This window comes from Neltuma alba, unplaced genomic scaffold, assembly GCF_004799145.2.
Source record: "Neltuma alba isolate B1F8T4 unplaced genomic scaffold, ASM479914v2 tig00012456_pilon, whole genome shotgun sequence".
NCBI lineage: Eukaryota > Viridiplantae > Streptophyta > Magnoliopsida > Fabales > Fabaceae > Neltuma > Neltuma alba.
Window position 1 is genome coordinate 246,117 of NW_021636935.1, and position 63,703 is coordinate 309,819.

General features: G+C 33.2%; 6 protein-coding genes and 1 long non-coding RNA gene across 7 annotated transcripts; 5 read left to right on the plus strand and 2 right to left on the minus strand.

Annotated features, from left to right (window-relative positions):
• The first annotated feature begins 9,382 nt into the window (after positions 1–9,382).
• On the plus strand, positions 9,383–9,826 carry LOC114727292 (uncharacterized). The gene is made up of 3 exons (XR_003738573.1): positions 9,383–9,413; positions 9,655–9,734; positions 9,812–9,826. It is a non-coding gene; the product is annotated as an uncharacterized LOC114727292 (long non-coding RNA).
• A 6,747-nt stretch (positions 9,827–16,573) lies between these two features.
• LOC114727280 (P34 probable thiol protease-like) lies at positions 16,574–17,167 on the plus strand. The gene is made up of 2 exons (XM_028913980.1): positions 16,574–16,699; positions 16,946–17,167. Exons 1-2 carry the CDS (start codon positions 16,574–16,576, stop codon positions 17,165–17,167), a joined length of 348 nt encoding a protein of 115 aa, XP_028769813.1.
• Positions 17,168–26,207: 9,040 nt separating this feature from the next.
• Positions 26,208–27,548, plus strand: LOC114727281 (P34 probable thiol protease-like). Its single transcript, XM_028913981.1, has 3 exons — positions 26,208–26,331; positions 26,836–27,065; positions 27,327–27,548. The coding sequence occupies exons 1-3, from the start codon at positions 26,208–26,210 to the stop codon at positions 27,546–27,548; spliced, it is 576 nt and encodes a 191-aa protein (XP_028769814.1).
• An 8,307-nt stretch (positions 27,549–35,855) lies between these two features.
• On the minus strand, positions 35,856–37,121 carry LOC114727282 (uncharacterized). Its single transcript, XM_028913982.1, has 3 exons — positions 36,691–37,121; positions 36,552–36,607; positions 35,856–36,373 (listed from the first exon to the last, which is right to left on the minus strand). The coding sequence occupies exons 1-3, from the start codon at positions 37,119–37,121 to the stop codon at positions 35,856–35,858; spliced, it is 1,005 nt and encodes a 334-aa protein (XP_028769815.1).
• A 790-nt stretch (positions 37,122–37,911) lies between these two features.
• On the minus strand, positions 37,912–38,541 carry LOC114727283 (uncharacterized). Its single transcript, XM_028913983.1, has one exon. The coding sequence runs from the start codon at positions 38,539–38,541 to the stop codon at positions 37,912–37,914; it is 630 nt and encodes a 209-aa protein (XP_028769816.1).
• Positions 38,542–42,016: 3,475 nt separating this feature from the next.
• On the plus strand, positions 42,017–42,457 carry LOC114727284 (P34 probable thiol protease-like). Its single transcript, XM_028913984.1, has one exon. It carries the CDS (start codon positions 42,017–42,019, stop codon positions 42,455–42,457), a length of 441 nt encoding a protein of 146 aa, XP_028769817.1.
• On the plus strand, positions 42,454–43,493 carry LOC114727285 (ervatamin-B-like). The gene is made up of 4 exons (XM_028913985.1): positions 42,454–42,484; positions 42,715–42,947; positions 43,033–43,158; positions 43,275–43,493. The coding sequence occupies exons 1-4, from the start codon at positions 42,454–42,456 to the stop codon at positions 43,491–43,493; spliced, it is 609 nt and encodes a 202-aa protein (XP_028769818.1).
• Positions 43,494–63,703: the final 20,210 nt, after the last annotated feature.

Below are 63,703 nucleotides of genomic sequence, written 5' to 3' on the forward strand. Positions count from 1 at the left end.
AGTCCGGTCTGGGTTAACAAGAAAACTGGTCACCAAGTGAACCGGTAACTAACCAGTAAAACTGGTATTGAACCGGTCAACTGCCCAGTTTGGGGGTTGACCGGTCATATATCCCCCCCAATTGCCCAAAACGACATCATCTCTTAAAAAAAAAAAAAAGAAGACTGTCGTATCCATTCCCTCAATCCCCGACTCCCACCTTCCTCCTGGCCAGATTCAGATTGAGATTGGCAGATCCCTTCCCCCATTCCCATCTTTGGTCTTCCTTTAATCCTTCATTTAGCTGAGTTTGAGCGTGTGACCGTTCTCCCTTGCAGCGCTGTCGAGTTGCCATGGAGAGTGGAGATAGTAGTGGGTAAGTCAACTTGTGGTGGAGGTGGTTGATCGTTGAGTTCAGTTTGGTGGTCGACCGTTGTCCCTATGCTAGATCCCCTACTGGTTGACTGTTGTCCCTACGCTAGATTCCGGCTTTGACACATTTGGTAAGCTAAAAAAACATTCCTTCCCCCCTTTCAGCTAGGTTGAGTTCAGATTTTAGGAAGAAACTGATATATATCTCTACTTTTTTCTCCACTGGCCGAGAGGTTTGGGAAATTGGAAGTGAGGGGAAATGAAAATCTCTAGCTAAGACTGCTAAGTTCAGCTTTGCTTTCTGCCTTTAACTGCATTCACAGATTGCTCAGCTTTGCTTTTGAGTTTCCAGTTTTTCCACTGACCGAGAGGAGGTTTGGTACTTTTGCCTTTTATTGGATTTCTTTACTTCTACTCTGCGCTTCTTTCAATGTTAGAAGTATTTTGGCATGTTGGTTGATCTTGATGTTGTGGACTAGTAGTTTTGCTTCTGCTATTCTATGAATTATATGACTTTTGCTTCTGCCATTTTATGATGATTGGAAATATTTTGGATTGTTAAAGCTAGTTTGGACTATAGGCCTCTGATTGGAAATATTCTTTACGATGATTAATACACTGTAAAGCTTTTTTGTATTCGACAATTCGGGAGGAATAACATGAGCAACACTTAGATTTTTTGGACTGTAGCCCTCTGATATGTTTGAAGTGTCCATGTGTAATTTAAGATGTCCCATAATGTTGTCCTCTTTCTTTAGATTGTTGGTGATTCATGGCTTATTGATACAATTGTTCTAAAGTGATTCCTGAAAGGCTGAAACTTGTGGCTCTACTATTTGTGTTTATCTAATATCCAGGATCATTTTTATTAATTTTTGACTTGTTATTTAATAGCAGTGATGGATATTCAAAACAATCAAAGTTCTAGAAATAAAAATGTCAGTCAATCTTCCACTCCTAATACCGAAACCTCTACTCCCATCCTGACTTCTTCATTGCGTGGTACAACTGATTTTGCATGGGCACATGTTGCCTACAAAAAATAGGAGACACAAACTGTATATACATGTCTTTTTTGTGGTAATAATTGTAGAGGAGGTGGGATAAATAGGATGAAACAACACCTTGCTGGTGTCATTGGTCAAATAGCTTCATGCAAAAAAGTTTCACATGATGTATGTCATAGAATGACAGAGTCTTTGAAAGAATGTTCAAAGAAAAAGGCTATTGAAAACATAAAAGATGAACTAGAAGAAATCCATGTTGATTCTCCAATTACCATGAGTAATGGGACAAAGAGAAGAGCTCCTGGGAGTTTGGACAATTATTTTGCTCCTAGGACAGCTCCTGATTCCTAACCAGGCATCAAAAGTGCATTAGCAACTAAAGAAGCAAAACACAATGTGAAAATGTTGATTGATGAATGGGCTATTGTGAACTGTATTACATTCAAAGCATTTGATTGCCCTTTATTTTAAAAAGCCGTGGATGGTATTGCTTCAATTGGGCCTAGGTTTAAAGCCCTAGTGCTTATGATTTCAAAACTAATTTATTGAGTGATTGGAGAAAAGAATGTCAATTACCCATTGATAGCCATCGAGCTAAATGGAAAAACAATGGTTGCATGGTTGATGGAGGGACTAACATTAGACAACGAACTTTAATAAACTTTTTAGTGTATTCTACACATGGTATGGTTGTGAAGTCTGTTGATGCATCAGATTTAGTCAAAGATGCCAAAACTCTATTTACTCTATCCTGTGAAGTCATTGAGTGGGTTGGTCCTAAGAACATTGTCTATGTGGTGACTGACAATACAACCAACTATGTAGCATGTGGTAGGCTGATTAAGGAAAAGTATAAAAATATTTATTGGTTGCCTTGTGCTGCTCATTGTTTGAATCTTGTATTGAAAGACTTTTCCAACATGTTTCATGCGTCAGACCTTGCATCAAAGGCCTCAAAGATAACAATTTTTGCATACAACCATATGGTTTTCTTATCATGGTTGAGGAGAAGACTAAGTTAGAAAGAAATTGTGCCTCCTAGTGCCACAAGATTTGCTACTACATTTATTATGTTGCATAGCATATACATGCACAAAAACGACTTGCAAGCTCTAGTTGTTGATAAGCATTTTGTGGATCACAAATTATCCAGGACTAAGGCAGGAAAAATTTTTAGTGCTCTAATATTAGATAATCAGTTTTGGAATGATTGTTATCAAGTTGTGAAGATTGTGTCGCCTCTCATAAAGTTGTTGGGAATTGTGGACTCAGATGAGAAGCCTTCATTGCCTTATGTTTATGAAGGCATACGAAGGGCCAAAGTGGTAATTAAAGAGATCTTTAAAAAGAACAAGAGTTATATAAGCCCTACACAAGCATCATTCAAGCTCGATGGGACAGGCATTTGAAGACCAATCTTCATGCAGCATCATATTTGTTGAATCCTACAATCACATATGATCCAAACTGTTTTAGCAAGTCAAAGTTAATGATGGCATTGATTGATGTGGTAGAGTCTTACTCAGATGAAGATGTTGATGGCTTTCTGGTAATGAACAAGCAACTACTTATCGTGAAGGCAAGGAATTTTTTAGTAGACCCTTATGTCAAAAAGCTACACAAAAATTAGACCCTTGTAAGTGTTAATACTTTATAGTATATTCATGGTTATTTACTAATTCTATATAATATTGTATACTAAATGTATTTTATTATGTAGATGAATGGTGGACATATTATGGTTGTTCAGTTTTAGAATTGTAACGTGTTGCAATGCGTATTCTTAGTCAAACTTCTGCTTCTTCTAATTGTGAGAGGAATTGGAGCTAGTTTAAAAGAATTCATACAAAAAGAAGAAACAAATTGGAACATAAGAGGTTGAATGATTTGGTTTTCACAAATTATAATCTGCGATTGACGCATAGGTAATCTTGAAAATAATGAATATTTTTAGTCTTTTATTTTAATTGATTTATATTTAATTAAAGTTTTATTTGTCATTAAAGGAGTACATTGAAGAAGAAGAAAAGTTATGATCCAATTGACTATAAAAACATTGATATGGTGGATTTTTGGGTGGCTGAAAAAGATCCCACTCTAGAGTTTGATGATAGAGATGTAGCTGTACTTGATAGTGTCCTTACTAATGAAGGCATTGCAAATTCAACAACTCTTGAGAGGGATAACGAAGGTTTATATATATATATATATATATATATAAAATTAACACTCTATTCTTAGATGAATATATAATTATTTGCATAATCATTAATATTGCTTATTGTCTTACATAGGTGACGAAGATATGGATATTGCTGATCCTCCACCTTTGCATGATGATATTGTCACTCCTATTGTTCCTTGTCCAGCTGTTGATGTCTCGGTCCATGCCATTGCCAATGATCTTAATGATGATTTTGATTTTCTATAGCGATGAAGATATGTAGTTTATTAATGTTTGCTTGGTAGTTGGTACAATGAAACATTTAAACTACTTCTGTAACTTTTTATATTTTTTCAACTAATTATTATTTATGAATTTTGTTCTATTTTAATGTTATGAATTAAATTATATTATTTTAACATGACCAGTCCGCCCTTGGTCCGACCTTTGGTCCGACCAGTGACCCTTGACCCACTGCCTCGACCGGTTTAGTCTCCGGTCCAGTTTTTTGTTTCTTGCATGACACTAGTATGGACATATTTGAAAGACCACACACAAATTAAGCTTTGTACCAAGAAAAAAAAATAATTTAGTAATTCAGACAAGAAGTATAAAAACGGTATAGGGCATGGAAAGGTATTTGAATGAATTGATATATTAGAAAAGTATTATTAGATTGAAAAATTGATATTTTGTCACAAAAATAATTGATAAAAATAATTTTTTAATATAAATATTTAATATTTGGTATTATTGGATCTGATCTAACCTAAGCATTGGGGGTATGTATTTAATGTGATATTTTTTTCATTAATTATATAAAGTGTAGCTGGAAAATATAGTACTACCCAAGGTCCACAATATAAGAGATGGATAACTAATTTACAAATATTAAAGACATTACTTAAATTAGTTATTTGCTATAAATGACTGTTGTTTTTCATAAAATGTTTGTGTTAATCATGTGTATTGAAAATATCATTTGATCAAAATTCTTTAACATATATAATTATCATCAGAATTACTTTGGAAAAGAATGGATAAATTTTAATGATAGAATAGATTAAGTTCTTATATCTAGGACCAAATTGAATATCCAACTAGCTCTTATATTAAGAATAGGAGGTAATATAAATTATAAGTCAAATAGGAAATATATAAGTCAAATTGAATATCCAACTAGCTCTTATACAAGGGAGTTTTTGCATTTGGACAATATCTTTTGAAAACTAGATTTTGGAAGAATGGATTTTGAAAATATATTTTTGAAAGAAGTGATTTTGATAAAGTAAGAATATTTGGATGGTTGTTATCAGAATTTTTTTTTTCATGTGTAAATTACTAAAGAGGATATAAGTTAATATGATAATTAGATAAAAGATAGATTTTAATTCATATTTTTTTGAAATAATAAATGACATAAAAATAGAATTAATTAATATTACTTCCGGTCTTAGGAGGTGTTTGGGTACTTCTTCAAACCATGGTTTTGAAGAGAAAACCATGGTTTGGAGGAAAAAACACCCAAACACCATATATTTTCTCAAAATCACTTTTGATTTTAAAACTATCGTTTCGGGTATAAAATTATGGTTCCCCATAAAGTGAATTTTTTTTTTAAACTTTTGAAGGTATAAAAATATGGTTTGAGATATAAATATAAATATATATATATATATAGACATATCAATTACTACCTCCAATCTTTAATAGAAGAGGTAGATAATTAATTTGTAAATATTAAAAAAATTAGTCAAATTATTTATTTATAATAAATAGGTGTTATATTCTCTAAAATACTTGTTAATGATGTGCAGTGGGATCAATATTTGATGTAACATTTAACATGTGCAAATTAACATAAGGACTACTTTAAAAAAAATGGATAAATGTGCGAGACAAGATAGATTGGTGTCCTATATTCAAAATCAAATTGAATACCCAATTAATTCTTATACTAAGGACTAAAGATAATATTAATTAATTATATTTTTTCATATATAATCTATTATTTACAAATTTATTATTTCAAACAAAAATAAAAATAAAAATCTATCTTTTATCTAATTATTATATTAACTTGTGTTCTTTTTAGTAATTTGTACATGAAAACAAGATTTTGAAAATAATTATCTAAAATTTCTCACTTCATCAAAATTACTTTTTTCAAAATCTATTCACCCAAAATCTATTCTCTAAAAACTATTCTTCAAACCATGGTTTGGTTCCATCCAAATATCACCTTAGAATAAGAGCTAATCCAGTGTTCAATTTGATTTTGAGTGCAAGACACCAATTACCTTGTCTCACATATTTATCTATTTTTTTCCAAAGTGGTCCTCATGTTAATTTGCAAATATTAAATGTTCTGTCAAATAATAGTTCTAGTGCATATCATTAATAAGTATTTTAGAGAATACAACGCCTATTTATTTAACTAATTTTTTTTACTATTGACATATTACTTATCTAACTCTTATTATATTAAGGATCAAAAGTAGTAATTGATATGTGTGTATATAATTTTACATTCCAAACTATGGTTTTATGCTTTCAAAAGCCCAAAAAAACTACTCTATGGAAAAACCATGGTTTTATACCCAAAACTATGGTTTTTCAAATCAAAAGTGATTTTGTAAAAATTACGGTGTTTGGTTAGTCTTATTCAACCACGGTTTCAAATTCAAAAGAGGAAAAAAAAAAAACAAATATGGTGTTGGGATGGTTTTCTCTTCAAAACTATGGTTTCAAGAAGTACCCAAACACCAGGTGAATAACTAATTTACATATATTAAAGATACCAGTTAAATTAGTTATTTGCTATAAATGAGTGTTTTTTTCCCATAAAATACTCTTGTTAATAATGTGCATTAGAACCATCATTTTTCCTTTTGATGACATAGTGGATTTGGATCTTATATTTAGGATCAAATTGAATATCTAATTGGCTTTTATATCGAGAACGATGATTAGTGTAAATTATAAGTCAAATAGGAAATACAAAGTCCCAAGTTTTTGTCTTTTTCTTCACATGAAAGCGGAATCACACTATAAATACCTCATTCCTGGTTTCACTTCCATGCAAGTTCATTTGAAGTTTCATCTCTCAGAATCTGAAAGTCCAAAAACAACTAAGCATGGCTTTCTCCATTTGTTCTAAAAAGCTGTTCCTTGATTTCTTGATCAGCGGTTCCATTCTCATTTGTCTCTCTTCAGGATTCCCCACAAAGGAATCCGTTCTCCCTTCAAAAGGAGAACAAGATTTTGGATTATTCCAACAATGGATGAATGAGCATGAAGAAATTTACCCTAACTCCGAAGAGAGTGAAGTTAGATACCGGATATTCCGAAGGAATCTCAACTATATCACAGAGACGAATGCCAAGAGATCTGGGAACCATTTGGGACTCAACAAGTTTGCTGTTATGAGTCCTGAGGATGAGTTCAAGAGAGTGTACCTCCGTCAGCTTCCGACGCCGACCGCCAACAACTCGTAGATTGCAACACTGAAACCATGGTTTTGGGTATAAAACTAATTGGTCAGATTAATTAATCGTGGTAATATTATTCCTTTTTTTTTTTTTCCCTCTGGAACCTCAGTGGACTAAAATGGATTAATATTTCATTGTTCATAGGAAGTTGTTGGGCGTTTGTAACCATCGAAGCTATTGAATCACTAGATGCAATGAGCACGGGGAGCTTGTTTCCCTTTCCAAACAAAAACTCGTAGATTGCAACTCTGAAAACCATGGTTGTTCTAACACCCCAAAATTTCTAATTCAGGAAAACTAACAAAGAAAATTCATTAAAATTATTTGATGAAGCCTAGGAAAATTTGGGGAAAATTATGGAACATTAATTTTAAGGACCTAGAAATTTTATGGAAAAGTCTATTCCCCCCAAAATGGCTTAAATAATTTTAAAGTTAATTTTGGCCGTTAAAAGGACCTATTTTCTTGAAAATTCAAGAAAAATAGTTAGAGGTTTATATTTGAGCCAAAATTTTAGAATAATTATTTTAATGATGCAAAGAAGCTAATTGAGACATAAAATCCTTAAAATGAATTAAGAATTTATTTATAGAATTAAGGGTTATTTTCTAGGAAAATTCAAGAAAAATAATTAGGAGTTGATTTTTGACTCAAACTTTTTAGAGAAATTATTTTATGAGTCAGAGAAGATAATGGAGAAAGAAAATACAAACAAAACATTATGGAAAAATTTCTGGATTCATTCTTTAATCTAAGAAGAAAATAGAGGAAGGATGAAAGTGAAAACAAAGAAAACTTAGAAGGGCAAAATGGTCCTTTCCGCACCCATATAAACTGCTATCACGCCTTCTCCCTTCTCATTTGTCATCTGCAAACTCAGAAGAAATCAGAGAGAGACAGAGAGAAAAAGTGGGAGGCGGAGAGAAGGGCGTTGCCGGCAAAGTGGTGATCGGAGGGGAGAAGTTCACATGCAATAGTGTTTTCTGACTGAGGTAAGACTGAATAACACTCTCCTACCCCTATTTCTTTTGTTTTCTACATCATGGAGGAGATTATGATAGATTAAAATCTGGGTTGTTAAAGAAAGCTATGAACCGAAAGAAATAGTGGATGGAAGATGTAGTTGGAAGCTTCAACGAGTGAAATGTGGTGATGCATTTGCTTGTTTCACCCCTGTTCATGGCTGCCGAAACATAGCTTGTGCGTTCTGGTTTATGGGATACCCATCAGGTTCAGTGGGAGAGAAGTTTTAAGAATCAAGTTGCTGAAATTTAAAAGGGAAGAAGGAAGTTACACACCCATATATATGTGCCGTTAGTGTGTAGTGTTGGTAATTAAATGGAAATCGTTATACATATACACACACATGGTGTGAATGGCGTCTGATATATAGAAATAAGGAAGAAAGGAAACTGTTTCATTTTCTTCAAAATTTAATTGCTAATTGAAACTAGAGGATTTACTTAGTTTTTATGTGGAAAAGTAATGGTTTAAGAAATGGTGTTAGATCATTTTTTTCCTTCTGTAGCCGAGATTATAAATGAGTTTATCATTATGATGCTAAATTTGAAATGGGTTAGCTATTGTCCTTCAATCTGTAATTTTCTGTCCAGATTCACTTTAAAGGATTATATGGGATTAGAAAATACAAGAATGGTAGTAAATTGACTATGAAATTTTAGATTTTAAATATACTACTCAGGAAAATACAAGGACAAAGGCAAAATTAACGTTTGAAGCTTTTAAAAGAAACAAGAATTCACATAGATTAGATTGATGAAATTGCTTTGGACGTTGATTATCCAAGGTAAATATATATATATATATGGAATAGATTGTGAGGATTAAGAACGAAAGACATTTGAAGTGTCTTTAAATATGATATGTAAAAATAATGACTTTGCTCTTGATGACCAACCATATAGTAAGGGTAGAGTCTAAAAAGAGTTCAGATTTAAGAGAAGTTATTTAAATTATAACTCATAAACGGATCAAGTATTAATCTACTCTTATATGTAGGATTTCATATTTGCCCAAGCCCATTAAGGAGACAAACAAGAAAGGACTCTGGAGAAGGTAAATTGGAGGAAAGGTCAACATGTATTAACTCTTTCTCTCATATACTCATACAATAGTCCTGCATGTCTGTTTGTGCCATAGTGCCTATATTCTTTAATAAATATATGGTTGGTATTAACTACGAGGGTTGTGTGCTCAATTATGAATGGGATTATAGGAGGTATGTTCTCGATTATGAATGATGGTTTGATTACAGGAGCAGTGTTCTCGATTATGAATTGTGGTTTTGATTACGAGATCTATGTGCTTGATTGTGAATTGAGGTTTTGATTACGGGAGTTGTGTGCTGGATTATGAATTGTGGTTTTGATTACGGGAGCTGTGTGCTAGATTATGAATGGTGGCTTTAATTACAAGAGCTATGTGCTCGATTATGAACGGTGGTTTTGATAATCAAAACTATGTGCTCGATTATGAATAGTAGTTTTGATTACGGGAGTTGTGTACTCGATTATGAATAGTGATTTTGATTACCAGAGCTGTGTGCTCAATTATAAATGGTGGTTTCGATTATGGGAGCGGTGTGCTCGATTATGAAGATTGGTTTTGATTACGGGAGCAGTGTGCTTGATTATGAATGGTGGTTTTGATTACAAGAACTATGTGCTCGATTATGAATGGTGGTTTTTGATTATGGAAGTTGTGTGCTTGATTATGAATAGTGGTTTTGATTACCAGAACTGTGTGCTTGATATGAATGTTGGTTTTGACTTCAGGAGCTGTATGCTCGATTATGAATAGTGGTTTTTATTACAGGAGCTATGTGCTTGATTACGAATGGTGGTAACGCGCAATCTATGTGAATACTAGAACTGTATGTTCCCTTAAACTCGTATTCTATGTGAATACTTGTTCACACCGCAAGTGCATGGGTTGTGACAAGTAATAAAGTGATGAGAAAAGATCATTCCCACGGAGATTTGTGAAAAAATCAAGACCAAACAAAAGGCTAAGTAAAATTAATAAAGTTGGGCCAACCAATTCTTTTGATGGGAAAAATAAATTTTGAAAGTAACTTTTAAAACTAGACAGTAATAAAAGTAATTGATTCTTAAACTTCAAGGGATAAGAGGGGCCCAGGATCATTCATCTCCCTTATATTTCATAACCTTTGAATTATCTCCTCTCATAAATGTTCTTAACGACAATATGTGTTAGTCTAGGATTCAATAAGTACTCGTAAAAGCCTTGTCAAGTCAAGCACAAGTATTTAATTCCATTAATTGCTCAATCTCTTGTTACAATTAATAAAACCCAATTTTTAAGTTTCAATCCTAAAGTGACTATACAAGATTGGTAAGTATATCTCTATCTTACCAACAAAACTATCCATTCAACAAGCAAACTTCAAATTCTTACACAATTTTACCCAAGTTCTACACTTAACCTAACCTTCTCAAATATCAATCAAATGAACAAATCAACTAAATGGTGATCAAGCATTTAGAAGCATTAAGAAAAGAGTAAAACAAACACATATATATCATTAATCCTAAAAAGAGAGGAGCAATCAAGAGTTAATCCATACAAGGGTTTAAAATAATCCTAGAACAAAGTATTTAGCTACTCATAGTTAGCCACAAGCCATAAATATAAAGGAAATTCACAGCCATAACAGATTACAAGAGAGGGAATGAAGGAGAAATAGAAAAACCAAGAAGATGAAGCTCCAAATCTCTTCCAAAGCTCAATCTCTTGCTTCCAACTCTTCAAACACCCAAGCCCTAGCACACAAAGCTTCCAAGAATGCCCAAGAAGTCTAGAATACCGTCTAAGGTCAAAAATGTGGTCTTAAAACCTAAAATTTTTGGACTTAGTTGAGCTGTGCGTTTTGCTATCAGTGAGTGCGCCGCAGCCAACTTTATCTTTGTTTTAGTTGGGTTGCAGCCAAGTCAAAGTGCGCTACAGCTCACTTTGCTTCTGGAAAATTAAACTCTTATCCATCAAACAAGGATCTCTATCAATGTTGTGGCTTCTAATGATTCTTCTTTGTTCTCATAATGCCTTCATGACACAACCTAGATCCTCAAACTCTTTGAAAGACTTCCAAAGTGACTTGACATTTAATTTCTGGATGAAAATATACTTTGCAAAAGAATAACTCTATAAGCTCCTAAATAGCAAAGATTAAAGCCAAAATATGCACACTTAAGCAATAATGTGCAAACCAAAAACATCATGCACATTTTTCTTTCCTTGAGAATGAATGTAAGCACTAATGCACCAAAAAGTATCATAAGCTTAAAAAAAATGTGCTGAAATGACATGAAGATCTAGAGGTTAACAATACTAGAACTGTGTGTTTCCTGGAACTTGTATTTTGTATGAACACTGGAACTATGTGTATTCTATGTGACTACTGGAATTGTGTGTTCCCTCAAACCCATATTCTTTGTGAGTACCAAAACTATGTGATCCATGATTAACACTATATGCTGTGTGAACCATGCTAGTTTTGTTGATCTACTAAGTGCTTATTATATGGCTTGTTTTGCATGCTTTGTGAACTTGTACATGTGTATGATAGACTGTTGTTATTGTTGAGATTCTTAGAATCTCACTCCTTTCCTTTCATGATATAAAGTAAAAACAAAGGGCTCAAAGGGCAAGAGTGTAATGATTGCAAGGAATTAAGAAGGTTGGAAGAAGTTATTTGTATAGTTGGTCATCAGTTTATACTTTCGTAGTTTGAACTTATAATTTTTCATTAGCCAAGTATGGCTACCACTCTATGTATATAAATATGTAGATATGAAATTATATGGAATTTATGGAATGTAAATTCCTCTGTAAATAGGAAACTATGGCTCTTGAAGTCAACAAATAAATGCCATCTACTTTAATGGCTGTGTAGTAGTAGGTTAGTGAAATATGACCTGTCTTGCTTACACCTTGAGGTCAAATTCAAAATTAAAACCAAGGATTGCACTATAGGCACAACCTCAGGTCGTTTCACTTGTTGGAGCCTTAATTATTGATCCTAAGTTAACTAAATTCCATGAAAATGCAAATTGACTAGGGAAAAGTTGGGGGTTTTCAGTAAAAATATTAATTGAGATAAAATGCAATGTAAATATATTTTTGGATTTTTGAGAAATTAGGATGGAATGGATGGGAAACAAGTGTTGAAATAGTTGATAAGATCTCTTGAAAATAGACCTTTGGCAATCATAGTTCAAAATGATTTTGGGAGTAAAAATCACTAAGTTTTCTAAAGGAAAAACCTTAAAGGACCCTTTAAATCTAGGATCTTAATCAATGGCCACCCATCTCATAAGATCCTATTAAGCTCACTTAGTGTGTGTATTAGGATTAATTCATGCACTTGGTTCAATGCAAGCCCTAATTAACTCAACAATCAGACAAAACCATGCAAGAAAGAGAGTATCAAAAGAGTTGCATAGAAACATATATGTAACCACATATATTGAAGCTCAAATTCAACATTAACTAATCTAATACACAAGATAATAATCCAGAATTGATTATAACCATAATCAAAATAGTTCAGCCCCAATTTACAAATCCTAAGACCTAGGAATTCATAAATAAACAACTAGAACTATGGATAAAGCTAACTCCCCTTTGAAGCTCTTAGAACTCATGCCAATCAACCCATCTTCAAGAGAGCAGACACCTAGCCATGCATTGGAACAAGAAGCACCACAACTAGCAGTAATTTCGAGCTACCCATGGTGGAAAATGAAGGAGAAATGGAAGAAGATGGAGATTTTGTGAAGGAGAGAGTGAAGAGGACGAGAGAAAATGAAAGGGAGAGGTTGTGTATGAGTGAATGTGGCTACGTTTTTGAAAATGCCTTAGTCTTGGGGTATTCTGGCCAGGTCTAGGTTGGATTTTGAGTGGGTAAACCATTCAGAGTCAGATTTTATAAGTAAAACACACAGGTTCAGAAACATGCCAGGCGCCATGGCAGATTTGTCCATCCGCCATGGCAGATTTTACAGAATCATATTTCCTCCATTTAGTGCTGTGTTGTTCTTTGGTCTTTGATCTTGGCTCCATTTTTCTTGTGTCCTGCAATCAAAATCAGTCTAAATGAAGTACCAATTGTCCTAGAAATTAATTAATAATAATTAATCACCAATTATGACAATTTTGACCCCAAAAGACATTAACTCTATGCAAAGGCATCTAAACTGTATCAGACACAAATATGCACAATTATGCTCATAATAACCCATAATAAGCCACGAAATGATATAAGACAATATATAATAAATGAGTTAGATCAGTTAATAATATTATTAACTTACTATATTATCGAACCCTGTATAGTGGAAAGTTTTTTTTAATAAATGAGTTAGATCAGTTAATAATATTATTAACTTACTATATTATCGAACCCTGTATAGTGGAAAGTTTTTTTTTAAAAAAAATTCCTGCAAGAGTATTATACTTTCAAGTCGTAATTTGACCCAACTGACATAGAAATTTAAGATATTACAGTTGTGATGCTGGATTTACCAGAATGGCCTTTGAATGGATTATACAAAAACGGCAGGATTAGTGAAGAGGCTGATTATCCTTATCTTGCTCAAGAATTTGCAAAACCACCAACAAGGTTTGTTTCCCCCCTCTCTCTCTATAACTACTCATTCGGTCCTTTTTACAAGATCCCTTTAATCGAATTATGCAGTTTTAAAAAAGTAGTTAAAATTAGTTAAAGGCAATTAGTATGTAAAAGTTGAATTTTTTTCCAACCAAGCCCTTATTTAGAATGGGAAAATTGGAAAGAGAAATACTAGCAACGAGATAAATGATAAAAGAGAATACAGTATGAGAAAAAAATGATGAAATAATAGAAAATTGAACAAGAGCAAAATTGAAAAATACAGTTAGTGTTCAAGAACTCCTAAGCAGGACCGTATAAAAAAGAATCAAACTGATTCAAATTTTGAGATCTTATAAAAAGGATTGGAGGCAGTATAACAATGATGTCTTCTACATGTGTGTAATTTGAGGTTTCTTATATGTGTCTTTTAAGCAAAATGGAAACAAAGTCGTGAAAATTAAAGGTTTCTTATATGTGTCTAATCTGATTGATCTAAAGTTGTTAACAAGTCATGTTTGAATTTCTTATACTGTCCTCATAATGCAACTCGTCCTACTCGCACTACAAAACCGAGTTATCTCCATACAAGTCTATAACTAAGATTATAGTATTGGAAGCAACATAAAATAATATCAAAATGCTAAATAGACCATAAATAAGATTAGGATATTGAACACACATGAAAAACAATATCAGAATGCTGGATGCCACTTTATGCTATTTTCTTTCAAAACTCAGTTCAGTATATCTATGATTGGAAAGAGTGGTTTACTTTTACCATCTTTATGGTTTCATCTGATTTTGATTAGGTCCCTGTAGATGTTTTTCTTTTTATCAAGTACTTATATCTAACCCGATTTTTCATAAGCTTATGTAGTTTTGGGGGGTAAAAAAATTTATGGTTACCTACTTAAAAATTAAATGAAACGATAAGAATGACAAAAATGCTACAGAGATGTAACTAAAGTCAATGAAACTATAAGAATCCAAGAAAAAAAATTACAGGAATTTAATTAACAATCAAATGAAACCATACGACATTTGGACACCATTAGTATTCTTTTTGTCAATGATGGATTATGTTTTCCCGTTAAGTTAATCAATACAAAGTCTGCCCAATAATGTGACTGTTTGTCTATTTGAAGTTAATAACAAAATCTCCAATTAAAATTCCAAATTTTAAGCTCCCGTATGGTTTGACTCAAGTTCCTCAATTTCTTAAGCATCCATTAAATGAACACACAATCTATCATAAACCACAATTATAAGGGGAAATAACTCAAATAAGTATTCAATCTATATAAGAGTCCAAAATAATCTTAAAAAGAAGAGTTGTTTAACTACTTAGGGGAAATAAGGGGAAATAACTCAATTTTTAAACTTAGGCTCTCATGCTTAAGATGGCTAAACTATGGGTAATGAATTGTATCCAGTTAAAATTCAGGGATCAATAGTTTCAAAATGAAAACCATAGATATTGACTTACATTAAGTTAAAGTCCAGGAATTGAGTTACAATTTAGCAAAAAGTTATAGGGACCAAATGATTAATGTTCCCTTATTTAAGGTTGGTCGAACCAAAATGAATTATGTAATAACGAACTTTCTGACCAAACGTTGAACGAAGAAACAATCTCATACGAACATGAATCACACCAATGAGATCAATGAACCAGCTCAAAATTGTGAAGCACGATACACGTCAAATAGAAATTGACATACAACATTTAATGTCTTTTCTTTTTCTTTTTTCCCCCCATAATCGGTATTATATAAGCTTTTGAGCTTATTTTATGTTTCGACAGATCTTTATCATCTGAAACATCAAATATAAGCATGGCTTTCTGTACCACTAGGTTGTTCCTTCTTTCTTTGATTTGCTGTTCCATTCTAACAAGTCTCTCTTCAGGATTCCCTACTAAGGGATTTGTTTTTCCTTCAAAGAAAGAACAAAAGTTTGGAATATTCCAACAATGGACAAAGGAGCATGGAAGGATCTACCCAAACTCTGAAGAGAATGAAACCAGATTCCAAATATTCCACAGGAATCTCAGGTATATATTACAGAGATGAATGCTAACAGATCAAAATTACACTGCCTTGTAGTTATCATTTGGCCCTCAACAAGTTTGCTGATATGAATCCCGAGGAGTTTAGGAAAATTTACCTACGTGAACTCAAATGCCGACCACCATCGCCCCTATCCTTGCCACTGCCACCAACACCACGACCACTATGACGACGGATTATGCGCAGCAGAAGGACTCCTGTGGAGCACCTGCTTCCATGGATGGGAGACAGCGTAGAGTTGTCATTGGAGTTAAAACCAACAAACATGTGGTAAGCCTCTCTTGTTCAACCAACTTAATTTATGTAGGTGTACAAATATATTTTACTCTTGCTGGATAACTCATGAAGTTAAATAAATTAATTAATTATAACAAATAGGATCTAATGACCTCTCTAAAAGAAATAACTTTGTATAACATTAGATTATATATTAGTTTATAAATTAGGTAAATTAGTTTGGGGAAAAAATGACAAATATGTGAGGCAAAGTCAATTGATGTCTTATATTTGAATTGAAAGTCTAGTATTCCAACTAGCTCTCATATCAAGGACTGGAAGGATTATTAGCTATGAGCATAGACTTGACACACAAATATATATAGTACACATGCCCACATGATTAATTGATGTGATTCATATCCCAAAAAAATGGGACACGTAGAATCATTTTTAATTGGTTCTTCTCTTGATCCTCAATGGACTCATATAGATTTATGTTTAACGATGATTCGCAGGAAGTTGCTGGGCATTTGCCGCTGCTGCAGCCGCTGAATCAGCACATGCAATAGCCACAAGGGAACTTATTACCCTTTCTGAACAACAACTCAGATTGTGATTCCATGAGCCAAGGTTGTTCAGGAGGATGGCCCTCTAATGCCATTGATTGGGTTATAAAAAATGGTGGGATTAGCAGAGAAGATGATTATCCTTATTCCGCTCGACCGGGTTATTGTAGAGCCAACATGGTATCTCTCTCTATGTGTGTGTGTGTCTGTATATATTTATATGTTTCTCTTCGTCTAACTTATTTCTTTATATATGCTTCTTAATCAGAATGGGAATATTGCCGTCAAAATTAGTAACTATCAACGTGTAACACAATTAGATGATGCTCTCTTGTGTAACACCATCAGATGATAAATTCTGAGGAGTAAGTATCAACATTATTTCATTTTTAAGTTTGATCTCATTACTCTTTTAATTATTTTAAGGGAATTTATGAAGGTGAGGATTGCCCCAGGGAATCAAACAATTTGACTCATGCTGTTTTGATTGTTGGATATGATTCAAATGATGGAAAAGATTATTGGATTGCGAAAAACTCCTGGGGAGAAGATTGGGGAATGAAAGGATGCATCTTGATCCGAAGAAACATGGGTTTACCAAATGGAGTTTGCTCTATCAATACTGCAGCTTTCTACCCAACCATATAAGTGTCAAGTTCTTGTTTTATGTCATGAACTGTCACAAATTATTGATTAATTATAGTGAAACACATTATATATTTCGTTATTTATGATCATATAAATATATATACATATTGGATATCTCAAGTATTTTATTTTAAAGCCCCAGAGAATTGCTGATTTACAAGCTTGAGCTTAAACTGGCCCGCTCGATTATAATTGATAGAAAGCAAGTAAACTACTAGTGGCTGCCTGATGTTATGACACGTGTAGTTGTTCCTTGGTCATCATTGGCAAGTTAATAAAAAGTTGTTGCAAGATATTACAATTTGGACTAATAAGTTCAAGCTCGGATCGTGCCACGTTTATCTTGTGTGTGTGTGAGAGAGAGAGGCAAACAAGTAATGAATAAAGCACTTATTTGTAGCTCAAGTGATGTCAAATATTTTTTTTCAAGGCTTTTTTAGGTCCATTTTAAAATTATGTTTAAAATAACTTATAAACACATTTTATGTAAACCGATGAGATAGAACTCTTCTTACGCATTTACATCATATTTCATAAATTATAATTAAAAAACTGTTTACAAACCATTTTAAACGGCCTAAGGTTGTAAGCTCCAACTTTCAATAAATAGCACAATAATCTCCGTTGGAAGAGGTGCTCACATTCAGTACCTGATAGTCCCTCAAAAAGGATTGTCTCCAATAAGAGGATACCTATGCTTTACCTAAAAAAAAAAAAAAGAGTGTGAAGAACATTGACCGCAGTTGACCTGAAAAATCTTTTTGGTGGTATGACAAAGTCAACATAAATTATACTCTTCTATTTATTCCCATACACTTAGTATTCTGGTCTTAATATAAGGCATTTATAACACATCCTCGCATGTTAAAGAATGCATTAAATTGTCAAAATTTTCCACCTTTATCCTTAAAGTTTTCACTCACTATATATTTTCAAATCATTCTCATACTTCTCCCTCTTTCTTCTTTCCTATAAAAATTAAATAAGGGTAAGATTGAAAGACAAGCATTAAATATACTACAAATAACTTATATTTAGGACCGGAGCTGTACAAGGCATTGTTTTTTTCCGGCCAAATATATACAAGGCATTGGTAGCAACGACCAATGCAATGTGAATAATAAAAAACGAAATAAATAAAACCATCTTCATTACTCGTGCATGGAAGAGAAAAACCCCAATTACAATAGCTAATAATGAATCAATCCCAAAAGTTTTGGGAATTTGAAAGGAAAAATTCAAGCTAACCACTGATTTGCACATAGTAGGGAGTCCTATGCCATCACACTTAATCGTGAACTAAAGCCTTCTTTATACAGACTTTGGGTCATCAACCCACTCATACAAAATCTTAACTAACTAATCTTATTCTAATATCTCCAATAGGCATTTTAAATTTTCATTAGCAAATATTATATCTATACCTTCAGAACCATCAAAAACAAAATTAAACATGAATAGTCGAGAAATTAACCATATTTATTTATTTATTTTCTCTCTTTTCATTCATTCTTATTTTTCCTTCTATAAAAACCAACAAAGTCGTTTTTGGATTTGGGGTCTATAATGTGCATATCTATAATATTATTATCTAATATTTTCTTTAATGCTCCAACTTTTCAAATGCTTTTTTAATTTCACTTTTAATTATTTTATTCTATATAAAATAAGTGATATTTTAATACTTTATAGTGATAAATGGTACAGGTTTAATCTTTTTTTTTATGGTTTTTCAAAGAAAATAAGCATAATTTTAGATTATTTTTCTTCGAAAAATCATAAACAATTAAAAACGGCATCATTTAACCACTTGATATTTATAAAGCAAGACACATCATAGGCCCCAACCCCATCATTCTTCCACCAGTCAGCACACATTTGACAATCTAAACATATTAACGAGGCGTGGACTCAAAAGGAGTTTCACATTTGTTACATTAACACGTAAAACGCCTACTTACGTTATACGGAACTTATTGGAGACGGTACGAAGGCCATGACATGAATGAACAGAGGATCCATTTTAAACATGTTGATTGGAATAATTATTACTCTTTTGGTCATAAATATAAGGCTCATTTTGTAGTGTAAATTTATATTACAGAATGGGTCTTACATTTAAAAACATATAAAGTATCTCTCAGTCTTTGTCTGTTGTGCTTCCTTTACTTTCATTTTTTAGCTTCGATTTTTGGACAGTTGTTATATGTCCTCTGTTCATACTCTATAGTTGCTCGCCTTTAGATATTTTTCAGACGTCCCACTCGTCATGGATTGTGATTGCAGAAGATTGTTGGTTGAACCAAGTAAGTTCGTGCAAGTATCGTCTTGGATGAATTTGATTCATGCACAAGACCCTTCCATGTTGTGAACAGAATAATGAGACGGGACATGAGAGGCAAATGGTGTCCTGTTTTTTTTTTTTTTTAATGGGATGGGACCCATCTCGTAAGCAGTCCTAATTTAAAGGGGGGGGGGGAACAGTTATAAATCATAGATTAATTTTAAATATACAAAAAAGATATCCTTAAATTTTGTGTCTGTCGTCATAAAAATCTTAGCTACCACTCTCAAATTTACTATTCGAAATCAACTTTGGGGCCTAAAATTTCAGAGTTTTATTCAATTTTTAGAAAGCTTCCACTTAATAAACTGCAAAAACTAAGTTGTGTCTTAAATCAAAGTTTACGGATCAATAATTGAGAGAAAATTTATTTAGAGGCTTAAAGTCAAATTCTTCGCTCAAAACTATATTGTTCCATGATCAGTAACATTCATTTTCCCAATATAAAATAATGCTAGGAATGTATTTTACTCTTTCAGTCTCATATTTGTATTTGCCATTTATCCCACGTAATATGTAACATATATTTTCAACTATTATTGTCACATCCATCCAAAGAAAACAAAAACAGAAAATGGATTTTGTCTTACGTTGGTGCCCCTAGCTACCTTGAAGCTAAGTTGAAGAACTTTCAAAGTACTAACATCATCCAGCTGTGATAACATGTCCTCTTTCAGCTATCGAAACGGACTCTGCTAATTGCCAAACTAACTCACTTATAACTAACTGGACTAGGGACCCCACTGGTGGGAAAGTTCCCAGCTTACAAGTCCTTTTTTTTTTTTTGACCAGCAGCTTACAAGTCCATTTACGACACCCATATATGAATGTCGTTTTGCCTTGCTTTCTCAACAATGCATTGATTATATATCATCGTTTTCCATAGGAAAAAAAAGGCACACTAAGAGCTAGTCTTTAAGAAACCAACCCGAAAGTCCCCAAAACGCAGGAGAAAAATCAAATGGTTCAAAATTTACATTTTTATTCTTTTTTCTTTAATAAAAGTGGCCCCCGCAGATGGTAGTAATTTCTGTAATAGAGTCATTTTAAAATAATATTAAGAAGAGTACACTATAGTATAAACGGTATATCTCCATATACAATTGTGCAGAGCAAAATAGGAATAGTTCCGTCTTTTAGGGTGCAATTTTGTCCTAAAGATTTTTACATAGGAGCCGTAGTATAAGAAAGTTTTTTTTTTTTTTTTAAATCTCTCAAATGTGTTAACGAAAGAGCAATATTGCCTCTGATTATTAAAAAAATTAACGGTCAACATTAATTTTTTAATGATCAATGTTAGATTTTTTTAACGGTTATTAGGGTAAATTTGCTCCTTTTTAAATATTTTTAGGGTGATATATTAATCCTCACAAACTTTTGGGGTACTTAGGAAAAACTCCTGTGAGTAAAATTAGACCGCAACCCTTGTGTTATCTTTAAAGTTCCATGGAAGGCGTTGCATCTGGATTTTCTTTAGCCCAGCAACCCAATTTGGATGCAGTTAATCACTTCATTATATGATCCAAATTCTTTTAGATATATTTGAATCCAATTATATGAACAACTTTTCTTCCTTCATTGCTTTCCAAGCCTGCATAACAATTATGCACCACTATATTTCAATCATAATAATAAAATGAATACTCAGTCCAAAAACAGAGAATATGTGTTGTGCGTACTAAGAAAAAGAAAATATCCAACAATACTCATTTGTCTTCGTCCAAAATTTATATCCGTATTTCATAATTTTTAACTTATAATTTTAGAATAATTACGTATATGCATATTTGTTTTTTTAATTCCTTTTCTCAACGCTTGTAATGTATAGATGAGCATAAATTGTCATATCTGGATTTTCCGTGAAAGGACTAAATGCATGAACAAAAATTTATCAAGGGTCAAATAAAATATTAGAAATACAATGAAAACATCTTATTACTTTCATGCTGAGTTGGGGCAAAATCATAATTTTCAAAAACTTATGGGTGGAAGAACAGTTTTTAAAATTTTCCCTAAAAATTAGAAAATTCTAAACAATTTATGAAAGGTAAAGAAAAATGTCTAGAACCATATTTGAGACTCAATTATGATAATAAAAAAAATGACATATGTTGAAAATAAATTTTGCTTAACTTTTACAATTTTGGTTAATTAAGGTATAATTAGGCAAAACTAATTATGTTAAATACCAGTAAGACTCAAATCATTGCGTAAAAATGAGAAGAAAATATTTTAGGATTAAACTGAATTTACAAAAATGATTTTAAAAATGGAAATCTTATTTAATAGAATATTTTATGTGGTTTTATCCAAAAATAGGGTCGTTTCTTCAAAAAATTAAGGAAAGATACTTAAAGTCCAAATTTTGCCTTGAGAAAAATTATGAAGATACTCCCTGATAAATTTGAATTATTTATGATCTCACCGTAGTTATATGATTAAAGAATATTCAAAAAGCATTTGTAGTGGATTTAACTCATTAATTAAGAAGTTAAAGTAAGGTGATTGGGGAAGGGACAATATTTCTTTATCTAAATGGGTACAAATTCGCCCTATATAGATTGTTTTATAAATATTAAAGCTTATTCTCTCTTGTACAATATATAAGTTGTTTTTAAGTCACTCACCAAACCAAAGTAAATTAGTTGAAATAACAAAATTGCCTTAAAATTCAATCACTTTTAATTTTTGCCTTTCTTAAATATGATCTTTAAATATTTTTATATTACACTTGGAATGTGCCGGAAATCATTTCTGAAATAACAAATTCAGTGCTACAGAGAAAAGCAACAAAAAAAAAATATTAACTATAACATTTTTTTTTAGAACATATCTAATTTATAGGATTGGAGAGAGCACTTTGCAATTACGTATTAATGCACTAGAAAGCAGCTTTAGTATAAATTTCCTTGTTTGAATTGAAGTGTTGATTTCATTCTCAGAGTTCTAAGCAATAATAGTGGCGTATGTAACGTTGAAGAAGACAAATATTTATTTATTATGTCTACAGTTCAAGAATGTCATATACTACTTTAAATTATTAGAAATCACGGTTTACTCGTAACTTAAGGTTATGACTTATGAGTTTCAATATTAATTAATTGAGATTCTTAAGGTGTCCTTCACATGCATCATCATAATAATAATTGAAAAAAAAAGACAGTATATTATAATAGCTGCCTGATATATAAAGTTACTATTTTTTCGAAAAATGTTAGCCTTGATTCTTCCTCATTGTTAGCTACGCTTAGGGTTAAATTTCCAAAATTATTGAAAGAATCTTTTAGTTTTTGGCCAGTCATATACATACATATATATATATATATATATGTATGTATGTATGCGCTATATGTAGCGCTCATTAGAGTATAAAAGTCTCTTCTCTTTAAACAACAACATAGTGACCGTTAATTGAGGCGTCCGCGATTTGCGTAACAGAGAACAAGACGGAGATTTTTTTTCATCAGTTTATCGGCAACATTCACTCCAAATTGTTTTCTTTTGATACAACGAAAATTGTTAAAATATGTCAAAATCTATACATCGATCAATTATTCCCTTTCCCTTGCCTGAGTCATACTAAACGTATTCAAAACGTACTTTAAGGTCTTGTTTGGTTCAGTGGAGGGGAGGGGATTTAATTATTCCCTTTCCCTTTCCCTTGCCTGAGTTATACTAAATGTCATAGGACACTTGTCACCACAAGATTAAAAGAGAAAATGGACGGTCCAGATCAAGCCACACATTTTTAAGATCAACGGCCCAGATTCAGTCTTATTTTCTATAAATACCCCCTCCCCACCCCTCATTTCGTCCAACCTCATGGAAACCTTAGGAAAACTCTGGCAAAATGATTTCTAGAGAGAGAAAGAAGAGGGAGAAAGAAAGGCCAAGTGGCCCCATGCAAGATCAAACTCTAAAACAAGGTATGTTCATGGTTTCTTATATAGTTTTCACTACTCTTGTTGTTGAGCTTGGTTATAGATTTTAATGATTTTTAGGAGCTTGAAACCCTTAGGGGAGGTGCTGGACAAAATTTTTAAGTGTGAGGGAGGATGAAATTGATGTTAGAATAATGTTTAAAGGCTTGAAAGAAACACGAATCAAGTGGTTTTATGCTAAAATTGGTTGAATTTCATGATTGTGTAACTTGAGGAAATATTTCGGCCAGACCCAGTTCTTGTGCCTAGGATGTGATTTTGATGATTTAGATGCTTCCAATGTGTTTAAAATGAAAAATTGTGTAGGGATAAGATGAAAGAATGAAGTTGAAAGCATTGAAATCAAAACTGGAAATTAAGTAGCAGATTTCGGTTTTGGCCTAGAACCAGGGAAAGGAGTTGGATTTTGATGAATCTAAGCTCATATTTGGATTCCTTGGACAAAATTGTGTAGGATTGGCCTAAAGAAACAATTTTTACAAAGCTAGAACACTACATTATAGATTAAGGAAAAGGAGATTAAGTTTAAGGACTTAAGTCTTCTATGTTGTGTAATTCTTGGTCCTAATGAGTAATGTGACCCTTGTGGCTGTGATTAGGACCTTGAGACATTCAAGAGAAGGTTTGGATGTGGTTGAGCAAGCAACTTTAATGGTTGGAAACAAAAAAGGAGTAAGAAGAAAGCTTAAGGACACAAGGTGACGAACTTGACCTTACTCTTATATGCTTGGTACTTGCTTGCATGTATGACATGTTTCTATGTTATATGATTTTATGAACTCATGTGTTGTGATTGTGAATATGTTTGAAATGTGTAATAGGCCTATGTGTTTTATGGTTAATGTGTGATGATTTCCAAACATGTCACTATGTTATAGAAATGTTAAGTTGCAAGCATGTTATAAATGCCAAGCTTGCCATGTATGTTTGGGTAGTTATTGTTTGCTACTGAGATTCTCCCGAATCTCACCCTCCCTTAACCAACCATAATAGGTGATATGATCAAGTGAAGGATACATGAAGTGGAAGCAAGGAAAGAAGAAAAGATTTAGGGAAATTTGTTGTATTACGTTTTACACCGTATATACTGATGTATGTTGTAAATGTGCTATTAATGGTATGTGATGATAAATGATGATGTTGGCTTGTGTAATTAGCTATGATAATGTATGGGAAAGGTTAGTGTATGAATGGAATGATATTATGTATGGAAAGTTTTAATCATGAACTATTAGTGCAAGTTAGGGGATAAGCTATCCCTAATTGAGCAACAAAATAGTGACAAAGTAGAAGTATGGCAAATGATTAACTCTGCTCATGAAATTTGACATGATTAAAGTACACACCCTGAGCTTTAAAACAAGTAGTAGATCACTTAAAACGGATGTGTATACTAAGAGTTATGCCTTCTCAAAGTTGGACCTATAATCTGGAAAATACCCAGTAAACAGTAACTCAAGAACGAATCCCAAGTTCAATTTACGAGCTTGTTTTGGGAATCGCTTGAACCATAACGCTTCCAGGCATATACTCTAAGGGGTTAAAGGAAGGATGTTTCACAACCCCCTCCCCAAAGCCCATCATGATATTAAATTTATCGTCATTGATTTTAAATCAAAAGTCATACTCATTTAATCCTATTTATAAGTCACATTATTAAATTTTTTTGTGTTGGCAAAAAAGTCATTAAATTGTTAACATAAATATACTGTTTTACTTTTCATCTTTTATGTTGTGTATATTACTTTTTTGTTTAAAAGCTTTATATTAAATAAGGATAGAGTTAAACAGTAATTAAATAATTGTACAACACAATTAATGAGATTTAAATTTTTTCTTGATTTTTAAAATATACTAAAAGCGACTTATAGATTAAGGGGGTGTTTGGGTGGAAACCGCTAACGAAGTCTTTGCATAGGTAACGGAATTTGCTTGAAGCTTCAACCTTGTGTGCATGCTGTGGGATTTCTTCAAAGCAGATCTCTAGATCACAACAAGCATTATCTCACTAGATGGGGTGGCGGAGACAATCTGTAGTTTTAGTAGCGACAAAAAGTCACGATTAAGGAAATGTAAATTGCAATTATTGCACTGAGATGCTCAAGGCACATGTGATTTTTGACAGTGCAAGCAGTGTCCCCCTAAAAAACACTTCGAGCAAAATTGCTATATTTTTAAAATTTTTGATGCCAAACCCGAATTATGAACGACATGTCTCGTGGTCCACCAAGCCATTATCGTCAAGGGGCCGGTTGGGCCCAATTTACAAAGACAAACGTATCAATAAACTAGATCAATTCTTTGAGTTTTTTTATGCCATAAATAAATCTGAACACTCAAGTGTTTTGGCAATTCCTCGCATGTGTTGTTTCAATATTTCTGTCTCTTTAAACTCAATATTTTATATTTTTATAAATTTACTATTCGAGTCATCATAATCATGTTTACCCCCCCCAGGGGACTTCTCGGCGTCCCACACACATTGCCAGATTGGATTGAACTGTTAATTTCATTCTCAGAGAGTTCTAAGCAATAATAGTGGCGTGTGTAACGTTGAAGAAGACAAAGTTTTCTTTGGTGAGTTTATGGGAAATTTCATCCTACGAATACATACCTTAGCTCCTTAATACACGAGTTACTTAATTGAATAAATTAAGAAAATTAGTTAAGTTAGTTATTTATAACAAATATAATTGGCTACTCATGAATATATGAATCCCGTGGAGTTTAGGAAGATTTACCTACGTGAGCTCAAATGCTGACCACCATCGCCCCTGTCCCTACCGCCGCCGCCGCCAACACCACAGGCACTATGACGACGGATTATGCGCAACAGAAGGACTCCTGTAAAGCACCTGCTTCCATGGATTGGAGACAGCGTAGAGTTGTCACTGGAGTTAAAACCAACAAACATGTGGTAAGCCTCTCTTGTTCAACCAACTTAATTTATGTAGGTGTCCAAATATATTTTACTCTTGCTGGATAACTCACGAAGTAAAATAAATTAGTTGATTATAACAAATAGGATCTAATGACCTCTTGAAAATAAATAACCTTGTATAACATGAGATTATATATTAGTTTATAAATTAGGTAAATTAGTTTGGGGGGAAAATGATAAATATGTGAGGCAAAGTGAATTGATGTCTTATATTTTGAATTGAAAATCCAGCATCTCAACTAGCTCTTATATTAGAGACTAGAAGGATTATTATTTATGAGCATAGACTTGACACACAAATATATATAGTACACATGCCCACATGATTAATTGATGTCATCCATATCCCCCAAAAAATGGGGCACGTAGAATCATTTTTAATTGTTTCGTCTCTTGATCCTCAATGGACTCATATAGATTTATGTTCAACGATGATTCGCAGGTAGTTGCTGGGCATTTGCAGCTGCTGCAATCATTGAATCAGCACATGCAATAGCCACAAGGGAACTTATTACCCTTTCTGAACAACTCATAGATTGTGATTCCATGAGCCAAGGTTGTTCAGGAGGATGGCCCTCTAATGCCTTTGATTGGGTTATGAAAAATGGTGGGATTAACAGAGAAGATGATTATCCTTATTCCGCTCAACAGGGTTATTGCAGAGCCAACATGGTATCTCTGTGTGTGTGTATTTATATGTTTCTCTTTGTCTAACTTATTTCTTTATATATGCTTCTCAATCACAATGGGAATAGTGCCGTCAAAATTAGTAACTATCAAAGTGTAACACCATTAGATGATGCTCTCTTGTGTAACACCATCAGATGATAAATTCTGAGGAGTAAGTATCGACATTATTTCATTTTTTATTACCAAAAAACAAAAATATTTCATTGTTAAGTTTTATCTGATTACTCTTTTAATTATTTTTAGGGAATTTATGAAGGTGAGGATTGCCCCAGGGAATCAAACAATTTGACTCATGCTGTTTTGATTGTTGGGTATGATTCAAATGATGGAAAAGATTATTGGATTGCGAAAAACCCATGCGGAGAAGATCGGGGAATGAATGGATATATCTTGATCCGAAGAAACATGGGTTTACCAAATGGAGTTTGCTCTATCAATTCTTCGGCTTTCTACCCAACCATATAGGTGTCAAGTTCTTGTTTTATGTCATGAATTTTAAATAAATTGCCATAAGTTATGGATTAATTATAGTGAAACACATCATATAGTTTGTTATGATCATATATATATATATATTGGATATCTCAAGTATACTGTGTTTTCTAGCTTGTGCTTTTTGGCGGCCATCAGAAATCTTTTGTGATGAGCGCATAGTAAAACCTTCTTTAGATTTGCTTAAAATTTTTGGAATTCATTTATTTCTTTCATAGGTGGCATCAAATATTTTATTTTGAAGCCCCAGAGAATTGCTGATTTACAAGCTTGAGCTCAAACTGGGCCGCTCAATTATAATTGATGGAAAGTAAGTAAACTACTAGTGGCTGCCTGATGTTACCACACGTTGAGTTGTTCCTTGGTCATCATTGGCAAGTTGAACAACTAAGCCTAATTATAAACTTCACAAAAAGTTGTTGCAAGATATTACAATTTGGGCTCATCAGTTCAAACTCGGATCCTGCCACGTTTATCTTGTGAGAGAAAGAGAGGTAAACAAGTAACGAATAAACCTCTTATTTGTAGCTCAAGTGACATCAAATACTTTTTTCAAGGCTTTTTTAAACCCTGTTTGGAGTCACGTTCAAAATAACTTATAAATACTTATTATGTAAACCAACGAGATAAAACTCATATCACATACTTACCTCATATTCTATAAACCATAGTTAAAAAGTTATTTATAAGCTATTTCAAATGAGCCTGAGGTTGTTAGCTCCAACTTTCAATAAATAGTACTTCTCCGGTCCTTAATATAAGATCTATTTAACTAATTTGATTAGATTAAGAAAGTTAGGTAAGTTAGTTAATTATAAGAAATATGACATGTTTTTCCTAAAATATCATAATCATCTTCTTTAATATCTCCTCTCTCTATTCTATTTGATTATGGTTGAGGGAGTCTCTATAAGGGTAATTTATAAAAAATTGATATATATATATATAAAAAATAGTTCTTATATTTAGGATCAAAATCAACTCAATAATTAGATTCTATATTAAGAATAAGAGGAGTACAATATAGTAGAGTGAAAAATCGATGGACTCCTCTTTTAGGTGAACATAGTTGACCTGAAAAATCTTCTTGTTGAGCATCCCAAGGTGCCATCCAGTAGTCACACGTATATACTTGATTGATGGCGCTTCCTATGGGGGCTACCACAATTGTATGACCGGCAAAAAGACAGATTTTTTTTTTTTGCCCCTTTGGTATGACAAAGTCAGCATAAATTATACTCCTCTGTTTATTCCTATACACGTGGTATTCTGGTTTTTTATATAAACCATTTGTAACACATTCTCGCATGTCAAGGAACATATTAAATTGTCAAAATTTTTCAATTTTATCTTTAAAGTTTTCACTCACTATATATTTACAGATCATTCTCACATCTCTTCATCTTTCTTCTTTCCTATAAAAATTAAATAAGGATAAGATTGAAAGCCAAGCATTAAATATATTACAAATAACTTATATTCAGGACCGGAGCGGTACAAGGCATTTTTTTTTTGGGGCAAATATATACAAGGCATTGCTAGCAACGACTATTGCAATGTAAATAATAAAAACAAAATAAATAAAACCATCTTCATTACTCGTGCATGTAAGAGAAAAACCTAATTACAACAACTGATAATGAATCAACCCCAAAAGTTTTGGAAATTTGAAAAGAAAAATTCAAGTTAACCACTGATTGGTACACAGTGGGGAGTCTATATGCCATCACACTTAATCATGAACCAAAACCTTCTTTATGTAGACTTTGGGTCATCAACCCACTCATACAAAATCTTAACAAACTAATCTCATTTCAATATCTCCAATAGGCATTTTAAATTTTCATTAGTAAATATTATAATCTATACCTTCAAAACATTCAAAAACAAAATTAAACATGAATAGTCGGGAAATTAACCATATATACATTCACCACATATATTTCTTTTCTCTCTTTTCATTCATTCTTATTTTTCCTTCTATAGGAACCAACAAAGTCGTTTTTGGATTTGGGGTCTCTAATGTGCTTTCTATAATATTATTCTCTAATATTTTCTGCAATGCTCCAACTTTTCAAATGCTTTTTTAATTATTATATTCTATATAAACTAAGTGATATTTTAATACTTTATAGTGATCAATGGTACAGGTTTAATCTTTTTTTATATGGTTTTTCAAAGGAAATAAGCATAATTTTAGATTCTTTTTCTTCGAAAAATAATAAACAATTAAAAACGGCATCATTTAATCACTTGATATTTATAAAGCAAGACACATCATAGGCCCCAACCCCATCATTCTTCCATCAGTCAGCACACATTTGACAATCTAAACATATTAATGAGGCGTTGACTCAAAACAACTTTCACATTTGTTACATTAACACGTAGAACACTTCCTTACGTCATACGGAACTTATTGGAGACGGTACGAAGGCCATGACATGAATGAACAGAGGATCCATTTTAAACATGTTGATTGGAATAATTATTACTCTTTTGGTCATAAATGTAAAGCCCATTTTGTAGTGTAAATTTATGCTACAAAATGGATCTTACATTTAAAAACGTATAAACTATCTCTCAGTCTTCGTCTGTTGTGCTTCCTTTTCTTTCATTTTTAAGCTTCGATTCTTTGGACATTTGTTATATGTCCTGTGTTCATACTCCATAGTTGCTCGCCTTTAGATATTTTTCAGACGTCCAATTCGTCATGGATTGTGATTGCAGAAGATTGTTGGTTGAACCAAGTAAGTTCATGGAAGTATCGCCTTGGATGAATTTGATTCATGCACAAGACCCTTCCATGTTGTGAACAGAATAATGAGACGGGACATGAGATGCAAATGGTGTCCTGCTTTTTTCTTTTTTTATGGGATGGGATGCAGGCGGGAGGGGGTATCTCCTTCCCATCTCATCTCTTAAGCAGCCCTAATTTAAAGGAAAAAAAAATAACAGTTATAAATCATAGATTAATTTTAAATATAGAAAAAAGATATCCTTAAATTTTGTGTCCGTCTTCAAAAAAAAAAAAAGTCTTAGCTACCACTCTCAAATTTACTAATCGAAATCAAGTTTGGGGCCTAAAATTTCGGAGTTTTATTCAAAAATACAAAAAGGAGTAACTGAAATTTCACAATTTTATAATAAAAAATTTAGCTCTTATATTTTCTTAACTCAAGACAACTCAATTTTTAGAACGCTTCCACTTAATAAACTGCGAAAACTGAGTTGTCTTAAATCAAAGTTTATGGACTTGATCAATAATTGAGAGAAAATTTATTTAGAGACTTTAAAGTCACATTTTTCGCTTAAAACTATATTGTTCCATGATCAGCAACATTGATTTTCCCAATATAAAGTAAGGTTAGGAATGTATTTTACTCTTTCAGTCTCATATTTATATTTGCCCTTTAACCCCCTAGATATATAACATACATTTTCAACTATTATTGTCACATCCATCAAAAGAAAACAAAAATAGAAAATGGATTTTGTCTTACGTTGGTGCCCCTAGCTACCTTGAAGCTAAATTGAAGAACTTTCAAAGTACTACCATCATCCAGCCGTGTTAACATATCCTCTTTCAGCTATCGAAATGGACTCTGCTAACTGCCAAACTAACTCACTTATAACTAACAGGACTAGGGGCCCCAGTCGTGGGTAAGTTCCCAGCTTACGAGTCCATTTACGACACCCAGCTTTCGGATTGGTTACTTTCTCAATAATGTGTTGATTATATATCATCGTTTTCCATAGAAAAAACAAGGCGCACCAAGAGCTAATCTTTAAGAAACCAACCCGAAAGTTCCCAAGACATTGGAGAAAAATCAAATGGTTCAAAATTTACATATTTATTCTTTTTTCTTTAATAAAAATGGCTCCTGTAGATGGTAGTAATTTCTGTAATAGAGTCATTTTAAAATAATATTAAGAAGAGTACGACATAATATAAACGGTATATCTCCATATACAATTGTGCAGAGTAAAATAGGACTAGTTCCCTTTTTTAGGGTGCGATTTTGTGCTAAAGATTTTTACGTAGGAGCCGTAGTATAAGAAAGTTTTGTTGTCTTTTTTTTAATCTCTCAAATGTGTTAACGAAAGAGCAATATTGCCTCTGATTATTAAAAATATTAATGGTTAACATTAATTTTTTAATGATCAATGTTAGATTTTTTTTTAAACGGTTATTAGGTTAAATTTGCTCCTTTTTAAATATTTTTAGGGTGATATATTAATCCTTAAAAACTTTTTGGGTACTTTGGAAAAACTCCTGTGAGTAAAATTAGACCTTAACCCTTGTGTTATCTTTAAAGTTCTATGGAAGGCCTTGCATCTGGATTTTCTTTAGCCCAGCAACCCAATTTGGATGCAGTTAATCACTTCATTATATGATCCAAATTCTTTTATATATATTTGAATCCAATTATATGAACAATTTTTCTTCCTCCATTGCTTTCCAAGCCTGCATAACAATTATGGACCACTATATTTCAATCATAATAATAAAATGAATACTCAGTCCAAAAAAAAAAAAGACAATATGTGTTGTGTGTACTAAGAAAAAGAAAATATCCAACAATACTCATTTGTCTTCGTCCAAAATTTGTATCCGTATTTCATAATTTTTAACTTATAATTTTAGAATAATTACGTAAATCCATATTTGTTTATTTTTATTCCTTTTCTCAACGCTCATATTTTGTAGATGAGCATAAATTGTCATATCGGGATTTTCGGTGAAAGGACTAAATGCATGAATAAAAATTTATGAAGGGTCAAATAAAGTAGTAGAAATATAATGAAAACATCTTATTACTTTCATGTTGAGTTGGGGCAAAGTCATAATTTTCAAAAACTTATGGGTGGAAGGACAGTTTTAAAAATTTTGCCTAAAAATTAGAAAATTCTAAAAAAATTTATGGAAGGTAGAGAAAAATATGGAGAACCATATTTGAGACTCAATTATGATAAAAAAAAATGACGTGTTGAAAATAAATTTGCTTAAATTTTACAATTTTGGTTAATTAAGGTATAATTAGGCAAAACTAATTATGATAAATACCAATAAGACTCAAATCATTGGGTAAAAATGAGGAGAAAATATTTTAAGATTAAACTGAATTAACAAAAATGATTTCACGCCCTAAAAATGGAAATCTTATTTAATAGAATATTTTTATGTGGTTTTATCCAAAAATAGGCTAGTTTCTTCAAAAAAGTTAAGGAAAAATACTTAAAGTCCAAATTTTGGCTTGAGAAAAATTATGAAGATACTACCTATAAATTTGAATTATTTATGATCTCACCGTAGTTATATGATTAAAGAATATTCAAAAAAGCATTTGTAGTGGATTAAACTCATTAATTAAGAAGTTAAAGTAAGGTGATTGGGAAGGGACAATATTTCTTTATCTAAATGAGCACAAATTCGCCGTATATAGATTGTTTTATAAATATTAAAGCTTATTCTCTTTTGTGCTATATATAAGTTGTTCTTAAGTAACTCACCAAACCAAAGTAAATTAGTTGAAATAACAAAATTGTCTTAAAATTCAACCACTTTGAATTTTTGCGTCTCTTAAATATGATCTTTAAATATTTTATATTACACTTGGAATGTGCTGGAAATCATTTCTGAAATAACCAATTCAGTGCTACAGAGAAAAGCAAAAAAAAGAAAAGATATAACATTTTTTTAGAACATATCTAATTTGGAGGATTGGAGGGAGTACTTTGTAATTACGTATTAATGCACTAGAAAGCAGCTTTAGTATAAATTGGAAGTGCTGATTTCTTTTTTTTTTTTGATACACGTAGAGAGGGAAACCCTCCAGCTAAGATCCGAGGTGTCGCCTTATGTCTTCATGCAGGGCATTTGTAATCTCCAATATGGGTGTTTCCATTGGGTGGTAGCCCCGAGCAGTATTCAGGGCCATCTTTGCGAGTACATCCGCATCGGCGTTCGCGTTTCTATTGATATGGGTTATCTCGAGTTCCCAGTTCCACTTCTGGAGAGCTTTGATCTCCGTTAGAAGTCCGGCATAGGGGTGGTCGCTAGTGTCATCCCGGCTAAGTAACTGTACCACCTCAAATGCATCAGTTTCTGCGATGATTCGTCTTTCTCCTCTATCCCATGCCATTTTCAAACCAAGCAGTAGGGCCCATAATTCTGCATGTATATTGTTACCTCCTTCGACATGAAACATGAAACCTGATATGAACACACCAGCTTCGTCTCATAGCAGACCACCGCTGCCAGTACCCGTATTCAGCGACCAAGCTCCATCCACGTTAAGTTTCTTCCAACCCTCAATGGGTGCTGACCATCCTGCTCGTCGGTCACTCACTTGGTGCCCGTTGATTTTCGTGCCTGCAAGTTTCTGACGCGCTCGGGCAATGCTCTAGATTATTATCCTGGCTTTGGTTATCAAAGCCTCATTGCTTGTATGCTTCTGTTTTGAAGATTCGAAGGTTGCGTCGTTTCCATATTAACCAGCATATCGTCGTGAATAAGCTGCTCCAGTCCTCACTTCTATGTGGGCACTTCTTCCGAGTGTTCTCCTGTATCCACGATGTTAAGTTTCCCTCGAAGAAGCTCCTGTGTATGGCTGGGGGTATTATCATAGTCCACAGCTGTTTGGTCTCTCTGCAATCCCACAACACGTGAATAGTAGACTCCGAGAAGCAGTTGCACCACGTGCACAGGGTGTCATTTGTCATTCCCCTGCGAGTACGCTCCTCGTTGGTCAACAGCTTATTCTGCAGGGCTAGCCAGAGGAAGGATCTACATCTCTGCATTTTGTCAATTTTCCACACCCATTGCCAAGCTATCTATCTATCTTCTCGTTCATTATTGATCACGCTATAAGCACTTCGGACGGTGAAGGGGCCATGTTTATCATGCTTCCATGTAACACTGCCAGTCGAGGGATTCAAAGTGCATCCATCTTCAACGAAACGCCATGCTGCTTTAATTCCCTACCAGGTATTCGATCCAGGTCGAGCTTGATTTATGGTTGGAAGTAGGCCGTCTCCACATTTATACTCGGTGCGTATAACCCGTACCCATAGGTCATTTGGTTTCTTTATGAGGTTCCATCCAAGCTTAGCCATATAAGCCAAGTTTTGCGCCTTCATTCTTTTGAAGCCCAACCCTCCATTATCCTTGGTCCTGCAGACGTTCTCCCACGCCACCAAGTGTGCTCGTCGTTTCTCTGTCGTGGAACCCCATAGGAAGTTTCGATTAAGCTGTTCAATCTCATTGCAAGTAGATGTGGGTAGTGATGCGGTTTGCATGGTATATCCTGGCATTGCTGACGTTACAGAATTAATTAGAGTAGCTCGGCCCGCAAGTGAGAGTGAGTTAATTTTCCAAGTCCCTAGACGTTGCTTCATTTTATCTACTACCCCGTGAAAGCTTGCAGCAGATACCCTTTGATGATGTAGTGGCACCCCTAGATATTTTCCCAGGTCGGCAGCCATTTGAAACCCAAGAAGGGTACTTAGTTCATTTTTTCTTGTATGATTAACGTTCTTGGAGAAAAATACCCGGGTTTTTGCCGAATTGACTTTAAGTCCCGAGCTTTGACAGAACATATCCAGGCAGCTTCACACCTGCATTGCTTGGGAGGTAGAAGCTTCCACAAATAATAGGATGTCATCAGCAAAAAAAAGATGTGAGAGTGGGGGACCTGACTTACAGAGCCGTATAGGCAGCCATGTATGGGATTGAAGTCGTTCCTGGATTAAGTGTGCTAGTTTTTCCATGCACAGAACAAAGAGGTAGGGTGAGATTGGGTCACCTTGTCTCACACCTCTACTGGGGGTGAAGGAACCAGCGACTTCCCCATTCCAAAGAAGTTTCATAGTAGGTGAGGAGATGCATCTGATAATAACTTCGATGAGATGGCTAGGCAGATTTATCTCCGTGAGGCAATTCCTTAAAAAGTGCCAATTAACTCTATCATAGGCTTTCTCAAGATCAATTTTAATGGCCATAAACCCTTTCTTCCCCGTCATATTTCGCATAGTGTGCACCACTTCCTGGGCTATTACAATATTATCTGAACTGTGCCTTCCTGGGACAAAACTGCACTGATTTAGGCTGACTATCTTTGGCAGTATACCTTTTAATCTGTTTGCCAAGACCTTTGTGATTACCTTAAACACCACGTTGCAGAGGCTGATTGGTCGAAAATCCTTAACTTCCTCTGGGCACTCCTTCTTGGGTATTAGCGTAATAAGGGATTCATTTATGTCTTTGATCAGGGAAGGTTATCGCCAGAGTTTTTGGATCAGGTCACACACAGACTTTCCCACATGGGCCCACTGGCTTTGGTAAAATAATGCATTCAAAATGTCCGGTCCTGGCGCCTTTAATGCTCCCATATGAAATATGGCATCCTTTATTTCAATATCGGAGATTTCACAACCCATCCTATTCAATTCTCCAGTATCGATGGGAGGAAAAACGACGCTGCACTGAAGCTGGACACGGTGTGTCTCCTCTTCCTCGTACAAGGTTGTGAAGAAGGACAACACTCGAGCGTGAATAAGTTTTGGGTCGTATATCCATGCATTTGAATCGTCTTTTAGTGCCCCTATAAAATTACGTCTTCTGTGTCCATTGGCTCGTGTGTGGTAATAGCGAGTGTTTTTATCCCTGTTTATTTGCCATTCACTTCTAGCTTTTTGTGCCCATATTAGTGACTCTTGTAAAAGTGCTTTTTCAAGTTCCTGCCACAGCTGCTGTTGGAGTTTCTCAAGTTTCTCAGTTAGACCGTAATTTGCCTCTGCTCAGGAGATGCCATTTAGCCGATTCATGAACTTTTTTATTCAAGTCCCGGTGAAACCAAAGACCTGTTTATTCCATTCTGTGCACGCGGTGGTGAAGCTTGAGACGTTCACAGTCCAAGGGTTGTCCCCTATCCAATTTTCTTGAACGAAATGAGGGAAGCCATCGTGGAGTACCCAAGCTGCGAGGAAGCAAAATGGGCATGTACCTGTGCGTGGTTGCGACAAGCCATCTGTTTGGAAAAGTAATGGTCAATGATCAGATCTGTACCATGGGAGGTGGGTTACTGTGGCATTCGGGAACTCATGCAACCACCTTTCTGACCCCAAGACCCAGTCTATGCGACTTGTATTGCCTATGCTTTTCCACGTGAATGGAGGTCCTATGAATCCCAGGTCCGTGAGGCTAACCGAATCAATGAAGCGGTAGAAGTCTCGGTCAGGTTCTCTAGTCTCTCTTGCAGACTGTCTCTCCGTTGACAGTAATGTAGCATTAAGGTCCCCTCCAACGCACCAAGGCCCTTGTATTCTACCAGCTAAGTCTGTCAACGATTGCCACAAAGCCCGCCGCTGTGAGGGTCGAGGGCTTGCATAAACACACGTCATTTCCCAGGTTTTGTGGTCAATGCTTTCAATTTGTAAGTGGATGAATTGCTCTCCATGTTCTAAGACCTCCACCTGCTTAAACCTGTCCGACCAGAGGCACCAAAGGCCACCCTTATATCCATCCGCATCAACAAGATGCATATTTCATAGACCCAGCTGCATGGCTATCTGCTTAGCCTTATTTCTGCCGCATCTTGTTTCAAATATTGCAACGAAGTCCAACTTATGTAGAGAAACCAGAGCACGAATCAACTTTGGGAATGAACGGGCCTCTGTCCCGCGTGTGTTCCAAAGGAGAGCATTCATTGGGAAACCACATCGTTGGGAGAGGCGGCAAGCCTCGAGTTATCCTCATGGTTCGTAGCTGACGCCACATCAGTATCCAAATGCATGGAGTTATCATCATTTTGGGCCAATCGTGGTGCATTCTCCACTGATAAGCCCATCTCACTTACTCGGCCCATTTCACGTAGCTTTGTTTCATGGGCTTCCTGTCCGCTACTCATGGCTAGCTATAGGTCCAAATTTTGATCATTTATCAAGACCTCAAAGGGGTTTGTAAAGGCCACGTGGGTGCCCCCATCTGCTTGAGTTGGTTTCTTGCCCTCACGTGCTTGGATTTTAAGAGCCTGAGAATTTTCTTTGCCACGTGGGCGTCTTTTGACTGCTACTTTCTCTTTGCTCCTACTGGGGCCCATTCCTCATTATTATTATCCATTGATTTCCCGAATCTATGCTCCTCTTCTCTGCTCATATCCATTCCTTCATCCGCACAAGCTCTATCCTTGGAGATATCTCTTGGGCCACGTGTCCCTACTCCTTTTTGACTGTTACTTTGAAGATTAACTCCCTTTTTAATACCCTGCGAGTTTGGCATCCCTCGAATCTCTGCATTAAAAGGTTTCTTCCCAAAATCTCTCTTAACCAACATTTAGGGTCCGTAATCTCCTCCTTTAGATCTGCCTTTATTTTTCCGGATTTGCGGTGTTTCCCCATTGGGCTTCGCTTCGCCGGCAGGCTGCTCGGCTGTATGCTTCTGATTGTCGCTGGGAGTTTCTTGGTTCTGGTTCTCCGATCGTCTCCAAGTGCAATGATCCATCCGGTGACCGTAAGTGCCGCAATTGAAGCACACTAAGTGAAGGCCTTCATACTTGATTTTCCTCTCTTCACCAAAGTGATCGAAACTCGGTAACAGTGGCTGTTCTAAGTCCAACTCAACGCAAATTCTGGCAAACCCACCCTTTTCAGAGAAAGCCGTCGTCCTATCTATCTTGAGCATCTTCCCGACCAAGTTACCCAGCCTTCGAAGAGATTCCACATTGTAGAGTTCTACCGGGAGGTCTGGGAATCGAATCCAAGTGGCAATGCGTTTCTGGTTATCAGCCTTCCATGGGTTGAAGTTCGGGCACCACCTCTGGACAAGTAGATAGTGATCCGCAATCATCCAGGGGCCCTCTTGGAGCGCAAAGTCTCTGTCTTCTGGAATGGAGAAAGAGACGATAAAGTATCCATTGTTCAGAGGTGTCACTTTGATAGGATGCTTTGCCCACATCTTCTCCATCCGTCCCCTCATAAACCCCACACTAAAGGTCTTCCCTAACAGTTTCACAATCGGTGAATTAATGTATGGTTTGCACCATGCAGCATATTCATCCGCCGTAAACTTCAGTGAAGGAATGATCCCCTTCGTCCGCCATGCTACCTTCTATTCTTCTTCCACTTCTTCCGTCGTCATCTCCTCTTCTTCGTCCTCCTGTGTCTCCTTCATACTGCATTTTCTAAAGTAGCTCTTCCACCCACTCAACGCTTCCACCGCCACCTTGTTTGATTCCAAGAATCCCATTGCTCCTAGGCTCAGTAGTTTGTCTCTGTAGGAGGTACCACTACTACCAGCCGTCTTCGGACCCCATCCCTCCTGACCAGGTTTTGGCCCTGTCTTTGGTAAGATGCTACTGCTTCGAAACACCATCTCCGGCCGGCTTCCATCCCTTGCATTCGCTCTTCCAGTCTCACGCTCTCGTTCACCATTCTCACATCTCTCGCTCTCTCGTCCATCGCTCTCGCTCTCCATTGCTTTTGGCCAGTGTTGGAAGTGTTGATTTCATTCTCAGAGTTCTAAGCAATAATAGTGGCGTCTGTAACGTCGAAGAGGACAAATATTTATTTATTATGTCTACAATTCAAGAATGTCATATACTACTTTAAATTATTAGAAATCACGGTTTACTCGTAACAAGGTTATGACTTATGAGTTTCAATATTAATTAATTGAGATTCTTAAGGTGTCCTTCACATGCATCATCATAATAATAATAAAAAAAAAGACAGTATATTATAGGGAGAATCCCAATTAAATCCAGCCGAAATACCTAAATTCAGATTTAGGCCTACACTTTTAGCAAATTCCTAATTAGGCCATGAGATCTAATTAGGGATTTTTGAATGTTGTTAAATCACCAAAATGTCCCTCTTCAATTAAAAAGAAAACTTGATTAATATACCTCTCCTAAGTAATTCCTCATCTCTTATGATTTTTTTAGACCAAAAAACATATAAGTAATTTTACAATGTTTGAAATTTGTATATATAACTTATACTATTAAAAATATTTTAATAAAACATGTTAAATTACAAATATAAGTAAAATTATAAATATTTTTTATTTTCAGTTCTTGTAATTTATGTTAGTTTTATTTATTTAAACAATGTTGGATCGAACTGAAAACGTAAATGATTACGATTTAATATCAAATTTTTATTATAATTAAAATATTTTAAAATTTTAAAATAAATATTTACAACCTGAAAAGAAAAAAATATTAAAAATATTTATTTAAAGATTACATATATTATAATTTGAAATGTTTTATGAAAATATTTTGAAGATTTTAGTTATATTACAAAATTTCAAACACTAAAAAATTATTTATATTTTTTTGTCTAAATATTAATAATAAGAGATGATGACCCACTTTAGAGGGATAAAATAATCAATTTTCATTTTTAACTAAAGAGGGGCATTATAGTTACTTAACAATATTCAGCAATTCCTAATTAGGTCTTATGTCCTAATAAAGAATTTGTTAAAAGTGTAGGCCTCAATTTAATTTTAAGTATTTCAGCAGGATTTAATTAGGATTTTCCCTATATTATAATAGCTGCCTGATATATAAAGTTAATATTTTTTCGAAAAATGTTAGCCTTGATTCTTCCTCATTGTTAGCTACGCTTAGGGTTAAATTTCCAAAATTATTGAAAGAATATTTTAGTTTTTGGCCAGTCATATATATATATATATATAAATTTATATATGTATATATCTGCTATATATAGCGCTCATTAGAGTATTAAAGTCTCTTCTCTCTAAACGACAACATAGTGACCTTCTTTAATTGAGGCGTCCGCGATTTGCGTAACAGAGAACAAGACGAATATTTTTTTCATCAGTTTATCAGCAACCATTCACTCCAAATTGTTTTCATTTGACACAACGAAAATTGTTAAAATATGTCAAAATCTATACATCGATGAATTATTCCCTTTCCCTTGCCTGAGCCATACTAAACGTATTCAAAACGCACTTTAAGGATTTGTTTGGTTCAACGGAGGGGAGGGGATGTTAATTAATGCGATGGGAGAGGAGGAGAGAGGAGCTTATGAGTCTTGTTCGGTTGGATGAGAAGGAAGTGGAGGGAAGGTTTCTTGTTTGGTTTAGGAGGAGAGGGGGGCTAATTATAAGTTAACAAATATGTCCTTATCTCTTTATTTAGATTTTTTATTATTTTATTATAATATTTATATAATTATTATTTTCTAATTTATGAATATAAAAAAATCAGTTCTCTTGAGACATAACAAATAGATTATAAATAATCATAGATCAAAATAAATGTCAATCAAAAAAGTATATTATAATCTTTAGCATATTACATAAATTATAAATAAATTTAGGGTTAATATAATCTTTGGTCCCTCAAGTTTGCTTTCATTTTGGTTTTGGTCCCTCAATAAGCAAAATGGTCCAAGTTTTCATTGAATTACAAGAACCAATGTTTTAAATGAAAAGAAACTTGAAGGACTAGAGCCTATGATTTGAAATTTGAGGGGCCAAAACCAAAGTGAACGTAAATTTAAAGGACCAAAGTTTGTATTAAACTATAAATTTATGCAACAAGCTTTGAAATGTTCCATCCTTAATTAGATAACATACGCGGCCTCATGTGCTTAATTGGATAACACACAAAATTTTATGTAAAAAAATGAAATTGAATTAAAATAGGTATATATGGACACGAATATCAACAAATTTGGCGATTTGATAATATTATTTTAATGGATCTCAACGACTCATATAAACCCAAAAACAATAGCTTCATATAGAATAAATGAATGAAACAAAATACTAATAATACTGATAAGATAAATGAAGTGGGGAAACAGACAAGAGGAAAAGAGAGGGAAGATTAATGGCAGAGAGCGTGGGGAATGATGAAATTGAAAAAAGAAAATATGTTGGAAAAAGAAAAGAACATGTGAGGAAAGTGAGGAAAAAAAAAATGAGTTTTTACTAAAAAGGATAAACTATGAATATCCAAAAACTAATATAGGTAACTTGGTTGGAATGAAACATAATATTTTTTCTCTTTCAAAAAACCCCAAATCTGGAGGGGAGGAGAAAGAGTGGAGAGGAGCACTAAGACAATTTTTTTTTCCTCCCGTCCCTTCCCTTTTTTTCCCGAACCAAACACAATTTCCCCTTCCTCCCCACCAAAAACCTTCCAACCAAACAGTGCATAAGATTATTTTGAAAAAAGAGGCTTTAAGATTATTGACATGTTCTTGTGCGTCAAGGATGGGTAACGTGTTGATCGGTTATAAATATCATCAGTCAAATAAAAAAATAATATTGACGTCAATCTATGTCGTTTTCTTCTGCAAGTAACAAGAATTGTCTATAAATACCTCGTGGATAAATTCACTTCCATGCAAGCTTATTTGAAGTTTCATTTCTCACTAACTGAAACAGCAAAATAAGCATGGCTTTCTACACTAGTATGTCTCAGTTTCTTTTTCCCTTGATCTGGTGTTCTATTCTGATTTGTCTCTCTTCAGGATTCCCTACCAGTGAATCATCAGTTTCCCCTTCAAAGGCTGAACAAGACTTTGAAATGTTCCAGCAATGGATGGCGGAGCATGGAAGAGTCTACGCAAACTCTGAAGAGAGCAACACTAGATTCCAAATATTCCAGAGAAATCTCAAGTACATCACCGTGACAAATGCCAAGAGATCCAATTCCTCTGGTGCCTATCGTTTGGGACTCAACAAGTTTGCTGATATGAGTCCTGAGGAGTTTAAGAGAGTGTACCTCCATCCCCTGGAGGTTCCGACCACCATCGCGCCGGGTACCTCGAGGTCGGGACGTAGGCAGCACAACAATTCATGTGAAAGTGCACCTTCCTCCATGGATTGGAGATGACTCCTGTCAAAAACCAGAAAAGATGTGGTGAGTTGCTCTTGTATATATATATATTATTGAAGAACATAGAGTTAAAATACATGCTATAAGAAAAGAACACAAGTTTGAATTCCCAAAAACGCACTTCGAGCTTTAATCTCAACACTTCCTGCCCCAACAAAAATTAGTCACTATTCTTGAGGATATTCTAAGTTATATTTATATAATTCTTTGGAACCTCAAAGGGCTAATACCTCGATTAATGTTTCATGGTTCAGGAAGTTGTTGGGCATTCGCGACCACTGGGGCAATCGAATCAGCGAATGCAATAAGAAACGGGGAACTTGTTCGCCTTTCTGAACAAGAACTTCTGGATTGTGACCTCACCAACCATGCTTGTTCAGGAGGATTTCCCGTGACGGCCTTTAAATGGGTTGTCAAGAATGGTGGGCTCAGTAAAGAAGATGATTATCCTTATGTGGGGGAAAAGGGTCATTGCAAAGCTGAAAAGGTTTGTTTCTTTACTTGTGGAGATTTTGAAGTATATTTATATATCGTTTCCTCATCTGATTTGTGCTTTCTTTATGTTCCTTCAGAAAAGTGTTGTGAAAATAAATGGCTATGAACGTGTAAAGCAGTCGGATCATGCTCTCTTGTGTGCCATCGCTAATCAACCTATTACGGTGGGTTTGGATGCAACACCACTTCAATTTTATCAGGGCGTAAGTCTTAAGCTTAATCTTCGATCAGTCTTTTTAGTTTTAAATTCGATGGTTAATTAGTTAACCATCAATCTCATAAATTTTTTCTAATTATTTTTGTTTTATTATTTTTCCAGGGGATTATTGATGGTGAAAGTTGCCCCATGGGAACTCAGCCAAATCATGCAGTTTTGATCGTGGGATATGACTCAAAAGATGGCAAAGATTATTGGATTGTGCAGAACTCATGGGGAGAAGATTGGGGAATGAACGGATACTTCTTGATTCAAAGGAATTCAAAAGCGCCAAATGGAGTTTGCTCTATTAATACTGCCTCTTCATACCCAACCATATAGACTAGTACCACTAAGTTGCCGTCAATTTCTGATTTGGCGTTGTTATGAAGTCTAAGTATGTCTACCCTAAATTTTAAATAAAGAGTCAGAAACTATTGGTTATAATATTTTTATGTATTTACCATCAGACTCCTACTCAGATTTATCAATTTTACTTTTGATAGCATATTACTTTAATTTTAAGAAATAATGCGAGTCTATGAGAAAATATGCATATCTTCTTCTTCTCACCCCCTTTTCTGTACAAGATAAAAAAATGTGCGCCTTATTATACATACCCCCCTCATTCCTCATAAGTGGTTTATGCCTCAGTTTTTTACAAATCTCAAACGAATAGGACACTGACAAAGTTACTTTAGGAACATATAATTTGTTCTATTTAAAATAAAATACTTCAAAAGCCTCAATAACTATAGTAGATCGTTCGTAAATATAACATAATAAAATCATTTAATTAGCAAAACTAAAAACAATCATTTGGACAGACCCAACGGGAGAGCATATTTCATGCTCATCACAATAATGAACATGGAGTGGTCATTGCAATTTGGACCATCTAGATTAATTTTTGATGGTTCAGATTGAATTTAAATTTTTTATATATTTTAATCAATTTTTTGTTTTAATAGATACAGAATTTAGCATAAATATAATATCATAACTAACATATCTTTAAAAAATAAATTTATTATTGAAAAAATTGTATATTAAAAATTTTAAATTTGAACCCTCCATATTAGATTTTGAATGGTTTAGATTGTATCACAATGATGAGCACATCGTACTCACCATTGTGATGAGCACTGAATGAAGACTCAAACCTGAGTTAATTCAAATTGAAAGCCAATCAACAGGGATCTGGATTTAGTAAGTTTCTATTATTAAGTTTACTTAGTCTAAATAAAACTATTATTATTGTTGTTGTTGTTATTTATAAAATTTAAATTATTTAATTTTAAGGGTTTGTTAGAATTAGGAGTATGCATGGACCATACTAGACTAGGTTGATGCTCAGCCTGAGGTCTTGGTTTGATAAAGGCCTCAGGCTGCATAATGTAGCCCATGGTCAAGTCTAATCCAATACAAACTTGAAATTGGGTTGGACCAATCTTGGTTTAGGGGACTACCTGGACCAGTCTAAGTGGTCAAGACCTCATTTATTTATTCTTTAATTTAGACAAATAAAAATGATGAAAATAAAAAAAACAAAAAAAAAGAATCCGCACTCCATCCAAATGCTAAAACGGAAAAAAAAAAAAGAGTAGCCAATGAAAATAGCAAAAAGAATCTATGGGTGAAAAAAGAAAAATCAACAAAACCATCCAAATTCCAAATTCCCAAATGTGGAGAGTGGAGACTTCGCCTATGTGGGAGGGAAGACTGTGGAGACTAGAGAGAAGAACATGATGCTTGTCGAGAGAAGCATGAGGAGGGGGGTTGTCAAAGAGGAGGGGAAAAAAAAATTTCCCATAAAATGATAGTTGAATTTATTCAAATAGTCACTTAAACTTACAAAATTTTAAATTAGTCATAATGACTAAATTGAAATTTTTAAATGTTGGTTAATTTGCAATATTGCCCTTTATTTGTTTTAAAAAAACCTCAAGTCACTCCATTGACCGGTCGGCTGCTGGAGCTCTAGCAAACAGCAACTATTTATTGGAATTTTTTTTTTCAACTTTTAATGATTTACAACCCTTCAATGATACTCACAACTTCATTAACGCTATCAACCGTATTTTTTTCAGCCTTTTAAACCAAAATTCTTTTAACTTTCATAATATAATTAACAACTCTTATAACAATATTCACAACTTCAATAACTATATTAAACACGTGTTTTTCAAGTTTTTAAACTGAGATTTTTTAACGTTCATAATGTTGTTAACAACTCCTATAAAAATATTCACAACTCTATTATTGCTATTAACCACTTTATATGATAGGTTTTTAAATTGATATTATCAATTTAATACATACTTTGGTTAGTTATTTGTTGATTTCCTTATTATAAATTTTCAAATTATATGTAGTGTAACTACACATTGATAAAAGCCCATTACTATTTATAATCAATAGGGATATCTTAGAAAAAAATTATAAATGTGAAAAATAAAGTAGATTAAAATTTTATATTTAGAATCAAAGTAAACTCTTATCTAGTTCCTATATTTAAAACCAGAATTAGTATGTCTCTTATCTTTAATATAGGACCTAATTAGGTAGTTGATGTTATTCTTGTATGGAAGATATATTTCATGTGTTTATCAATTTTTTTCAAATTAACCCTATTAATATTTTCTTAACAATAATCAAGGGAGATAGAGGGAAGGAATTAAGAAAGATATTTAGGATGTTTTAGGGAAAAAAAATATTCCCTCCATCCTTTTTTATAAGAAACCTTAGACTCCATTACACAGATCAAAAAGTCAGTTAAAGAAAATAAATAAATAAAAATTAAAAGTAAATACCCTTATTTATAGGGAAAAGGGAGAGTATGAGAAAGAGAATAAAAAATTATTATAATAAAGAGAATTATGAAAGAGAGAAATTGTTGGTGGAAAGAGATGATGGTTTGAAAAATAAGACAATAAATATATTGGATATTAAAATAAATAATTAATGGGGACAAAATAGAAAATTTGCTACAAAAATTTGAGACAACTTGCAAATGTTACTTGTATTTAGAGATAAGAGAATATGTAGTTATTGCTTATAAAAAGGAACGAAGGGAGTAACTAATGAGCATTTTTTAATTTTACCCTTCTTGACTTAAATAGATGAGAAAAAAATATAAAACATGTTTTTTATGCACCCTTCTTTTAATAAGAGCAAAATGTGAAAAAATTATTAATTTAATATATTTCTTGGTTTGTGGGATTATAGTGTAAATGACTTATAAATAAGAATAGAGTGGCTTACATAAAACAGGTTTATCAATAACCATGAACCATAATCAAACTGTTGTTTATCACCCCACCCGTTTTATATACTTCTTTAGGGAAAAGTAATTTGGAGGTCCTTATAGTTTTCCTCTATTTTGAATCAGGTCCTCAACTTTTTTTTTCCTTTTTATAGGGTCCTTTAACTTTTAGTTGTTACACAATAGTTCTTGCTATTAAATAAGATCAAACATCGTTAAAATTTTTTGTTAGAAAACGCAGCACCACGTCCGAAACATCTTCTCCATTGAAATATCTTCATCGTCTGTGTCTACCCTCGTACCCGAGCTCTTAGACCAAGCTTTCCTCCATCATTCGCTTACTCCATCAACATCTTCTCCTTCCCCTCCTTAACTCAAAAAATTCAAAATGGAGAATAGATCATCACATATATTAGCAAAGACAAGAACAATGCACTTTTAGTAATTCCACAATTCATCTGCAACATGCCCATCACAATCATTTATGTTCCATAACCACAGTCCCTTGCACATCCATCCCTCTTTTGAATCCATGTACACAACCTCCTTCACCAATTCCAATATTATTATCTCGCTTAGTTTCTCCAACTTAGTAGCTAGGTCCATTGTTGAAACCAGCCACAATGAGGACGGCTTCTCGATAGGCCGAACTTATCTGAGCAGCCTTCAGCAACCAGCACACCACTTGCATGTCTTGAGGAGCGAGTGACCCAGGACGAGGAAGGATGTTGATCAGCTCAGGGAAATCGAGAATTGTATAGCTTCCTTTGATGCTCCCAAAGCAGAGACATCATGTGCTTTGACTACCACTTTTAGAGTTTGGAATGTAACAAGTGAATTTCAAAGATGCAGTTACCCCAGTTTTGAAGTGAGAAAGTGTTATAGGTAAAGGAATGGTGAGGTCAGGAGCATGGTGAGAGAGAGAAGATGTTGAGAAGCGAGCTATGGAGAGAGGAAAGCTTGGCCTGAGAGCTTGGGTATGTGGGAAGAGATAGACAATGAAGATGTTTCAGAGGGAGAAGATGTCTCGGATGTTCTGCAGTGATTTCTAACAGAAAATTTTAACAGTGTTGGCTTTTATTTAACTGCAGGGCTAACACATGAAAAATGTCCAAGGACCTGATTCAAAATGGAGGAAAACTATAAGGACCTCCAAATTACTTTTCCCTACTTCTTTGAGCATATGTATAAGACATTTTTTCACATAGGCTAAAAATAACATTAAATCGTATTAAATTTATGTTAAAATATAATAAATTTTCAACTATGCCCTTATCTAATATATAAACATTTCAAAAGGAAAAAAACCTACCTACACCATAGTAAATAAAAGACAAAATAGTACATTTATGCTAAAAATTTAATGAAGTGACTTATAAATAGGACAAAGAAAAATCTTCTCTCTACTTTATAAATCATATAAGAATTCTTTTTAATAGAAATGGCTTATTTTTGCTTATAAGAGACACTAATAATCTTTTTGGATGTGGGTGTTTGGAAAGGTCCACAATCACTTAAAAAAAATGCTTTTACATAAATCGAGACAAAATTAGAGCTAGGAAAACAAGCTGGCATGTTTAAACCCATTTAAGTTAAGAGCTGCGCTTGTAATTTGGGGTATTCAAAAGGAACTTGGACTTAAAAAGGCCAGCCCTGTAGGGCTCAACAAAAAAGGGCCAACCCGTTTAGGCCCGCCAATAGTAATTTTTTTCCTTGACCCTAACTTAAATCCCTAACATTTTACATACTCTTCTTCTCTAAGTTTCACTTTCAGTCTTTCACTCACTCTCAACTCACACCTCAAACTCTAATGATATTAAAATAAATAAAAATATATTCTTCATATCCTAAATCAGATTTCAAATTTGTATTTATTTGAACCAATAGTTATATATTAAAATAAACAAACTATATTCCCCATATTAAAACAAAAATTTTAATGATTGAACCAACAGATATGTATCAATTTGTATATATGTTATAAAGTTTTAACAAATAAGTTAACACTTTTTCAATAGTGACTATATCATAATTTTTACTTTATCTTTAAATAGAGTTAAAACAAGCGAGTTAGACAAAACCAAAGAAGACTGAACAAAAAAAAGATGACATAGTTAGCTCATTAAAAGCATGCTATGGATCAATTCAAAGTGCTAAGATATTTTAGATTTCCCATGACACTGTGCAGCAAAGTGACTTTTACAATTAAAGCCTAAGGAAAAAAAATACTATCTCTGGTCTTAATTATAAGACATCGTTTGTAGTCAAACGAGGTCTTATAATTAGAATCAGAGGTAGTGAGTAGACCGCACAGAATTAATCCCCAGTGGTTGCTAAGTTGAAACCTCTAAAACAAACTTAACATCAATACTTTTAAATAAACTTACTGGTAGGCAAAAAATTCAATTCACAAAGACGGAAGACATATTAGACTGCAACATAGCTAAATAGTATTGAGAAGAAATCATTGATATTTTTAGAAGTTAAGAAGGGCCTATTACTAGTGAATCACAATCAAATGTTCTTACAATTGATGATAGTGATGATAGTGTTTGTCCATTTTTTTTAAGTGAAAACGTTTGTCTACTTTTAATAAAACTTTTGGATATTAACGTTATTGACTTGTTATGTCTAATGATTGTTTTAAATTCTTTGTAAGTTGATAAACATTTAGATATGATGATCTTTTGCTTTTATGGCTTAATTTAATTTATATTTATGTCTTTGACTAGAATTTCATTGGTCTATTTACATTTTTTTGATAAAACACAAAAAATATGAAAAATGAAAAAAAAAATTAAAACAGGCCGAAAGCCCATAGGCCAGCTCTGAGCCCGTCTGCCTAAGGGCCGGGCCTAGCAAATTGTGATATTTTTGAAATTTTGGTCATGTAGTGCCGGCTCTTTTAAGCTTGTAGGGCTGGCCTGTTTTTCCAACTCTAGACAAAATTCATCTCACATACTTACCTCATACTCTATAAAATCACTTTTTTCAATTGATTATGAGGATTGCCAATCATCCCTATAATATCATTTTTTATTTTTGTCCTCATTAATTATTGATTAGACTAACAACATTAATTATCATACTCATTTATTGCTCATTATGTCTCAGTCACTCACTTTCACTCCATGTATAAGGTTGCTCTTTGTAAAAGATAAGTTGTATTTTAATTTTAGTGTTAAGTTGCATCCAGATTCTTGAACTAATTTTTCAACTGTTCCCAATGTCTTAAAGTTATTTGTGATGCACCCAATGTTCTAAAGTAATTAAAATAGTGCACTCATATCCTAGGTTAACAGAAACATTATGTTGACCCTTAACCCCATGACTCAGCATAAATTTGACCATATAACATCCTATTTGGCATATTACATAAGCAGTAGCTGAAATGGTTTTTTGCTTTCTCTAAATTTATTTATTTTTCCTTTTCTTTTAAAACAAAAGATAATCTAATTCAGAATAAAAGAGGAAACAAAATTACAGTTCACTCTTCTCTAGCCCATCTTTTACCGATGGACATAGAGGTTTTTTCTTTGGCCAAGTCAATGGGTGAATCAATCGATTTGCTTAGCTGAGCTGAGGAAATGGGTGAATCAAATGGATGAGCTTTCTCTTGCTTCTTCTATGAGCCTTCTATAGTGCTTTAATTTGTAGTTCTTCCTCTGGAATATAGTTTATTCTTGCACTAATTACTGGAAAAATCAAATGGATGAGTTTTCTCTTGTGTCTTGTTAGAGTACTTGATTAGTGGCGATGCAGAGATCTTTCAATGATTTAAACTCAAGTGGCGGTAGAAGATTGAACCCTGATTTTGTTTCCTATCTTGCTCTGAATCAATCCATCTCTGGCTTTAGGAAAGGGAAAAAAATTAAATTCAGAGTAAGCAAAAAATGACACCAGCTGCTTACGTAAAATGCCAAATAGGATTTTATATGCTCAAATTTGAGCTAAGGTATGGGATTAATAGTGAGCATAAAGCTTTTGTTAGCTTGGAATTTGGGTGCACCATTTTAATTATTTCAGGATATTGGGTGTAGCACAAATAACTTGGGAAAATGACATTAAGGCCACACAGAAGAGAAAATACTACAAAAAGGTCCTTGCAAATCTGGTAACTACTTAGAAGTCCCAAAGGGACTTGGTTGCAATAAGACAAATTGTGAAGAGATTATGTTGTCCCTGCTGAAATGAAATCTAATTTTGAACCTTATTCTTATTTGCACATTGCTATCTCACTCTCCTCTTAAAAACTGGTGCTAAATCAACCCTCATCAGAAGCAAGGAACCTCAAATCTGTTTACCTTTGTCATAATCATTGAAGATCACCAGGTAAGGGCATCATTTGAAGTTGTTTTTGGTCAAAACAAAGCGGTTGTTGTTAGCATCTCTGTGTTCGTGTGTGTTCTTCATTATTGCAATTTATTCCTCTTGTTTCTTTGCAAACCTTTTGGGTTTAAAATGCTACATTAGGACCTTTGGGTTGGTGATTTAAGTTGGGGTTTCATTGTGGGTGGTTAGGATGATAACGGGTGCTCTATTTTTTGTTACATTGTGGGTGATTTTGCTCTGTTTAGCATGGTTTAATGTGAAAGGCTGAAGAAGATAAAAGTTGGTGTGGGTAGAAACCTTTTCTGTGAAATGAGATATTATATTGTCAATGTAGGTTGTGAAAGTTGTCAATAGATGCCGCGATAGTTGTCAATAGTGTTGCTTCACTTATCAATAACAACTAGACGATTGTTGATGCAGGTTTATATTAATGATGGCCAATATGTCTGGGAAGCATTTATTTTTCTTTGTTCATATAGGGGGTATGTTTATAAATGATGGAGAAGATGATATGAGATATATTGGAGGTAGTGTAAGAATAAAAGTATACAAGTACAACATATCACAGAAGTTTTTGTACAAATTTATCAAGAATAATCAACAAAAGATTATTGTGAAGTGCAAGGTTGTTGTCCATGGTATATGGGTGTATACTCGATGGGAGCACATCAAGATATTGAGTTTTTAACCATCAAAAAATATAGAAGTGAACACATTCATCATGCAAAGGCCAACTTGCTTGTTTCTCACTCGGGAAGGTCAAATTTAGCTTCTTCAATTGTGATTGATGATTTCAGGTGTAATATTGACAAGATTCCAAATCTCAGCTAAGAACATATTGAAATCAGCTATTTTTTTGTATATGGATGTGAAAGGAATATGTTGTAAATGGGTGTGAACAAATTTTTTCACAAATAAATACATATCAACAGTTCGTTTAGCAATTACATGCAACCCATATGGTTTTTTTAGATAGGTTGTGAAATAGGTGTAGTTTCCTGTATATGAATGTGTAAATAAAGGTTGGCTATAAATTGATGTGTTAGATTTTGCTATCATTTGAGTTATAATTATTGCACCCTGTATTGTCAATAGACTTGTTTTGACTTGTCACTAATTGTATTATGACTTGTCAATTAATCTACTGATGTAAGTTATCTAAAATGTCAATTCAAGTTACATAATGGGTTTTAGCATCATAAAATGTTTTTAATTACTTTGACATATTACGTTTTGGTTATAATATCGTATATAATCATCATTAAAAGTATGCCGTTACTGATATAAAATTATAAAATGAATTGTCAATAACTACACCATCTCTTGTTAATGGTGATAGTGTCATTTGTCATCGGCTGCACTGTCACTTGTCAGTGTAACTGCAGATATAAGTTTGAGAAAAATGTGATTTCAAGTTATATAGTGTTATTTAATGTTGACATATCCTTTGGACTAATGTGACATTTGTTAACTTTAAAAAAAATCAATAAATCACAATTACCATTCGATTTGTCAATGGTAGCAATATGACTTGTCAATAGTGGCACTATAACTTGTCAATGGTGATATTGTGACTTGTCAATGGTCGTATTGTGACTTGTTAACCATGAAATCAAGAGCATAGAATTTCATCCAGGTGCCGGATGCCTATTACAGAATGTCTCTCCTTTCTTTCTACTTCAGAGGCTGTGGCGGATTGAGTGTTATCAGACTTATCAACAAACACGCTATGACTTGTCAATAGTGGCACTATCACTTGTCAAGTTTTGAAAAATTGTTATCCAATTAACATAAATTTTGGTTCTACCTTCTGGTTAATATTTTTATTTTAAGTTATATATAACTTAATTGAACATGTTAAATAAATGACACCTTCAATTTGAAAATTTTTAATATCAATTGTTAATATCCACATGTCAACTCGCTAATAAGGCCATTATAACTTGTTAAATTTTTTGCTATTTAATGTCATTTTCAGAATTACTTTGTTAAACATAATTTAATTGAAAATTTCAAATAAATAACACCTTCACATTAAGTAATAGGCTGCATGGAATTAGATTGTCCATAAATTTGATACAAAACAATGATACTACTTGTGCACTAGTCCATGGATATTAACTACATAATTTACTTGTCAATACAACCACATTAAATTGTCAAAAGTGGCACCATAAATTGTAAGCATACTCTCATCAACTATTTTTATCATAGCATTTAATGACTTCAATACAAAATGCTACTTTACAAGCACAATCGATATACCCAGCTTCAGTTGCACTCTTCATAACTTGTCCCTTCTTTTATACTTGTTATTCTTGCACTATCTCCAATATATCTCATATCATCTCCTCTATCATTTACAAACTTACCCCCTATATGAACAAAGCAAAATAAGTGCTTCCCAAACGTACTAGCCATCATTAATGTAAAATTGTATCAACAATTGTCCAGCTATTATTGACAAGTAAAGCAGCACTATTGACAACTATCACGGCATCCATTGAAAACTTTTGCAACCTTCATTGACAACACAATATCCTATTTTGTAGAAAAAGTTTCTACCCACACCAACTTTCATCTTCTTCAGTCTTTCACACTAAATCATGCTAAAACAGAGCAAAACCACCCACAATGTAACCAAAAATAGAGCACCTATCATCATCCTGCCCACCCACAATAAAACCCCAACTTAAGTCACCAGCCCTCCCAATGTAGAATTTTAAACCCAAAGAAACAAGAAGAATATATTGCTGTAAATGAAGAACACAGATGAACACAGAGATGCTGATGACAACAACTTTGTTTCGACCACAAATAGCTTCAATGATGCCCTATACCTGGACGATCTTCAATGATTAAGGTGAAGGTGAACAGATTTGAGGCTCCTTGCTTCCAATGAGGGTTGATTTAGCACTAGTTTTTGAGAGGAGAGTGAGATAGCAATGTGCAAATAGGAATAGGGTTCAAAATCAGATTTCATTTCAGTGGGGACAACATAGTCTTTTCACGATTTGTCTTATTGCAACCAAGTCCCTTTAGGACTCCCAAGTAGTTACCAGTTTTGTAGGGACCTTTTTGTAGTATTTTCTCTTCTATGAGACCTTAGTGTCATTTTTCCAAATAACTTTAGGACATTTAGCATACTTGAGAAAATAATTCGGGATATTGGATGCATCTTAACCCTTAATTTTAACCAACTTTGAATTTAGATATTTCAGTTTTTTTGGCCAAATTCAGTTATTTATTTCTTATTAAAAAAAACTAGAGAGAACAAGTCATAATATGTGCATAAACGTTTTTTTTTTAAAAGAGCTAATTTGAAGAGAAGTCACACTTTAGACTGGCTTTAAATGATTATTTTCTTTCATAAGTAGACTCATGCCCTTGTTTGGATTGATTTCATGAAAAAGGATTAGATGTAATCCTAACGTAAAAAACTGATTGAAATATAATGTTTAGTTAGACTTTTACAATGGAAAGGAGGCTACATTTTGACTTTGTGATGCTGCTTCATTGGCTTAAATAGCTGAATTAGAACTACATTGTTGAGAGTTGAGAGATATAAATATAAAGACCCCAATCAAATGCAAAACACGCTTCTGCTTATTTAATATGATATAAATATACAATTTTAATTCATCATATACGTGTATAGACAGGATAATTTTACCTCTGTAATCTAATCCGTTTTGTCTCCTAAATTTATAAGGGATTCTTTAAAATATCTCTACTGATTACATATATTAATGAGTTTTCCATACAAGGATAGTAATGATCAATTAAAAGGATATTTTAAAGAAATCAACCCTTGCTAATTTATAATTTGTTAAGGAAGTTTGTTAAGTTATTTTTTTGTAATAAATAGGTACTGCCTTTCTGAAAGTATCTTTACTAATCAAGTGTATTAGTTTTAACATTTGATGAAACCTTAAATATGTGTAACTATTATAAAGACTATGTTGAAGAAAAATGATATGAGAGACAGTGAACTGGGATCTTATATTTAGATCGAATTAAAAGTCAAACTAATTTTTATATTAAGTACAGTGGATACTATTATCTTTAAAGTTCCATGGAAGGCCTTGCATGAAGATTTTCTTGAGCCCAACAACCCAATTTGATGCAGTTAATCTCTTTATAATATAAGATCCAAATTATTTTATATTTGAACCCAAATTTATGAACAACTTTTCTTCCCTCATTGCTTCCAAGACCAAGCCTGCATAACAATTATGCACCACTATATTTCAATCATGAGTTATCACCCCTTCATTAACTTACACGATATTGGTAAAATAATAAAATCTTTTTCTCCAATCTAAAGACTGGGATGATAATTGCATAAGAAATATTAGTATGAAAGAAATACATTGTTACAACTTACATACCTCAAGAGACAATCGGCTATTGTGATTGATCACGACCATTTGTATTCGTTAGATGACTTTTAATGCTGTAATTCACTCCATAAAACGTCATATAAATTTATTAATTTATAAAAATATGACTTTAGAAGAAGACACATTTTTTTCATTTTGAAAATATTTTAACAAATTACATATAAATAAATCATGGATTGTAAATATCCATTTAATCATTGTTTTTAATTATGGCCAATAAATATATACCTAAGCAGTACCATTTTCTTTCCCTTAATTATTTGATTTGAGTGGGAGGATAGATTTTGATCAGCCATTTCTCTAGGAGAGGACATTTCAAACAGGGACATCTGCGAAGGGGTGGAGCTTTACCTGGTTGATACATTTATATCAGAAAAATTCGTTTCTTTGACATGATTAACAACTCTTGTAAAAATATTCACAACTTCAGTAACTATATTAACCACATGTTTTCAAGTTCTTAAACTGAGATTTTTTAATATTCATAACGTTGTTAACAACTCTTATAATAATATTTACAACTCTATTAATGCCATTAACCGCTTTATATGATAAGTTTTTAAATTGATATTATTAACTTAATACATATTTTAGTTAGTTATTTGTTGATTTCCTTATTATACATTTTCTAATCATACGTATTGTAACTACACATTGATAGAAACCCTTTACTATTTATAATCAGTAGGAATATCTTAAAAAAATTATAAACGTGAAAAATAAAGTGGGTTAATGTCCTATATTAAGAATCAAAGTAAACTCTTGTCTGATCTAGCTCCTATATTTAGAACTAGAATTAGTACACTTTCAATCCTTAATATATGACCCATTTGGAGAGTTGATATTAGTATTATATATAAGATTCATTTCACATATTTATTAATTTTTTTCAAATTAACCCTATTAATATTTTCTTAACAATAATCAAGTAGGAGAGGGACAGAAAGAATTAAAAAAGATGCTAAGAAAGTTTTAAAAATATATATATTATATTAACTAATTTAACTAACATTCTTAATCTACTCAAATTAGTTAATTAGATTTTACATTAAATACCAGATAAGTATATTATATTGTTATTAGTCACTTAAAAACTAAAAATATTAAAAGATTAAAATTCTATAAAATATATTAAATAATATAAACGTTACGAACAATATTTTACAAATAAAAATTAAATATTTTTTAATTAAAAATAAGAATAGAAAAAACTAGAATCAACCTGTGTGGTTTGGAACTTTTTTTTTAAATCGGAATTTATGGTCGCCCACCTCTTATGTAGTTTTCGAGGTAAAAAAAAAAATGGTTACCTAATTAAAAATTAAGTGAAACTATAAGAATGACAAAAATGCTGCAGAGATGTAATTAAAATCAATGAAACTATAAGAATCCAATAAAAAATTGCAGGAATTTAATTAATAATCAAATGAAACCATACGACGTGGGGACCCCACAAGTCTCTTCTCTCGTTAAGGTTCGTCCTTCTTTTTTTTTTTGTCCATGACGTGTTCTGCACACTATAGTAGTAGTGGCGTGTGTCACTTGCAGGGAGACAGAGATTGCTCTTATTGGCTAGTTTACGAGCAATTTCATACTATCATAGGAAAGTAAACTGAAAAAGTGTCCTTTGTTTGATAAAAACACGGTTTATCAATAACCATTAACTAGTGACTGATTTAAATGTTTGATTGGGCTCTTGTAATGAAAAAAAGAAGACTAACACTTTGTAATTCTATTTCTAATCCTTAATATAAGAACTAATTGACTAATTTAAAAAGATTATAAGGAAGCCAAAAATTTGGTTAAACATATTACATGATCTTTCTAAAATATTTACATATATCATAAAATTATATATGAATTTATAAGTAAAATAAATTAATTTGAAGAAAAATCATAAATATAAATATTTTAAAGCATTAATTTAGCTTCATTAGCCTCTCCAAATTAATCAATTAAGTCTTATATTAATGACTAGATGTATTAGTACTTAGTTATCTTAAATTGCTGCATTAGAATTACATTATTGAACGTATGAAATGGGATGTAGATCTCTTGTAATTAGATATGGAACTGACACTACTAGTATAACACACACACACACAACTTTAATTCATTATATATGTGCGTGTATAGACAAGATAATTTTGATTCTTGGTGTATTATTTCCATCTATTCTTACATTGTTAATATTCTCTAACCATTCATTTTTATACCCATGCATCATATTCTTATAATGATATACCAAATAAAACAATATAAACAACATTAGATTACATTATATGAACACTCTATTTCATTCGGACCCCAAAAAACAATAACAAAAGTGCAATAAATACAATTAACCTTTAAAATTTTGGACACGATACCTTTTTTTTTTTCCTCCTTTTTAAGGGAGGACTAGGATAAACACGCAACACATTACATTTCAGCATGCTATTAAAGAATGATTTATTTGACGTCAACGTACACAATTATTCTTATCCATCAACGCCTAGTAATAATGAGATGTGGACTATACACAATTCCATCAGTATTCTGTTTGTCAATGATGGATTATGTTTTTCCCTTATGTTAATCAATACAATGTCTGGCAATAATATGACTATTTGAAGTTAATAACAAAATCACGAATTAAAATTGCAAATTTTAAGCTCCCTTATGGTTCGACTCAAGTTCCTCAATTTCTTAAGCATCCATTAAATGAACGCACAGTCTACAGCAACCTCCAAATTTGGAGCCTCAAATGTGGTCAAAGCCTTCAATCTTGCATCAAACTTCACTTCTTCCAAGCCTTAGCAGTGGGCTGAATAGTATCAATACGAAATATATGGTCAAAATATGAATCATTCCGATCAAGAATAAATTAAATTCTACGGTGTTGCCGGAAAAATATATTTATATGTAACTCACTGGTATTTATATTTTGTCTTTTTCCTTCACAGCTAACATGAATCACGCTATAAATACCTCATCGCTGGTCTCACTTCCATCCAAGCTTATTCGAAGTTTCATCTCTCAGTATCTGAAACTAAAAAACATGCAGGTCTATAAGCTATCCAACTTGTTTTCTTATGCCTGGGAAAGGAAACTCATTTTAGGGCTTGTTTGAAATGACTTATAAATAGTTTTTTAATCATAATTTATATCATTTTAGGGCTTGTTTGTAATGATTTATAAATAGTTTTTTTAATCATAATTTATAAGTACTAAACAAACGTAGATCCACATAGCCTTTACTCAACAACCAACTTGCGTTTCCAAGCAGATATGTTTTAAATAAGTTTGTCTTTGTATTTTTGCCCCCATTAAATATGTGTCACATATTACCTCTGTGGCCTCTGCAATAAAATTTTACTCGTTATTTCTCATGTATTCTCTTTAAAAATAAGAGTATAATTAAAAAAAAATAAGTATATATCTCAAACATTTATTATTTTTAATTAAATTTAACCAATGTTTTCAACCGTAAGATTTTGATAATTTTTTTATTATGAGGGACGGGGAGTAAAATTGTAATAGATACATAGTAAATTGAGAGTACTTACAAATTTTAAATAATTATTTAAATTACTAATGTTTTGAGGTAAGATGATGTGTGGAATTTATTATTCAACTCATCCAACTCAAATGCAAATAAACTTGGGCTGACTATACGAGTCAACTCAAACATAATTGCAGGTTCTATAACCTTGCAGCTCATTTGTGGGTCAAACTTAGTTGGCTTTTTGACCCAAAAAAAAAAAAAGAACTTAATTGGCTTTGGAATGTTCTCAAAATTGCGAAGAATTTTTCTATATTTTTAGCGCTATCCAACCCAACACACGATATCCATTTTGGTTTTTCGTATCAAATCTGTATCTCTGTTTTCTTTTAAAGTTATATTTTAAAATAATTTTTTTAGATTAATATTTTAATTAATACTATCTCCAGACCAGGCACTTGTAACTTTAAATTCTTATTTTTATTTATGTTAAAAAACAGTTTCATAAATCAAACGAGAAGGCAACCGAGTCACGTCGGAGAATTTCATAACTCAGAAAACATTTAGTTCTTCTTTTTATCTCAACTCAGTATATATATGTTTGGAAGGAGCAGTTTATTAATTTCACCAGGTTTTCAAAAATGCTTGTAGTTTTTTTAATCAGAAGCTTATAATTTCACTTGATTTTAATTAGGTAGTTATTTTTTTTATGAAGTACTTATAATTTTACCTCATTTTAATAAAGTCTCGGTGATTACAAGTAGTAAAAGACAATTAACAAAAATATAGTTAAAAATCAGATGAAATTATAAAAATATAATAATAAAAAAATTAGCCGGACCTTATATTAGTTTTTTCGCTTCCATACGTAATTACACATATGCACACTTTATACGACATGTGGACCCCACAAGTCTCTTCTCCGTTTTTATTTTCCAAGTCTCTTCTCTCAATTTTTTAATGCACCTCACTATATTTAGGTTCAAAAATATCTGTAAATTTACATTAAAAGTGCATTCAAATGCCGACATGGAAGATTTTGATGCACTTTGCGGAGGTGCAAAAGTATCCATAATCTTTCAAAATGAGAGCAAAAATACCACCACCATTAATCCTTATTATGTTGACCGTTAGTTTGATTAAAATGCTGACATGGAAGATGACCCGGCTATAATAATGTCCTTGCTGGAATGGGAAGGGAGAGATTAAAAATACTGCAAAATAATCCACATGCCCACTCAGATCAATTTATTAAAAATTGAAAAATAAACCTTCCCAGCCAAAAGACACACCCTTCAGCCGCAACCTCTTATCTTGCTTCTTCTACAACCACGAACCAGATCGATAAGGAGGAGTGGCTTTGACAACCCGGGTACGAGAATTAGTGACCCCTTTCGATGCTTGCTTGTGTTCTCTTGGATCGAAGGTTTGCAGAAGATGAGGAGTTGCTTCCAGGCTAAATCACCATGAATGGTGGCTTCCATGGCCGAAATTGAGGGTGTGCTTGCCCGAGAAGACGAACAAGGAAAAGACGGAGATGATAGAGAGAACAGGTGGAAGGTAGTCGAAGATGAAGTTCAGCATTAAACCCAAATCTCTGACAGTGATTGGTGTTGATCTGGGATTAACATCGACGATGAAGGAATTCGGCCTCCGTCTATGACAGTGATTAGTGTTGAACCCAAAATAAGGTTCAACTCAGGTGGGCATTCGACAGCGGGATACGGGATATAGCTTCGATTTCAAGAAGTTGGGCTGAGATGAAGCAATCTCTCCCTCACATGAGTTTGCGTAAATACAGCTTGATTCCTATCTTCTTCAATTGATGGTTCTGCGTTCGATTTTTTCTTTATTTTGATTTCTGAGTTTTCCAATCTTGTAGATGATTGTTCTTTGAAGATTATGGGTTCTGATTTCTCCCACAATGCACGAGTTCTGTATCACTCCTTCAGGTGCTCAAGCTCATTTCCTGCTTCACAGTTTCAAATAATGTTCGATTGCTTCGGCTTTTGATGAAGAATGATTTTAATGTTTAATATTTGATTGTTGTTTTTAATGAGATCTAGACTTTGGGTGATTGTCTTGCATGATTATTTTCCTCTAGTTTATTTTCTGGGTTGTGATGAACATTCAGAGCGAGAGAGTGAAGGGGATGATGTCGATGTGGAATTATATTTTTAATTTTTAACTTTTCCGTATCTGCTTCCATGTTAAAATTTTAGTCCGACTAATGGTCCAGATAACAGGAATTAATGGTGATGGTATTTTCGCTCTCATTTTGAAATATTATAGGTAATTTTTTACCTCCAAAAGAAAGTTATGATGGCGGGTACACTTTTAAGATAAGTTTATGGGTATTGTGCAACTTGGCCCTTATGTTTATAACTCTTCGTTTCTTTTCATGTTTCTTTTTGGCCAATGGAGTGTTCGTTTCAATCCCACACAGTAGGCAATAATAATGCGTGTGTCACCTGCTAGGAGACTGAGATTTCTTTCATTGGTTAGTTTCTTATGAGGAAATTCATACCATAATTTATTTACGTAGTACTCCTCTAATCCTATTTATAAGATACTTCCAATATGTTTCACATAGACCAAGAAAAACCTGAAACTGCATTAATTCTTTATTAAAATATAACAATTTTCCAACTTTACTCCTATTTAATATATATACCTTTCAACAAAAACTATCTACACTATAATAAATGAAGGACCATATAGTACATTCATGATAAAATTTAATGAAGTAACTTATAAATAGGACCAAAAAAACTTCTCTCTCTAACCTATAAATAGGACCAAAGGAGTACTGTGTTGCTATTTACTTGTAGGGAAAAAAAATTATTTTTAAATACAAGCCACTAGTAAAGTGACTAATAAACATTTTTTAATTTCACCCTTATTGACTTAGATGAGAAAAAAAAATATATAACATATTTTTTAAATACCCTTCCTTTAATAAGAGCAAAATGTGAAAAAATTATTAATTTACTATATTTTGTGGTTTGCAAGATTATATTACAAGTGACTTATAAATAGAAATAAAATGGTGTACATAAAACACAGTTTATCAATAACCATTAACTACAATCAAATTGTTGTTTATCACTCCACCCGTTTTATATACTTCTTTGAACCTATTTATAAGACATTTTCAATATGTTTCACATAGACTAAAAATAACATTAAATTGTATTAACTCTGTTAAAATACAATAACTTTTCAACGACACCCTTATTTAATAACCCTATCCATGCTGTAGTAAATAAAAGACAAAATAGGACATTCATGTTAAAAATTTAATGAGATAGGTTATAAATAGGACTATGAAAAATCTTTTCTTTCTACCTTATAAATCATATAAGAATTTTTTTTATATAGAAATGACCTATTTTTGCTTATAAGAGACACTAATAATCTTTTTGAATGTGGGTTTGGAAAGGTCCACATCACTTAAAAAACACTAATACATAAATTGAAACAAAATTCATTTCATATACTTACATTATACACTATAAAATCACTTTTTTTAATTGATTATAAAGATTGCCAATCTCCCTGAAAATCATTTTTTATTTTTGTCCTCATTAATTATTGATTAGACTCACTAAATTAATTATCATACTCATTATTGCTCATTATGTCTCAGTCACTCAGTTTCTTTCCCATAAGGTTGCTCTTTGCAAAAGATAAGTTGTATTTTAATTTTAGTGTTAAGGTACATCCAGTATCCCGAACTATTTTTTCAACTATACTTAATGTCTTAAAGTTATTTATGGTGCATCCAATTTTCTGACGTAATTAAAATAGTAACCCATACCTGAGGCTAACATAAACGTTATGGCTGACTGTTGACCGCCATGACTTAGCATAAATTTGACCAATAACACATCCTATTTGGCATCTTACATAAGCAGCAGCTGATGAACTGGTTTTTTGCTTACTCTAAACTTATTTATTTTTCCTTTTCTTTAAAACAAAAGATCATCTAATTCAGAGAAAAAGAGGAAACAAAATTAGAGTCCACTCTTCTCTACCCCATCTTTCACCAACGGACGTAGAGGTTTTTCCTTTGGCCAAGTCAACGGGTGAATCAATCGATTTGCTCAGCTGAGCTGACACAATGGGTGAATCAAATGGATGAGCTTTCTCTTGCTTCTTGTATGAGCCTTCTATTGTGCTTTGTAGTTCTCCTCTAGAATATAGTTTATTCTTGCACTGATTATTAGAAAAATAAAATGGATGGATGAGCTTTCTCTTGTGTCTTGTTGGAGTACCTGATTAGTGGCGTTGCGGAGATCTTTCAATGATTTTAAACTCGAGTGGTATGGGACGAAAAGATGGGGTAGAAGATTGAACCCTGATTTTGTTTCCTATCTTGCTCTGGATCAATCCATCTCTGGCTTTAAAAAGAAAGAGAAAAAAAATTAAATTCAGAGTAAGCAAAAAATGACATCATTAGAGCTGCTTATGTAATATGCCCAATAGGATTTTATATGCTCAAATTTGAGCTGAGTCATGGGATTAATGGTCAGTACAAAGTTTTTGTTAGCCTGGAATCTGGTGTGCCATTTTAATTATTTCAGGATATTGGTAGAGCACAAATAACGTTAAGACACTAGGTATACTTGAGAGAATAGTTTAGGGTGCTGGATGCATCTTAATCCTTAACTTTAACCCAACTTTGGATTTAGATAATTCAGTTTTTTGGCCAAATTCAATTATTTATCTCTTACAAAAAAAAACTAGAGAGAACTAGTCATAATATGTGTATAAACATTTTTTTTTAAAGAGCTACTTTGAAGAGAAGTCACGCTTGGAGTGGCTTTAAATGATTATTTTCTTCATAAGTAAATCATATGCCCTTGTTTGGATTGATTTCATGAAAAGGATTACATGTAATCCTAATTCAAAAACTGATTGAAATGTTTAGTTAGACTTTTACAATGGAAAGGAGGCTACATTTTGACTTCGTGATGCTGCTTCATTGCCTTAAATAGCTGAATTAGAACTACATTGTTGAGAGTTGAGACATATAAATATAAAGACCTCAATCAAATGCAAAAAC

Excerpts from the sequence above, each read along its gene's own strand:
- LOC114727280 (XM_028913980.1), top strand. The coding sequence starts at position 16,574 with ATGAGCCAAGGTTGTTCAGGAGGATGGCCCTCTAATGCCATTGATTGG. Across the intron at positions 16,700-16,945 it reads GTTATTGTAGAGCCAACATG|GGAATTTATGAAGGTGAGGA; the intron begins GTATCTCTCTCT and ends AATTATTTTAAG.
- LOC114727281 (XM_028913981.1), top strand. The coding sequence starts at position 26,208 with ATGCTGACCACCATCGCCCCTGTCCCTACCGCCGCCGCCGCCAACACC. Across the intron at positions 26,332-26,835 it reads TTCCATGGATTGGAGACAGC|GTAGTTGCTGGGCATTTGCA; the intron begins GTAGAGTTGTCA and ends GATGATTCGCAG. Across the intron at positions 27,066-27,326 it reads GTTATTGCAGAGCCAACATG|GGAATTTATGAAGGTGAGGA; the intron begins GTATCTCTGTGT and ends AATTATTTTTAG.
- LOC114727282 (XM_028913982.1), bottom strand. The coding sequence starts at position 37,121 with ATGCATCTTGTTGATGCGGATGGATATAAGGGTGGCCTTTGGTGCCTC. Across the intron at positions 36,608-36,690 it reads TGGGTCTTGGGGTCAGAAAG|ATGGCTTGTCGCAACCACGC; the intron begins GTGGTTGCATGA and ends TTTTCCAAACAG. Across the intron at positions 36,374-36,551 it reads TTTGCTTCCTCGCAGCTTGG|AGGCAAATTACGGTCTAACT; the intron begins GTACTCCACGAT and ends TCTCCTGAGCAG.
- LOC114727283 (XM_028913983.1), bottom strand. The coding sequence starts at position 38,541 with ATGGAGAAGATGTGGGCAAAGCATCCTATCAAAGTGACACCTCTGAAC.
- LOC114727284 (XM_028913984.1), top strand. The coding sequence starts at position 42,017 with ATGGCTTTCTACACTAGTATGTCTCAGTTTCTTTTTCCCTTGATCTGG.
- LOC114727285 (XM_028913985.1), top strand. The coding sequence starts at position 42,454 with ATGACTCCTGTCAAAAACCAGAAAAGATGTG. Across the intron at positions 42,948-43,032 it reads GTCATTGCAAAGCTGAAAAG|AAAAGTGTTGTGAAAATAAA; the intron begins GTTTGTTTCTTT and ends ATGTTCCTTCAG. Across the intron at positions 43,159-43,274 it reads CACTTCAATTTTATCAGGGC|GGGATTATTGATGGTGAAAG; the intron begins GTAAGTCTTAAG and ends TTATTTTTCCAG.